Source organism: Garra rufa, chromosome 1 (assembly GCF_049309525.1).
Source record: "Garra rufa chromosome 1, GarRuf1.0, whole genome shotgun sequence".
NCBI lineage: Eukaryota > Metazoa > Chordata > Actinopteri > Cypriniformes > Cyprinidae > Garra > Garra rufa.
The window spans coordinates 35520275-35592363 of NC_133361.1; the positions used below are offsets into that span (position 1 = coordinate 35520275).

At 36.3% G+C, this 72089-nt stretch overlaps 4 protein-coding genes across 5 annotated transcripts in view; 2 read left to right on the forward strand and 2 right to left on the reverse strand.

Annotated features, from left to right (window-relative positions):
* cog1 (component of oligomeric golgi complex 1) overlaps nt 1–7956 on the forward strand; it is an 11773-nt gene extending 3817 nt beyond the window's left edge. The window contains exons 7-15 of one of the 2 annotated variants that reach the window (XM_073833712.1): nt 381–1166; nt 1520–1666; nt 4432–4593; nt 4714–4838; nt 5032–5140; nt 5312–5421; nt 6704–6785; nt 6951–6995; nt 7377–7491. In XM_073833712.1, the coding sequence (XP_073689813.1) occupies nt 381–1166; nt 1520–1666; nt 4432–4593; nt 4714–4838; nt 5032–5140; nt 5312–5421; nt 6704–6785; nt 6951–6965 (1536 nt within the window). In that variant the 3' untranslated portion in view covers nt 6966–6995; nt 7377–7491. Of the gene's footprint in view, nt 1–380; nt 1167–1519; nt 1667–4431; nt 4594–4713; nt 4839–5031; nt 5141–5311; nt 5422–6703; nt 6786–6950; nt 6996–7376 lie in introns of both variants that reach the window. The other variant, XM_073833630.1, reaches the window with a different exon arrangement.
* A 1662-nt stretch (nt 7957–9618) lies between these two features.
* Nucleotides 9619–22095, reverse strand: rgs9a (regulator of G protein signaling 9a). Its single transcript, XM_073833834.1, has 17 exons — nt 21908–22095; nt 20326–20422; nt 19756–19806; nt 19538–19644; nt 19402–19453; nt 19232–19290; nt 18195–18271; nt 17337–17418; nt 17187–17249; nt 14618–14647; nt 14461–14522; nt 14016–14129; nt 13803–13918; nt 12560–12647; nt 12326–12464; nt 12131–12213; nt 9619–10525 (listed from the first exon to the last, which is right to left on the reverse strand). Exons 1-17 carry the CDS (start codon nt 21971–21973, stop codon nt 10369–10371), a joined length of 1443 nt encoding a protein of 480 aa, XP_073689935.1. The 5' UTR covers nt 21974–22095; the 3' UTR covers nt 9619–10368.
* Nucleotides 22096–24746: 2651 nt separating this feature from the next.
* gna13b (guanine nucleotide binding protein (G protein), alpha 13b) lies at nt 24747–51739 on the forward strand. The gene is made up of 4 exons (XM_073839319.1): nt 24747–25041; nt 32875–33101; nt 40257–40307; nt 48204–51739. Exons 1-4 carry the CDS (start codon nt 24759–24761, stop codon nt 48774–48776), a joined length of 1134 nt encoding a protein of 377 aa, XP_073695420.1. The 5' UTR covers nt 24747–24758; the 3' UTR covers nt 48777–51739.
* Nucleotides 51740–55618: 3879 nt separating this feature from the next.
* Nucleotides 55619–68064, reverse strand: slc16a6b (solute carrier family 16 member 6b). The gene is made up of 6 exons (XM_073839321.1): nt 67756–68064; nt 66480–66734; nt 64650–64793; nt 62895–63023; nt 60691–61551; nt 55619–59043 (listed from the first exon to the last, which is right to left on the reverse strand). Exons 2-6 carry the CDS (start codon nt 66715–66717, stop codon nt 58787–58789), a joined length of 1629 nt encoding a protein of 542 aa, XP_073695422.1. The 5' UTR covers nt 66718–66734; nt 67756–68064; the 3' UTR covers nt 55619–58786.
* Between the last annotated feature and the right edge of the window lie 4025 nt (nt 68065–72089).

The window sequence follows — 72089 nt, forward strand, 5'->3', positions numbered from 1 at the left end:
GTCTGATGAGTATGTTAGAGCTATGTAAACCGGCTATTAAATAAATATTTCACCCCAAAATTAAACTTCTGTCATTAATTACTCTTAATTGTTCCAAACTCTTAAGACCTTTGTTCGTCTTCAGAACAGAAATTAAGATATTTTTGATGAAATCCGAGAGCTTTCTGACCCTGCGTAGACAGCAATGCAACTGACGCATTTAAGGGCCAGAAAGGTAGTATGGGCATTGTTCAAATACTTTTAGTGTGCAAAGAAAACCAAAGAAAAACAAGTTCTTCTCTGTCAGTCATTGATGCACGTTCACAAGAGTATCACATACATTTTGTAAATTTTTTTTAGGTAATTAAATGAAAATACTTGTTTACCCTTGATCTCTATAGGCGATCACGCAAGAGGGCACAGAAGGGATCTCCAGCAGCTCCAGACAGCTTTTGTCTTCAGCTCTGCGGGATCTGCAGGGTCAAGCCACAGCTGGTAGCTTTAGCCGTGGGGCACAGTATGAGAGTGACGTTGCAGCTTTCCTGTGGTCTGAATCTCAAGGTGACCTGCTCAGCGACACAGCCTGGGTGAGTGTAGCCCAACGCAGCCCACAGCAAAAGAGCGGCCTGTCCATGAAGACCCAGGCCCTCACCCCCTGTGTCCAGACCTTCTGCTCCTCTCTGGACTCCAAACTCAAAGCCAAATTAGATGATCTGCAACACTACTTGCCCTCTGACAAAATCAGCAAGGAGCTTTCAGAGACGGTCCCAGTCACGACTAGCTCCTCTATTGACCGCTTTATGGATGCCGGAGCGGTGGAGGACATTCTTAGAGAGCACTGTCTGGCATGTGTCAGGGACGTCCTTTCCAGCGTGCGTGCTGAGCTCGCAAATGCCCAGGCTAAGACCCCCAGGCCCAGCAAGTTAAATTCTGTGCTCTTTATGGCCAGACTATGCCAGTCAATGGGGGAATTGTGTCCTAGTCTGAAACAGTGCATTCTGGGGAAGCAGGGGGGCTTGGATACTGTGAACAGAGGCACTCCACGACAGGGCAAGAAGTTAGGCAAAGGCAACACAGCCAAGGCAGTGGATGTCAGCCCAGCTCAGGCAAAGTGGAGCTGTCTGAAAGAGGAACTTCTGTCCTGCAGCATGGAGGCCTATGGAATCTGGAGTTCAGCACTCACCAGGGTAAGATGATGAACACACTCTCTGTTAAAAGTTCGTTCACTGGCATGATGTTTTTATGCAGAGAACATATATTAGGTCACTTTTTAAAGGGTTAGTTCACCCAAAAATGAACATTCTGTCATTAATTACTTACCCTTCAGGCCGTCGTTCATCTTCACATTTTTTATTAAATCTGAGAGCTTTCTGACTCTGCACAGACAGCAACACAACTGACACATTAAGGTCCAGAAATCTTGTAAGCCATTAAAATGGTCCATTTACTCTCAAGAACACATGTCAGAAGAAGTAATTGTTGAGTAACGTTGTTATTTTTCAAAAAGTATCATCAGTAAATCAAGTAAAATGCATTTCAGGCACTTGTGGGCAGCTTTGCTACGACTCTTCACGCTGGAACTGCTGGATCCATCCTGAGTACTGCGACAAATTGGGATGAGCTTGAAATACAGGAAGAGACAGAGTCAGGAAACAGTATAATGTCCAAAATACGACTCCCTGTGCAGGTAACCGCTAAATTTATCCTTTTATTATTATTATTAAAGTTAATGTATATTATATATTAGATACACCTAATGTGGGCCACTCAGTTTCTTATACCTTATTGCGTATTGAGTTTCCAAACTTTCTCCGAGTTCTCAAATATGATGATATACTTTAAGGGAACACCTGCATTGAAAAAATAAAGTCAGTTATGTATTTTCAATATAATAATGACCCATGTACAAAAGATAACGACAAAAAAAAAAGCTAAATAAGCACAAAAGCCTTTTTAGAAGTTTCGGTCAGTAAGAATTTTAAAATGGTTTTGAAAGGTCTTATGTTCACCAAGGCTGTATTTATTTAATCAAAAATAGTAATATCGTGAAATATTAAAAGAACTGTCTTATATTTTAATTAGTGCTGATTAATCACGATTAATCACATTCAAAAAAACATTGAGTTAAAAAAAAAATCTGATTTATATATGATTTAAATTACACATAAAAATATTCACTACCAGTCAAACGTATTTGAATAGTAAGATTTTGAAGTCTGTCCTGCTCACCAAGCCTGCATTTATTTGACCCAAAAACAGTACTATTTACAATTGCTGTTTTCTATTTGAGTATATATATTTAAAATGTGATTTATTCCTGTGATCAAAGCTACATTTTCAGCATCATTACTCCAGTGTCACATGATCCTTCAGAAATCATTCTAATATGCAGATTTGCTGATAAAGAAACATGTATTATTATTATTTTAAACAGGAAGAAATGAAAGAAATTAATACTTTTATTTAGCAAGGAAGCTTTAAATTGATCAAAAGTGATGATAAAGATATTTATAATGTGACAAAATATTTCAATTTCAGATAAATGCTGTCTATTCATCAGAAAACCTGAAAAAATTCTACTCGGCTAAATTCTACTGCTTTTCAACATTATTTATAACAGTAATAATGTTTTTGAGCAGCAAATCAGAATATTATAGTGATTTCTGAAGGATCATGTGACACTGGAGTAATGATGCTAAAAATTCAGCTTTGAAGTCACAGGAATAAATTAAATTTTTAAATATATTCAAATAGAAAACAGTTATTTAAAAAAATCAAAATGTTACTGTTTTTGCTGTACTTTGGATCAAATTAATGCTGGCTTGGTGAGCAGAAGAGCCTTAAAAAAACAAACATGTTACTTACTGTTCAAAAACTTTTTACTGGTAGTGTATAGTGCATAGCATTTCTTAAAGTGCCCCTATTATGCCATTTTAAAGGTAGTTAATATTGTTGTAATAGTCTCTTAAAACAGGTTTACATGTATGCAAGTTCAAAAAACACTTTAGTTTTCTCCAAAATTAGATTTATTTTTACCCCGTTTCTAAATGATTCGTAAACGACTCGTGTGAAGCAGTTCGAAGAATCAGTCTCTCTAAACCCCTCCTTTCCGTGAGCCCTCACTGCTGTGATTGGTCAGATGGTGCAGTCCTTTTGGATTGGTCTACCGCTACAGCGCAAAACGAAACGCCCATTGGCATAACTGAATGACAGCTGCGGAGACCTGTTAATGCATAGAAAAGATAGCCTCGATTTTACCCTATCAATTCGAGCCGGAGTCTGACGATGAAACGGTTGAAGTGTCACATCGACAAGAAACTGTTTTGCAAGCACGACCGGAGCAGGACGTTTCTCAGTGGGTGTCATATGTTAACTGTGGACAGTGTTTGCAATTTGCTTTTGTAAGCGAACCGGGCACACCTCTACGTTGTGAACTTCAACACTGTACAATCCATAACACTGCGTTAAGCCATCGTTTATCATTATCATTACTTAAACTAATAAGGCAGACAGACAGTCAAGCTGCATCAATCACAAGACTTTTTAGACTACATTGCACTCACAGCTGAACAACAGAACTACAGAAACGCAAGTTAGCCGGTTACCAAGACATGTGCGGGGTTGTTACACACCATAACGTACACAAAGACGTATTTTGAACGATCGCTAGAAAATACAATTATTAATCATACTTACAGGTAGAAGTTCAGAGGAGCAAGCCGGTCCAAATAAACTGGGCACTGATCCATTTTTTAAAACCAAGTGTTTGGTGAATCCCGCGTTGTAACGTTACTCCCCAAGATTAGAAAAGCAGTCATCAGTAAAATGACGCGAACACAACACAAGATTGGCATTGGACTGCTGAGGTGTTGAAAAAATTAATGTTAACCACTGATAGTTTCATCTTTTGGAAGGGCATATAAAACAAATTCACTCTCACAGGCTGTCACAGCGCAGGGCGTCTTCTTGACATGATGTAATCCACGTGAAAATGGTAGGCCTGCTGTTTGTGGGCGGGCAAGTTGTTCGCGAAATTGAATGTGGGCGGACATTACGCAAATGTGTAGCTCGTGACGTGTGGCCGTTACAGAAAAAAGATTCGAATTGCTGACGACTCGTTTAGGCGAATGTGAGCCGACTCTTTTTTTTGATAGACAAAAACTTTATTTATAGTGCAATGTCGGCGTCACAACTTTGCAGATAGTTTATGTTCACATACAGCTACATGACACACTACATGAAATATCATATTTGAAAAGGCATAATAGGGGCACTTTAAATAAATGCATGTATGTGTGTGTTTTTATATAAATCTGTACTTTGCAGGCTCCCTAGCACTCCCTTGTGGCCACCGGTTTTGAAACCCTGTTCAAAGTGTTTTACTGAACTGAAATGATGTTGCTATATTAATTCTAAAATATTCATTTCATTTCTTTCTCTCTCTTTTTACAGCCATCATGGTATGTTCATTCGTTACTCTTTCATCTGTGCCTTGAGGTCAATAGGGTCGGAGGTCACGCGTTACCAAAAGTCACTCTCTTGGACCTCTTGCGGGGTTGTCTAGACCAGGTGGTGAGTGAGTATGAAAAACTCACTCAGGGCACACAGAGCAAGGTGAGACGACCGATCAAATCTCTCTCATCCTTCCATTCCTGCTTTTTAGTCACTTACATTGGAATAACTCCATAAAACCAAATTTCTTTTGTCTTCTGTCTTTCCTTCCTCTCTTTCTAGGATGCAGCCCTCCCCATGACCCAGAACAGAGCTTTGCAGCTGCTGTTTGACCTTCGCTATCTCAGTGCCACTCTTGGGTCCCGCCTTGAAGAGGGCAGAAGTTCCCGCTCTCAGCAAGACCCAAGGTAACCGGTTGAAAAGCTAGGGATTGGCACAAGTCTTCACTAGGAAGTAAAAGTAACATTTGGTCATGAAAACACAATCATAGCGTGACTTGACCTTCCAACTTTAAAACAAAGCACAACCACTTACACTAAGAATAGCTCTTGCCTGAGCAGCAGACCTCTTACACTTTTCCTTCATTCTTGTTTGTTAAAGGATCCAGCAGGTCTGCGACTCCCTGGAAAGTCACATTGATCCATTTGACCTGGATGTTTTCACTCCACATCTGAACAGTAACTTGAACCGGCTTTCACAAAGAACCTCTGTAAGCACGGTCATATTTTTTTTTTCTTCTTCTAACCCTGTTTTAAACATGATTGCTCATTCAATTAGCCTATTCTCATGTGAGTTTGATTGATTGATTGTTGCCTTTGCCAGTGTTTTGTCCTGTGTGCAAAGCTCTGCAACCTAATATTGAGTCTCATGTTGTTTCTAGGTGCTTTTAGGATTGTTGAGTGGCACAGAGAAGCAGTTTACCTCTAGGACCAACAATATCAACTCTCAGGAACCATACAACATCCTTCCTTTGGCAAGCAGCCAGATCCGGTGAGTATAAAACTCTTATCTTACCCTTCACACTGTTTAAGTCATTGTTATATTTTTATAGCTAGGTTATTGCTGTCATGCTGTGTGTTTCTTTATTGCACAAGATAATAAAAATGTTATTTAGACATCATAAATACTTTTAAAGCCACATTTTACTATTTTTAATTATATCATTTAACATAAAATTATACTAATATATATTTTAAAATTAATACTTTTTAAATGCTACATTTTCATTTATATATTCATTTTAATGATTATTATTATTAAATTATTTTCAGTAAATGTAATAATTTCATTCATTTATATTTTTTCATTATATTTATATAATATAATAATTATATATACACTACCAGTCAAAAGTTTTTGAACAGTAAGATTTTTAATGGGGGTTTTTTTAAAGTCCCTTCTGCTCACCAAGCATTTATTTGATCTAAAGTACAGCAAAAACAGTAAAATTTTAAAAATTTTAATAAAAGTTGAATATATATTAAAATGTAATTTAATCCTGGGTGTTTCAAAGCTGATTTTTTTTTTCACCTTTAGAAAGCATTCTAATATTCTGATTTGCTGCTCAAAAAACATTATTATTATTATTATTATTATTATGTTGAAAACAGCCAAGTAGAATTTTTTTCAGGTTTCTTTGATGAATAGAAAGTTCAGAAGAACAGCATTTATCTGAAATAGAAATCTTTTGTAACATTTATAAATGTCTTTACCATCACTTTTGATCAATTTAAAGCATCCTCGCTAAATAAAACTATTAATTTCTATCGTTTCTTTCCCCCCAAAAAAATAAAATAAAAAAATAGTAACTCCAAGTTTTTGAATGCTATAGTGTATAATGTTACAAAAGCTTTTTATTTGACACAAGTGCTGATCTTTCTATTCATCAAAGAATCCTGAACAAAAATGTACTCAACTGTTTAAATAATAATAATTGTTTCTTGAACAGCAAATCAGCATGTTAGAATGATTTCTAAAGGATCATGTGACACTGAAGACTGGAGTAATGATGCTGAAAATGTATCTTTGATCCCAAGAATAAATAGCATTTTACAATAAGTTATTTTAACAAGAAGTTATTTTAAATAGTAAAAATACACAATAGTACTGCTTTTGCTGTACTTTGGATCAAATAAATGCAGGCTTGGTGAGCAGAAGAGACATCTTTAAAAAACATTTAAAATCTTACTGTCCAAAAACTTTTGACTGGTGTTATTTTTCTATACATGCACATAAATGTAGAATTATATTTTTAATTTTTCTCTTATTTAAGGTTTGGTTTGCTGCCGTTGAGTATGACAAACTCTCGGAAGAGCAATTCAGCCACACATGGAGCAGATATCACTAGACCACTGGTAGGTTCCTTCAGCATTTGGTGTGTACAGTACTCAGATACCTCTGTTGGCATGTTTAAAAGAAAAGTAAACCGTTGAGCAATAATATTTATAGACAAAGAGTTCAGTTGCTGTTTTATGTTATCTTGGCTTTGCAAATGAGTCACTTTCTACCAATGCTCCCAGTTTTACGTGGCCTAGCAGAAGAGCTACTGGATCTCAAGGCGATAGGTGATGTCATATTGTGTGGTGGCGTTTCATTTTTTGCAGTGAGCTTGCAGTGCATAGTTTGGGATTTTCTCAGCATCAGCTGATAAGCCTTGGAAATGTTATGCAACATAGCAGCACTTAAATGCAACTAATACATTATAAATATATTATGCAGTATGAGAATCAAGGCTGTTGACTAGTTTTAGCATGATCAATCACAAGTTTATCTTGAGCTTAACACTTCTGTATTATAAGCAAACAAGCATCATGCAGTTACAGATTTCTCCACTGGCCTCAAACCTGCTATAAACTGTTGCTTGTGGTGACACTTCTTGGCTTTTACTGTGTGGAAAAACTGTTGCTAAATAATTAGTAATTAACATGATTTCTTTTCTATTTTAGGTGGCTCCCTCCTCTGCTTCTGCTCCGCAGGATAGTTTTCGCCCAGGAAATCTCTTCAGGCAGTTAGCCAATCAAGAAGAGGAAACAGCAGCCCCCTCTCTGTTTAAATTAGGCTGGCTTTCTAGCATGGCCAAATGAACTTTTATTATAAAGCTGGTATTTTTTTAACCGCGTACAACACTATGTAAAATAATATTTAAAATACATTTTGAAATGTTAAAACCGTGTCCTGTATTGCCTATTCTCACAAAATCACATAATATAAAGAGAAATTGCAATGCATTGCAAAGCATATTAATAAAAGGGAAAGTCTAAATGAAAATTACATCTTTGTATTTATCAAGCACATTAACTATTATTTTGTGGCTTTTAAATACTTTATTCTAAGTTGTTATTGAGTGAATCATAAACACAATATAGTTTTACTTTTTTCTTTGGAAGTTACATTTTGGTGTAAATGTATATTTTAGCATGATATCCTCAATAGTTATCTTCGTTTTTGATACCAGAAATAATTAAAGGGGCTTTTTTACTATTTAAGTATAGGTCTGAAATTTGAATAAAAAGGCTTTTGATTCTAGCTTTGTAATTTAAATTTATTTGAATTAAACCTGCACTAAAAACATTTTTTGGTTAAAAATGATTTTAAATCAATTTCTGAACAAGTACATAACCAAACAGTGTTCCAATCTCCTTACTTTAGTCCAATTCACAACAGTAAGCTTGTAATAACTTTTTCTAATTTGAATGGTTTGTTCGTCTTTGCATCATTACGTCACGTCTGTATACATAAAGGAGTCCCAGCTAGTAGCCTATCCACCTTATTTTAAATTTAAATTTAAAGTCTGACTTCCAGTGTCATTCGCTTTTGGCTATTTTTAGCTGTACAAAACAGCTCATTTTGCTGCTTGATATTGCAGACTGGTTTTTCTTACCATGTTATTTTAATGTATTATCTTAATTATGAGTAAACTATTTTGTAGTGCAAATGGTTTTACTGTTTACTGCAAGTTGTTATTCTTCTCCTTATTTCCCTACAGCGGCTAATGAACCGGAAGCCCTGCACATTCACAGAAAACGGCTTATGACCTCGTTTAAAAAAAAGTGGATATCGCATGTGTGGATGCTGTAGGTGGGGGATTATTTGTAGCCTCTTAAAGCAGCTGAAATAATTAAACTTGGATCAATAATTTTTTTTTTTTTTTTTGGTATGGCAATTAAAGATTGAAATCTACAGATAGCTCTAATACACACTAAATCAGCGTTTTCACAATGCGTAATTAGTCGGCCATATTGGCAGCACTGAATGTAAACCATGCTACTGAACCGAACGAAACTTCCATATTTTGTTGATTATTGCTGCTGAAATTGGTCAATTATAGTCATGTTTTGGGCTGTACTAATCGGTTGGACCGGAACAAAACATTTGGAGTACTGTAGACTGCCAAAAGTTATAACAAATCAAGAAGAAGAATGCAAACAACTGTCTGAGGAACAAAAGGCATTTGTGGTTGGCCAAACTAAACCATGACTTCCAGGGCAAGAATCTTGACAACATTTGTGTTTGTTCTTACCATTTACGGTCAGGTAGGTGAATTATTAGGCTAACATCTTTATTAATACTGCTCGTACTCAGTTCTTCTCTATAGGATTTAGCAGCTTCCACACGTTTTTTTTTTTTTCATGGTTTAGACTAGACAGCATAAATTAGCAAAACAACATATTCAAGTAGTACATTAACCGTGCAATCCATGCTGTTGTATGAGTATCATCCGGGTAACGAACTGACCAAGCGTGACATAAGTGCAAACAAACCCTATGTACACAGTCACGCATTTTGATGTTGTGAACATTAATTATTTGAGAACAAAGTATAACAGTAATTTGCACAGTTTGACATGATCTGAGTTAACTTTGCTATCGTTAGATTTAATCACCGTTAGTAGCGTGATTAATTGTAGAATTTCTTTTCAGTTGGTCAGATCAAAACTGGCAGACATATTACTTGTTCAGATTACATTTTCAGGTAAAACTTAGTATTTTGGACCTATAAATACCTAGTATCTGTATCCGAAGTACAGTGAATGCCCACACAAACCTCAAAACATTAGATTCATCCGCGCTACGTTGCACAGCCCACATAACGTTATATATAATTCCGCAAATAATGGTTTTCAGAGAGATGGCGACAAAGACGCAAAACTTATGTTGTGCAGTTTTAAAGGAGTTCACTGCCAGAATGAAAATTTGATCATTTATTCACCCCCATGGCATCCAAAATGTGTATGTCTTATTCATTCGAAAAGAAATAATGGTTTTTGAGGAAAACATTCCAGGATTTTTCTCCATATAGTGGACTTCAATGGGGATCAGTGGGTTGAAGGCCCAAATTGCCGTTTCAATGCAGCTTCAAAGGGCTCTACATGATCTTATCTAGCAAAACTAAGAAAAATACAAAATTTGTACACTTTTTAAACACAAATGAGTAAATTATCAGGATTTCTTATGCTGTCTTTATCGTTTCACAGGAGACATACAGGTATTCACCATGACTATTGCACACATACGAAACATCTTCACACTATAATGGGGAACTGCTATGCAGGTAAAGTAAATGAATATAATTCAATCTTTGTGCTGGATGAACAGAATTACTGCATAGTAACAAGTGTGATCTGAAAAAAGATTTTTAGCAAACTACAAAAACATTATCATTTGGATGTAGCGATACAAATTATTGGAACTAGCTGTTGGGCAGTCATATGTACATAATTGAACTGTTATTTTTATATATTTAGTATCAATTCTTAGTAAAGCAAATTTCATTAAGGAATTAAAATAGAGTCTCTAAGTTTAGCTCTATTATATGAGACTTTGTATTAGATCTGTACATGTAGAGCACCCAAGAGTCATTAAGCCTTGTATGGGTCTCTTTTTAGTAATCAGATTGTAAGGTAAAGCATTTCCAGCATGTATCTCTGTCTCCAACTTTCTATTTGCGATCTAGTTTGCTTGCCATCAGTTTTTTAATGTCTACGGGTCCAGCTGCAGCTGCTGCCTTTGCTTTCTCTTCCTGCTCCTTCTGCCAGGTGATGATGGGGCTGATGCTCGGCCTGCGGTTCCTCATGTTTTGCTGCAGCTGGGCATCACTGAGAGGGGGAGAACAAGCCTTTTTATAGCAAAATACCGTTGGTGACACATGTTTTATATTTCTGAAACTACTTGGGTCCGTTCTTCGTACCTTGCTTACTACATCCAAGATCAAATGACACATCCAAGATCAAATCATCGCGCTAACTATGAGCGCGCTATTCCGGTTCTCTGAACGCACCTGTTGTTGATGATTAGTATAGCTGCATGAAGTTATTTGAGATCACTGGGTGGCTTAAAAGGGGGTACGTATCGATAGTAGAAACATTGATCGGCAACTCTTTGATTGGTCGGCGAACTTGTCGAAGGAGCGAGCACAGTATTTTTCTGCAGCAGAGCAAGAACTCTTGATTGAGGGATTTCAGGAGTTTCAGAGTTTAATTAAAACGCAAGGGAACACTGCAAAGGCTGGAAAAGCAAGGAGAGAGGGCTGGCAAAAAGTAGTGACCAAATTAAATGCATTAATGCTGCCCATGTTACATGTTTTTTCCTTGATATGTAATTTTTATTTTTATTTTTATATACACTACCGTTCAAAAGTTTGGGGTCAGTAAGATTTGTAATCGTCTTTAAAGAAGTCTCTTATACTCATCAAGGCTGCATTTATTTGATTAAAAATACTGAAAAAAACAGTAATATTGCAAAATGTTTTTACAATATATAATAATGTTTTTTATTTTAACATACTTTAAAATAGAATTTATTCCTGTGATGAAAAGCTGAATTTTTATCAGCTGTTACTCCAGACTTAAGTGTCACATGATTCTTCAGTAATCATTCTAATATGCTGATTTATTATTAGAATGATCAATGTTGGATAATATCAACAGTTGTGCTGCCAAATATTTTTTGGAACCTGTGATTTTTTTTCCAGGATTCTTTCATGACTAACAAGTTTAAAAAGTACAGTGTTTATTCAAAATATATATTTTTTTTTATAACAATGTAAATTATTTATTATTAACTTTTAATAATTTTTTAATTATTAACTTAATACATCCTTGGTGAATAAAAGTATTCATTTCTTTAAAAAAATAAAAAATAAAAAATAAAAATGTACTGAACCCAAACTTTTGATCGGTAGTGTAAGATACTTTTCTTTTCCCGCGTGAGTCAGTCCGCATCAGTCGTGCTCTTTAACCAATCAGATGTGACCTCGCCATTTCAACCAATCATAACCCACCAGGAGCGCAGCCTTAATCCTGTTTACATGAAATAAACCTGGTCCTGAGCAGGTTTAAGCTTACGGACCTGTTACTATGACACCAAGTCCGAGATGCGCATCGAAGAACGAAACAATCCAAGATCAGGACAAATCCACAACAATCAAATCCAGCTAAATGAATTAGCGACGTACGAAGAATGGACCCCTTGTGTAGATACTGCAATAAAAGCACTCAGTAGCAATATCAACAAAATGTACAAGTACACTGAAAAAACTGATAGTAAATTTTACAAACAATTACAAAGAAATGGCAAATAACACACTGTGTTAAGAAATGCTTAAGTAGAAAAACTGAAATAGTATTTTCTTATAAAACATACCCCAATCATAGTTTTATTTACAACTTGGGGATACATAGATATACAAAAAACTGACTTACGAGAAACTGTGTGGTTCTGGTGAAATGGCCTTTTTCTGTATTTCCTTGTAAACTGGTGACTTAAGGTAGCGATAAAATGTATCCTAAATGAGAAATGTAAAGTTCAGGAATTAGATATGTCTTGTGTGCATTCTTATTAACCAAACAAAACTGATTGCAGGTGATTAGATACATCAACAGAGCCGAGGATATGACCTTTTTCATCAGCATGAAGATGTGGGTCTGGGCAGCGTCCAGTACGTATCGGTGAGGATGTTCCAGTCCCTTTACTGTAAGACCCATTGTCCTGCCATCAATGTTGATCCAGCGTGGTGCTCCAGGGGCCAAAAAGGTTCTACAAAAAAATAATACAATTTGAGAAGCTGAGAAATGGGGGCCTGACATGCAAAATACGAGTAGAATTTAGTGCAAAAACAATGTGCATCTCACTTGAAAATTTGTTCTGCTTTCTCTGACATTGAAGCTGCTGTTCCCCATTTCAGCTCTTCAGCGGCTTCCCAGAAAGCTAGATTCTCACCTGCAGTGAAAATGAAGAAAAAGTTCACATACTTTTAGGAATAGTTTGTTTAAAAATTGGAAATTCTTTGATTTTCTCACCCTCATTTTGTTCCACAACCATACGGCTTATAATCAAATATAATTAAAGTAAATTGTCATTGTCAATATCCAATCAGTGTTTTTATAGATAACTAAAACTATTAAAGTCATTTTCGTTAATCGACATAAAGCTAAAATTAAAAAAATATATGTGACCCTGGACCACAAAACCAGTCATAAGATTAAATTTGACAAAACTGAGATGTATACATCATGTGAATACTCAATAAATAAGCTTTCTATTGATGTATGGTTTGTTATGATAGGACAATATTTGGCTGAGATACATCTATTTGAAAATCAGGAATCTGAGGGTGCAAAAAAATCAAAATACTGAGAAAATCACCTTTAAAGTTGTGCAAATTAGGTTCTTAACAAGGCATATTACTAATCATAAATTACATTTTGATATATTTACAGTAGAAATTTTACAAAGAATCATCATGGAACATGATCTTTACTAAATTTCCTAATGATTTTTGGCATAAAAGAAAAATCTAAAATTTTGACCCATGCAATGTATTTTTGGCTATTGCTACAAATATACCCCAGCGACTTAAGACTGGTTTTGTGGTCCAGGGTCACATATATAATTATTGCTTAAACTTTAAAAACTTAAACCACTAAGTGAAATAAAATAAGCTGAAATCAATATGAATTGAATAGAAATATAAAAAAGTACATAAAATGACTGAACAAAATTTAAATCAAAACTAAAATGAAAACTAAAATATAAAATCAGTTCAGATTACTTTGTAATAAGACTCTTAATAAGAGTATATAAATAATAATAAAATAAGGCTCCAATATTTGCAAAAGCAACATAAAAGTATATAGAAAAATTAGTATCTATAAATGTATTACTCAAATCAGTCTAAAATGTAAAATAAATCAGCTGATCCAGTTTAAAAAAGTGGTCTAAAGCATTCTAAATTGGAATTACCCAATAAAAAGAGTAACACAAAAATGAAAAGTATTCAGGTTAAGTAAATGATGACAGATTTCTGTTTAGTTTTTTTGTGTGTGTGTGTGTGAGAAGCGTAATTGTCAAAGCATTAATCAAATATTTACAAACCACTAAATTCTTTCTTTAGGAAAATCTTGAAGTCTGCACGGCCTCGTGGGTCAACAAGCAACTCATAGAAGCTAAAGGACCAGCGCTCCACCCTCATCTTTGTGGGAACTTCAACACTGTGAAAAAAATATAACACACCAAAAGTGATTTAAAGTCATCTAGTGAATATTAACTCACTAATATAAATGTAAAAAAGCTCTCAGGGAATCTTACTCTGGCATGTTCAACTCCCAGTAAGAGTCGTCATCGGTTTGCCAGGGATTGCTGGGGAGGCAGGGAACGAGGAATGGGTCGTGGTTCTTAAATGTTGTCATATACTTGACCAGGCTGAATGCAAAGAAATGGAGATTTAGTAGAAAATCCCATGAAACACACATACACTGGAAAATGTTTTTTTTTTTTACACATTTTCCAAGATTATTAAAGTATGTTTTACAAGACAAAACTGGTTTGTTCTACTTAAAAAAAATTCACATCTAATTTAATGTGTTATTTGGTGTGTTTTACTCATGAAATTTACTACCAATTTCTAAGTGAAAATGATTGGTTTTCAATGTAAGTGCCCTCTAAAATGCCACTTACTTGCCCTCTTAAATGTAATGTAATGTAAAACCATTAACTCCAACTGTACAGTTTTAATAGGCAAATTTTGACTTACGCTCCAAGAGATACTGAAGACTTGACCTTTGACCTCATGACGGCCTGTTGTGTGAAGATGATCTATAATATACAACAACCAACTAATCAATATCAATAAATGAAAAAACAACAACGACCAATTCTCTAAATTAGTGTAACGAAGCAATGTCACTTACAATTCTTCTGTAGTAATCATAGGTTTTTTTCTGAAAAAAAAAAGAGAAACAACATCCTGTTACCATCCATGCTCCTGACAAGACACCACAAAACCCACTCGCTACATGCTATCCTGCCAAACACAGGTGATATCTGAGTGTGATATCTAGATAATATTCTGCCAAACAAACACAAACTAACACAAGGAACAACATAAAACTCTTACTATAACATAGGGACAGTCATTTTAATTGCCAATGACCTGAATGAATGCTCAGGGTACAGAAGCAGGGAAGTACTGTGGCACACTATATATACAAACTTGCTTTTGTCTGAGTGTTTGAATGATAATGAAAGCTGGATTTGATCAGTTGTGCTTTCTAGTGTGTGTGTGTGTGTGTGTGTGTGTGTGTGTGTGTGTGTGTGTGTGTTAGGAGTCATCTTGAAAACTGTAAAAGTAAAAATCTGTGTGGAAGGAAAAAAGAGACAGTCAAAGTCTAAAAAAGTCAAAGCAGTCCAAGATATAAATACATATCATCAGGTTACATTATATTATTATGACAGATCAACTACTTTTCAAACATCTGGGGTCAGTAAGATTTTTGAATATGCTTTAAATGCTCACCAATGCTGCATTTGTTTGATCAAAAGTAAAATAGCACTAAATAGCCTACAGTCATTTATACAGATAAATACAGAATTTTCAGCATCATTACTTGAGTCTTCAGTGTCACACGATCCTTCAGAAATCACTTTAACATGCTAATTTGGTGCTCAAAAATAAAAAAAATTTCATACATTTTTTTTGGAGACTTGATGAATAGAAAGCTCAAAAAACAGTATTTATTTAAAAATACAAATCTTTTGTAACATTACACATTTATTATAACTTTTTTTTCCATGTAAACATCTTACTGACCCCAAACTTCTGACTGGTAGTGTAACTTATTCTGACTTTATGCATTTAAATATTAGGGATAATTCACCCAAATATATAAAAAAATTGTCCATCATTTACTCAACCCTTATGGTGACCTTTAAGACTTTCTTTAGTCTTTATGACTATATAGCTTTCCCCACTAGCTTTCTTTACATGGACAAAAACAGGTCATTCATTCATTCTCAAAATTATATTTTGTGCTCCACAGAAGAAAGAAAGTCATTAAATTTGAATAAATGATAACACAATGTTAATAAATGATGTTTTTCATTTTTGGGTGAGCTATCATGCATCAAATAATAATACAATACCACACCAACATAATCTATTCACATTCAAACAGACCCTTTGTTGGGTGTTTTAACATTTCAAACTGTGTTTAAAGGGGTCATGAACTGCATTTTTCTTATTTTGTACTGTTCTCTAAAGTCTACTTACAATGTTATCATAAAAAACATCATAATTGAAAAGTAAAAGGCTATTTTCTGTCCTGTTTTGATTCTCTCATCAGAACTCTCTGTTTGAATAGGCGTGGCAGATTGTAAACTCTGAAGTAAACGCCCACTGCTATGATTGGCTAACAGTTTTTTGTTTGACAGCCTACATCCTTCATAGATGGACGCATAAATACTCAGTACAAATCAAACGATCTGTAATAATAGACAAAGCAATAGTGACCCCGTAATAAAAACAGTTACTCACACTTGTCTTTCCTAACATTGGGATCTGGAGGAAGGCAATGCAATATAAATAGCCATCTTTATCATCATAAAGTGACATATTCAACAACCTGTCATTCAGGCAGACTGGTTTCAATATAATCTGTTTTTAATCTAACAAGAAGGTTACGAGTTCTGAAATATACAGGATGTTTTTATAGTACAATGACCTCTTATATGTCAAAAGATCAATGGAATTTTGGTTTCTCAGTTCATGACCCCTTTGAAGAACTCGAAAAAATGCACATTTTCAAGTTATCATCATCAGCAGCAAAAGCAGTAATACAATAGCGCACCCAATGAGAAGCTCCCCTGGTGTATTTCTAAAAGGCTCTATGAGGGGAAAGTGTGAGTGGGTTGGAGGGAAACTCCTCGGAGGATCAGCGGGTCAAGAATCCTCTTATATCACAAAGCAGATTGTGGGAGAATCTACATGGCCATCCCAGGCCTGAGACAGACACACTGCTAATCAGCTCTATAGTTAGTCAAACCATACTGCATTCAGGAGTATTGCCTACGAAGCCCATAGTAACATGTGACAGCATTTAAAGAGAGTTTTTTCCATGTTGTTCCAAACCTGCATGGCTTTTTTTCTTCTGGGAAACACAAAAGTAGATTATATTAAATGTGTTTCAGTGAGTTGTCACTGGTCTTTGGTTCCCATCTTTGCTTAAATATCTTCTTTGGTGTTCCACAGAAGAAACAAAGTAACACAGATTTGAAACAACATGAGTAAAAGATGACAGACTCTTTATTTTTGGTTGAACTATCCCTTTAAACTCCATAATAGCCTTAGTGATTGTTAACACTGATGGTTTAAAATAGAATCAGCAAGTGACACCAATCTTGAGTGATACTCTAGAAGAGTCAGTGTGGTGACTTAAGCTTAACAACAGATATTAATGGGTCACATGCAAACTTACCAGTTACCTCCTCCTCATTAGGGTCAATATGGCGATCCAGGCCGTAGTCCATAGCGCTGTGAGTTTGTGGCTAGAGAGAGTTGAAGAAAAGAAAATGTATTCTCCTTATAGTGTCTTCAAAGCAAATGTACACTAGCAGCTTCTGCCAAGCACTTACTGGAGGCCTGTGGACAATCCAGTAGGCTCTTTCCTGACAGTCAAACACAACTCTGTCTGCCTTCTGACGCGCCTTCCCGGCACTTGAAAGACAGGACACAGTAACATAAAGTAAGTATCAGTAACAATAAGTATTGAAGAAGATGAATTACAAAAAGGAAGACAATGGACAAACCACATGACACAAATATCTGACAGAGACCGAATCATGTATGTTTGTAAAGAAAGCAGGAGAGTATATAGTAGTCAACATTTGAAGTTCATAAAAGTTCATCAAAGTTGTTCCAAGACAAGAATCGGCATTGTTTTGGTTTAAGGACAACTTTGATTAAAGGTTTTGATCCACTTCAAATGTTGACTACTATTAAGTGTTTACATGACACATCCTCAATCAGCCATATTGGCGGCAATGATGGTAAACAATGCCACTGAACTGAACAAAACTTGCATATTTTGCTTCTGAAAATGGTCAATTATTGTCATGTTTTGGGCTGAATTAATCGGTGGGACCGGGAAAAACATTTGGAGTACTATAAACTGCCAAAAGTTATAACAAATCAAGGAGAAGTGTACAAAATGCATTTGTGGTAGGCCAAACTGAACCAGGATTTCCAGAGCAAGAACCTTGACAACATTCATGTTTGTTCTTATCATTTCCGGTCAGGTAGGTGAATTATTAGGCTAACATCTTAATTAATACTGCTTGTACATATCTTTACCACCTATTAACTTTAGTTTGTCAAAATACTGTGCCCTTGCTGTTGTTTACATTTGATTACATTTATATCGCCAATATGGCCGCACATCTGGGTTACTGACTAAATCGTGACACAAGTACAAACCCTCTATTGAAACTCACTGGTACTGCTCTTTAGCTTGCATCACAATAAAATCCCATTTGTGGTTCATCCATGTGTGAAGTTTGTTGTACTCCTCCTGTTAAAATAAACATCAATGTTGAAGTATAATGACATTAACTTTGAAATGAAACTAAAATTCCCACTCTCTATTTTCTAAATGCATCTTATTGGTATTGTTTTGAACGATTCAGCCATTATGTTTTGTTTTGTTTTCTCTCTAGTTACGTATGCTAGACTTCTTCATCATTTCATCTAGTTCACAAAAAAATGACAATTTTGTCATGTTGGTACAAACCTGTGTTTCTTACTTATCTTGAACATAAAAGAAGATATTTTAAAGAATTCCTATAACCAAACAGTTGATGATCCCTATTGCCTTTCACAGTATTTCTTTCCCTACTATGTAAGTCAAATAGAGACCAACAACTGTTTGGTTCTTTAAAATATCTTCTTTTGTGTTCAACATAAAAAAGAAACTTATACAGGTTTGGAATGACAATTTTAATTTTTGGGTGGTCTTTTTTTTTTTTTTTTTATCCTGCCACTTTCTTACAATCAAGCTCACATTCAGACCTGCCTGCATCCAATTAACAACCAGTAGATGCATTTTTTTCCCTGTTCACAATCGGTTTCACTCCAATCACAATATGGAGGAAGTTTTGTTGTTATATTTGTTACGTCACATCTTTAAAATGTTTCTAAATACAACCCTGAACCACAAAATCAGTCATAAGTAGCACAGGTATATTTGTAGCAACAGCCAAAATACACTGTATGGGTCAAAATATTAGATTTTTCTTTTAGGCCAAAAATTATTAGGATATTAAGATCATGTTCCATGAAGATATTTTGTAAATTTCCTACCATGAATTCAAGATTTTTAAGTAGTTGTATCTCGACCAAATATTTTTCCTATCCTAACAAACTAGACATCAATGAAAAGCTTATTTATTAAAATTGACCCTTATGAATGGTTTTGTGGTCCAGAGTCACAAAATATAACTAAATCAGTAATCAAGTGAAAATTTTTACATACCTGCTCATAAACATCAAGCACTCCCTTTTTCCGAATGTTTCTCTTTGCCAGATAGATTGCTTTAGTGACAAAAAACACTTATATTATGGGATGGTGACAAAAACATCTTTTTAACTGGGTAAATGAAAGCAACTTTCTCAGATTTTGTTAACATATGGAAGATTACAAACCATAATCGGAGTCCTCGGCTCTCCACTTTTGCACAGGCCAGAAATAGGGGGTCTAGAGAGAAAGAAAAAGTCACCCTTTTACTATGCACCACTATTAAAACATTTTTAAAGACACAAAGCCTCCTGACACATTTACCTGAAAGCGGTACAAACTGCCATCTGGTCTGAGGACAAGCTTTTTGTGGTCCTGCAGAGGGTAGATGTACCCGAATGCCACTAACATTGTGCCAAATGCTTGAGCCTCTGTCAAAAGGCATCCAAGGACATTATTGTGCAGGGTAATGTATTCAAACATATTTAAAGTATATTTTTTAGATAACAATTTTATTTAAAACAATATATTTTCACAATTACCTTCGCTCTCCATGTTCATATTTTTGGTGATCCATGCAACAATAACCTCACCTGTCAAACAGGTCAGCAAATAATGGAAAACGTATTTTTTTAATGCAGTATAAAAAAATAACATAAAAATTAAAAATTAACCAAAAAAAAAATGTAATAAACAAATAAAAATGAATTTAAACAAATAATAATTATAGGCGTGTCAGTGTCCAAATTTTAAATTGTAGTATACTGTAGAAAATATTTATAACAGCTTTCAAGCATTTTGAACGTTTGCTTCACAAATCTCAAGCTCATTATTACAAAAACCAGTTAAATGTAAGACTAAGTTAAAGTGCCTGGCTCGCTAGATTTGACGACAACCCTTGCAGAGATTAAAGAGCAACTTTGGAACCTAAAGTAGCAAAGATCTCATCCAATTGAAGGCTTCTGTATATAGCCAGCGCCGTCAGATTATGATCTAGCAGCACAACACTTGTGTCTGTATATAGACCAAAAAGGAACCTACAGTATACAAAACATGGTGATCTGTGAACAGTGTTAAGATTCTGTAAGATCTTCACTAATTTACAAACTCACCAGTGATGGCATATGGAATGGTTGTAACGTTTAGCTTCTGATCTGTTCCCTTCACTCCAGTCGATGGGTCCTGCATCTGAACAACTGTGGCCTCCACCTGAGAAATTTAGGAAATTAGTTATAGTTGTGGCAATAGCCAACAATACATTGTATGTGTCATATTATTCTTTTATGCCAAAAATCATTAGGGTATTTAGTAAAGATCATAAATTTCCTGCCATAAATATATTAAAACCTACTTTTTTTATTAGTAATATGCATTGCTAAGAGCTTCATTTGGACAATTTTAAAGGCAATTTTCTCAATATTTACATTTTCTTGCACCCTCAGATTCCAGATTTTCAAATAGTTGTATCTCGGCCAAATATTGTCCTATCCTAATAAACCGTATACCAATTGTAGCTTGTTTATTCAGCTTTCAGATGTATAATCTCATTTAAATTTTATTAAAATTGACCCTTATGACTGGTTTTGTGGTCCAGGGTCATATATATAAAAGTAGGAGCTAAAGGATAAAACACAATGCTCAAGGGCAGTATCAGTCCCAACAACTATAGATGTTCAATGCAGGAACAAGGTTCCCCATTCAGGTATGTTATATTATATTATATTATATTCAGCCATGACTGTCACATTTCAGTTGTACAGGTAGCAAAAGATTACTTTACAAATAGGGATATTAAAATCTGTACAGCACCTTTTGAAAGAAAAAAAATATATAATTTTTCTAGTAACTTTGTCAGGGGTTTCAAAGACATGGCCACAGAATGGCCTGAGAAAAAAGAGTTTTGAAAATATTGTTTGCTTAGTATTCCCTAATAATACATTTCATGTGTATGTAGATTAATCCAGTATTGGTGTTTAAAGCATCATAAAAATTCTGGACTATAGGCTCTGCATGGCTACAACAAGGTTTAACAAATAAACGGAATATTTGTTACAGGTTCCTATTAGTCCAGACCTAAAATGAGTTTGACACTCATGTACTATGGCACCATGCATGCCCTTTGAACTTAGAGTAAGACATGACGTTCTTAAGGCAAGCTGTCAGATGTGGCATGAGGCCAGGCTAATTGGCTTTGAATCAGAAAGCTCTTTTAGAGCGCATCTTTTCAATGGCTCCCAAGATGTCTCCAAGAAGCTAAGAATAAACAGAAATTCCAGGAACAAGAACAAAATAATATAAAATAAAATAAAAATACAGTTAAAGATGTGGATATTCTATGCAAAGGCTGAGATCAGATAAAACTGATTTTGGTTTCTATTTAAATCAATCAAGACAATGTTAGAATCGCGTCAAGACCTATTCAAGCATTAAGGATTTTTTAAATAAAATGAAAAAAAAAACTACAAATATATATGAACTATATATCATTTAAAAAAAGAGAATGTGTTGGAAAGTCACTTAAATTTCTAACATATTCTTTTGTTAAATTAATTTATGAACTGATGAAACTACACTAGGCATAGGCATATTAGTCTCACAGAATGAACATCTAATTATAAAGTGTATACGATCCTTAATAGTGGGTTAATTGTTCAGTAATGCTAAATAATAACTGTGTTCAAAGAATGGACTCACCTTTTTAAGGCAGGACATCCGTGGCCGATAACGTTGTCCATGATCTCGGTCCGATCTTATGGTCATTTTGTAGTCCTCTAAAAAATAAATTTAAAAACACAAAACAAATCTGTTGTCACCAGCCTTGAGAATATAATTTCAGGTTTTCTAAAAGAGTGGTGAACAGTGCAGGTCCCTGCTGGACAACACGCGCACACACCGGAGAAAACAAGGAGCAGCAAACATAAGAAATGGACAGCGGACCAATCACAGCGCAGATCTATTTCTCCAATCTGCCATCGGCGGATACTGCATCCTGCTCACACACACCGACAGGCGGCGATAGAGAGACCAACACGTATAGACTGTTTCCCATGGGGAACTGTACATTCGTTTTTCCATCAGCAGAAATTGCAGTTTCAGTTACAGCATGATTAAAGGCCTAAAAGAAATTTCTAAAAGTTGATTCACTGAATGTAATCTTTCAGAAACAGTAAGCAGATACATTGTATAGGTGCATTCCAATTTGGGATGCCAACATGGAGGTTGCCATGAACATGTAACCTAACTTTAGAAGACTGATACATCAAGTTATCATCTCATGTGAGTGTATATCAATTTATGATATTGCTCAAAAGTGTTTCTGTATCATATCTGATACATGAATCAAGGTCTTTTAATAATTTACCAGATGCTTTTATCCAAAGGCGACTTACAAATGAGGACAATAGAAGCAATCAGAGCAACAATGATTTGTTTTATAATAAATAAAAAGGAATAAAAATAGATAGAATAGAAAAGACAGCTAATGTTAGGCTGATAATACATAGGGCAACCTTTTTGAGCAATGACGCTTGGGCTCTTACCCATTAAGAATGGGATGCAGATCGGCTGCTGGTCCCTAGTTTCCCGTTGACGGCAACATTGCTCAAAAAGTTGCTCCTTGTATCATCAGCATTAGAGGGTCAAGTTATCATTTTTTTCATAAAAATATAGTATAGAAAAGTATAGAAAAAAATAGTTTTTTTTTTTTATCAAAACTTTACTGAAAACCCTGTTTCACACAATCCATCTGCCATCTGCTTTTTTCTACATTTACTGGAGTTTTAAAATGTATCAAATACACTACCAGTCAAAAACAGTCACTACCAGTAAAATTTTGTAAAATGATTTTTAAAGTCTCTTCTGCTCATTAAGCCTGCATTTATTTGATCCAAAGTGCAGCAAAAGCAGTAATATTGTGAAATATTTTTACTATTTTTTATTTATTTGTATTTGAATATATTTTAAAATGTAATTTATTTCAAAGCTGAATTTTTAGCATCATTACTCCAGTCACATGGTCTTTCAGAAACCATTCTTATATTCTGATTTGCAGCGCAAAAAAAAATTATTATTATTATTATTATGTTGAAAAGAGCTGAGTAGATTTTATTAGGTTTCTTTGATGGATAGAAAGTTCATAAGAACAGCATTTATCAGAAATAGAAATCTTTTCTTTAGCATCACTTTTGATCAATTTAAAGAATCCTTGCTAAATAAAAAAGTATTAATTTCTATCATTTATTCCTCCAAATAAATAAAATTATACTGACTCCAAGCTTTTGAATGGTAAAGTATATAATATCTTTGGGTCTTTCTATTCATCAAAGAATCCTGAAAAAAATTACTCAACTGTTTTAAATATTATAATAATATTAGTAATAGTAATAATAAATGTTTCTTGAACAGCAAATCAGAATATTAGAATGATGTCTGAAGGGTCATGTGGCACTGAAGACCAAAGTAATAATGCTGAAAATGTAGCTTTGATCACAGGAATAAACTACATTTTAAAATATATTCAAAGAGAAAACCGTTATTTTAAATATACATATATTTAAAAATTTTACTGTTTTGGCTGTAATTTGTATCAAATAAATGCAGGCTTGGTGAGCAAAAGAGACTTCTCAAAAAGCATTAAAAATCTTTTGACTGGTAGTGTAAATAGTCTGCTACAGCCTACTGTTACATAAAATCTCATTACAAATCTCAGTTATTTTTACATTTCGGTCCAAGCTATCAGAAATGTATCTGGTTTTGGACATTACAACAGCTGCACCAAATTGCAGGCCTATTTTTTACTCACTTTGGGCATTTTTATTCCATAAGTGTGAGTTTCATATTCTCACTACATCATACTATGAGAGCAATCCACCTTATTTTTCAACATGGAAGGAAGCTGTTTTTTGTGAATGACTTCAGGTTCATTAGCCGCTGTAGGGCAATAACGAGAAGAATAACGTGCAGTAAACTCTAAAACAGTTTGCACTACAAATCAGTGTGTTCATAATTAAGATAATTCATTAAAATAATATGGTAAGACACCAGTTGCAATATCAAGCAACAAAAACAAGCTGTTTTGTACAGCTAAAAATAGCTGGAAGTGGATGAGACCGGAAGCCAGTCACATTAAATTTACAAATGGCTGCACGCCAACTCTTATGGGAAAAATAAGGTGGATAGAGCCTGATCAAATTTTATACAAAAACACAAATGCAATTTTTTTAAACATGCCTATTTTGTTTAAAGGTCCAATAAACTGTTTCATTAAAAAACATTTTTTTTTTCAGTCTATAATTGGTTAATTTCTTTGTGTAAAAGTTTTCATTTTAAATCCTAAAATATACGGAGTGCACCTTTAAGTAGCGAACATCTCGTCTGGATGAACATTTGCCTCGTACACTTGGAAGTTCGAACCCGCCCAAAACTTTCATCAGCGGGCACAGAGCACTGCGCGCGCGCCAGTGTTATGGTAACAGCGCCCCGCCCGCCACTAGCACTCAGGCGCGCGCAGTTTCACTCCCTACTGTATCGATGAAGTTGCACAAAGATGGCGGATTTCCTGCCGTCCCGGTCCTTTCTATCCATTTGTTTTCCAAACTGTCTTCTCAACAGCACCGAGGCGGAACAACTAAGGAAATCTAAAGAGATAGACCGAGGTCTCCTGAAAGACAAAACTTATGTGAAACGGCTAGTCAAGATACTTTTGCTCGGCGCCGGGGAGAGCGGCAAGTCCACTTTCCTCAAGCAGATGCGCATCATACACGGCCAGGACTTCGATCAGCGGGCCAAAGAAGAGTTCAAAGCCACCATTTACAGTAATGTTATGAAAGGTAGGATGCGCGTTTTTCATCCACAGTGCCATGCGGGGTCTCAACTTGACTCTTAGCGGGGTCCGAAGGGATGAGGGGCTGGTGAAACGAGGCTTAGCTAGCGTTAGCTGAAGTTGCGCTGTAACCTGCCCAGGAGAAACGCCCATGTTATTCTCTCAACTTTTCACCGTCGCGGTCTTGAACAAAGACCTCTGCGAAGGACCACATTTCTGTCTAAATCGTTTCCTAGCTAGTCCTCACATTAAAAGTGTGAGTTTACTCGCAGGAGTGATCTCAGAGGTCTGGAAAGACAGTACTCGGCTTTGAATTTACCGTTAATCAGAAATGAACGCTAGCGCTTAAGTTTTAACGCCTTCATCAAGAGCGACTCCGCTAATTCATTTAAACTCAAACTCCTACTTTAAAAGTAGCATACATGTTCGTTTATGAAATTTTATACTCATAAATACTGTAATTTTGGCTTTTTACCAAAATCTCAAGGCTGTTTAAAGAGCTGCTAAATCTCTTCCAGCGTGCTAATGTTTTGTCTCCCCGTGTTAATGCCATAACCGCAACTGGATTATGTAAAATAAATCAATCCTGTATGAAAAGCCTGGCTTAAATTGTAAATCAGCTCTCTCTTGTTTGTTGGTATGCTGAGCCCGTCTCATAAATAACAAAGAGACTGGTGTTTACCGAGGGCACACCATTCAACTTATATTCAAACCCTACAGACCCTTGCTTTTTGGCTTTATTATGGCGTTTTTACATTTTAAATGAAAGGGTGATTTTCAGATATGTATATTTGTAGTAAAGGACGTGTCTGAATTCACGTGTTTGGGTATCTGTGAAATGGGTGGAGTCCAGAGCTCTCAGACTAGCACATGATGGGTTCACTGTGGCACCAACCACTCATCAACGCCTGTTATGGAAACAAACCAGCTTTACTGTTTCTGCCACAGTTTGAAAAGAGCTGAACTTCTCAGAGTGTCCTTAATTTGTCATATGTGACCCTGGACCACAAAACCAGTCATAGGTATCAAGTTTGATACTGAAAACTGAATAAATAAGCTTTCCATTGATGTATGGTTTGTTAGGATGGGACAATATTTGGCCGAGATACAACTATTTGAAAATCTGCAATCTGAGGGTGCAAAAAAATCTAAATATTGAGAAAATCGCTTTTAAAGTTGTCCAGATGAAGTTCTTAGCAATGCATATTACTAATAAAAAATTAAGTTTGGCTATATTTACAGTTGGAAATGTATCAAATATTTTCATTGAACATGATCTTTACTTAATATCCTAATGATTTTTGGCTTAAAAGAAAAAATTATCTTTTTTTTTTTTTTTTGCTATTGCTACAAATATACCCGTGCGACTTAAGACTGGTTTTGTGGTCCAGGATCACATGTGAGTTAAGAGTTTAAGGCAAATGTCTGTTTTTCTCCTAGCAGCTCGTGTTGGGTTTCCGTCATCTCGCTTTATCGTCTTTCAAAAGGGGATGTGATAAATGATCAGTACCCACCTTATATAATACGGGGCTCCCTGTTTGGGCTGCCTCAGCTGGGGATTTCCAGTGCCTATTGCTATGAAAAGATTTTGAGATTTCCTGTCTGAGATTAATATGTCACAACGGTCGTCATTTGCAAAGGCACCACAATGACAAATGGTTCAGCTGTGATCTCACTGAGATTCGTCTGTAGCATCGCTAACATCATATCGTTCCCTAGCTCAACTTAAACAGGAAGCATTTAGTCAAATGGCTTCTTGGCTAATCCGAAGGCATTCCAGAAAACACGGAAATTTCTACTTATAATGTTTGGAGATGGAGAAAAAGCACTTTAACAATCAGTTGCATTTCAAATCTGTTTATATTGTTTAACTCAAGCTTCTTCTCGCATGTACCTGTGAAGATGTTGTGTTGTGAGATGGTATGGTTTTCTCATTGTTTCACATTCCAAAGGTCAAAAGTTAGTGAGATTTTTTTTGTTTTCATCATTTTTCAGTCTAGTATGCTCACCCAGGCTGTAATTATTTGTTAAAAAATACAGTAAAAACTAAACTTATTTTTAAATATATTTTTTACAGTGCAATTTATTCCTCTTATGGCAAAGTAAAATTTCAGGCAGCTGTTACTTCGTCTTCAATGTCACATGATTTTTGCTACAAATATACCTGTGCTACTTAAGACTGGTTGTGTTCCAGGGTCACATATAATAGAGCATGAATTAGACAGGAGGAACTTAGCAAGGTTTTTTATGAATGGTTGTAATTGTTACCGCTTGTAATGAAGTATCTATTGATAGCCATGTTCAATTAATGTACTGTGCATTTCTAAATAATTTAATTTGAGAACAAGTCCAGTTCTCAAATTATTATATTCACTTTGTGTGACCAGACTGAAACACCAGCTGTGTGTCAGTGTAGTTTATCTTACGAGAGTGTAGGACAGTATGGATGAAATCCTACCTTCTGGAGCACGTTGTTTATCTTTTCTAACTCAGGCATGATTTTGTTTATAATCCTACATAGTTTAGCCCACCATGCATTTGTTGCATCCTGCTGTTGTTTATAGAATTTGATGTGAAATTATATTCTCGCTGACGTCAGATCTCATCTACTGAATGTACCGTTAAATCTGCAGTTGTAGTAAAGATTTAAAGACGTGTTTTGTTAGACATAGTCTATTTTCAGGTGAAACTGCATGTTCGTGTATATCGTGAGGACACCCTCAGAGCCACAGTCACATGGATGCAGCACTTCACAACAGATGTGGGATGTGTCAAAAGAGGTTACGCTTCTGAGCACCTCTGCACTTTCGGTTTCCTGCACAGTGGAGGTGTCTCTGTAGCCCTGTTTGATGCCTTTTATTTTGTATGTGAATTGACATGTCCTGTGATGTGACATATTTTAATTTTTGTCCCAAACTATTTTTGCGCACTTTTTGGCTCCCAAGAGGCTAAATGTGAACTATTTATTTGAAAAATAACTGTCACACTGTAAAACAATTTAAAATAATCTAATGAAGGCAAAACATTATTAACAGTAGCTATAAAAACTAATTTCATTTATATAGCACTAATCAAAACAACAGTAGTTGACCATTGTGTTGTGCAAAAAGACAAAAGACAAATATCTATATATCTTAGGGCTGTAACGATACGCGATATGAAACCGTAATCGCGACACTTAACTTGCCTAACCAGCAGACTGAAAGATGTTGGGTATTCTGAAATTCGGTATAATTGCCACCCATAGCTGTCCTACACAACTGTGTTCCCAAACAGCAGGCATCCACCTCCGAAAGCAGTGACCACATTTATTGTTTTATATTTTGTACATTTTAAAGTTAAATTATTCTATTTAATGCACTTAGAGAGAGAACTAGACGTTTTCTTAAGAAAAATTCATAAAAGTCAGAAGTTAGAAAAAAAACTCAGTAAATTGACTTGTACCTGAACTTTAAAGGAAACTTAACCTTCTTTTTAGTTGTGGTGTACTGTCTCAGTCTAAATTAGATTCACACTGTTGTTTTAGGAAGCCAAACAAATTAGAAATAAAAGAAATAGCAGCAATTTTGTATTATAGTTATTCATATGAAAGTAATAGCCATATATTGTGAAAGAACTGCACTGTAAAATGAAAATTAATATTTCATAGATATGTGATTTTTGCATTACACTACAATAGGGAAATTACAATATTTCTTTCCAAATTTCTACACTTGAAAGACATTTTCAATTTGGACTGCAGTAACTTTACCCATTTAAACCACTAACTGTCAGCAATTCGTACTGCACTTTTATGCTTTCATATTAAAAGAAACGGCAGTAGAGCTTTTATTTTAACAGAAAACTCAGCTTCAGTGAAAATAGGCTTACAAAACAAATCTAGTGAAATGCTGTAATCATCTGCTGCAAAAATAAAGCACAACTGGTGGCCGTTGCGTTCTCAAACGCGTGCTAAACTCACAGCACATGGAATAAACGAGTTCACTTCATTCACTGTGAACTGAGGCGTTCTAAGTTGTGGAAAACACCAGATCGCAAGCTGATTGCCTGAACGAAGTGCGGGCTTCACTTTGAAACGCACAGCAAAAACACTTGAAGGGATTAAGCCATATTATGCTTTTGGTTTTAGTTAATTTGACAGATACTGTGCCAAACCATAATGGCCCAAAACACAACTTGAATGTCCTTTTATGTCAGAATAAAAAGATTAAACATATATTTTAAAAACTACGCTTTTTGCCCGTAAGACCTATCGTTTCATATCGTCATACGACCACGAGGATATCAAGAGTTTTGGTATCGCGATACCACAATATTGATAATATCATTGCATCCCTAATATATAGTCATTGTCTTATTGCTTGGGCTTAACATACCATGGGAAGCTGGGTTGCTGTGTAATTAAATTCTGGCATGAAATTGTTAAGGCTGACAAGCTCTTTCTCTGTAGGGACAGTACAGAAACTGCACTGTATGTAACGCATGAGTATTTTAGACCGAATGGCTATTTGCTTTCGCTGATGTGCATCTATGGACTGCTGTTATTGACTGCTTCAGGACGTGCATATAATAGAGACCGCTCTTTTTACATGCAGTCTTGTGCTGCACTAATGGGCTTCAGCTTGGGCATTGCCGACCTCTTAAAGGGCTTACGGTTAAACACTCTTGACCTGGCGTCACTTCACGCCGGAATGTGTGGCGAGAACAATAAAGGACTTATCCTGTGAAAGGACCCCGGAACAGGCTGATAACTGCAAGTGAGGTCCAGGAGAATGAGGAATCTTGTGTGAAGTCCTCCATAAATCAAATTCTTCATGAGTTATATTGAATAACAAATGGTTTAGATACAGCATGTAAATCTGTGAAGTAATAGGCTAGTTTTTTTTTTTTTATCCATTCATTATGTCATTCTCAGCTGGCCAATAAACGCTATCTGAAAGGTCAAAAGAGCTCTTGCTCTTTGTATGTCATTGTCAGAGAGAGCTGCAAGTGGAAACTGGTTCAACAGGTTATTTCTACTGTGACTGCTTGAGACGCCAGTTTTTGAAAGAGAAAGCCAGGTGTGAAAACCAGCTCGCAATGTGACCAACATCACCACTGTTTTCACTGATACTCAAGCCCCCACCCAGGAGTGGTGTAGGAAGTTGCAGCCCCATGCCTTATGCTTGATACTTGGAACTTGCCAGTACATCAGTAAAGTGTTAATCTGTATATATCTTTCTGTTGATACAAGCAGGATTTTCATGTTGTTGCTGTACTGCGTCACAAAAGTGGACAGATAGCCTTTGAGATGAGTGAAGATATACTAGTCCTTGTCTTTTCGTAGGACACATGATAGCTCCTTTGCTCTTCGGAGGCTCAGGGGACAATCTGTGCATTTGGTGTAATGCAACTGTGATTCACTATAATTTTTGCACTTATCAGTTAAGCATAAATTCAAGCTTTTTGAGACTCATTTAGACTCAACCGCAGGGAGGTATATGATGTTTATGGCATGTATTGTGGTTGCTGCAGAAATCAAATTTTTCCATATAATGCATGTTCAGTAATAATGTAGAGATAAGAGAGCAGAGTTATTGCAACACATGCTGTTGATGACAGCACAGTTAGTGAGAGACAGGCTGAGGTGAGAGAGACAGCAAGCAAACGGAGCAGCATAGACTGAACATGCATGTGAACACTGCAGCATTTCTCAGCTCGCTTACTGTATTACAACCAGAAAGCACTTTACCACATTAAAAGCCCAATTTAAATGTACCCGAGATATGATCGTGGTCTCTGCAACCATATTTGGAGGTGGTTAAGGTATGGTTTCGACAAAGGTGTAAATGACATTGCATTTCTTTATCAGCATACAACTGAAATGCTCAAGGCAAAGTTTGCACTAAAAATAATCATTATTAAATGTCACGTTGAGTCAGACTGCTTTTAATGACACTAGGAAACGTTTTTGTTCAAAGTACAATTTGAAAGATTGTATGTAATTGCTATTGTTATGGTCTTGCTTCTAAAATTACGATTCTTACCTTATTAAATGTAAAATTATATGTTAATAATATTAATTTAATGCATTTTTTATTGAAAAGTTTGGGATCAGTAAGATTTTCAATGTTCAAATAAGGTTCTTATGCTCATCAAGGCTGCATTTATTTGATCAAAAATACAGAAAAATGTAATATTGTGAAATATTATTACAAGCATTATTAAATACAATTATCTTTCTATTTTAATGTAGATTAAAAATCATATTGTTCCTGTGATCAAAGCTGATTTTTTAGTATCATTACTCCGGTCTTCAGTGTTACATGATCCTTCAGAAATTCTATTCATTATAATATGCCGATTTATTATCAGTGCTGGAGTCAGTTGACAGTTTTTTTTTTGTTTGTTTGTTTGTTTTTTTAGCAAAACTGTGATACTTTTTTTTTTTTTTTTTTTTTTTTTTTAGGATTTTTTGATGAATAAATAGTCAAAAGAACAGAATTTATTTAAAATAGTAATGTTTTCTAACAATGCACTATTGTTCAAAAGTTGGAGGTCAGTAAATATTTATTCTTTCTTTTTTTTTGAAAGAAATGAATACTTTTATTCAGCAAGGATGTGTTACAATTAAAAAAGTGATAGCAAAGACTTATATATTTAAAACATATTTATATTTTGAATTAATGCTGTTCTTTTGAACTTTTTATTCATCAAAGAATCTCGGAATCACAGGTTCCAAAAAAATACTTGGCAGCACAACTGTTGCCAACACAGATAATTCTAATGATAAATCAGCATATTAGAATGATTCCTGAAGGATCATGTGATGCTTAAGACCAGTGTAATGGCTGATGAAAATTAAGCTTTGGATAACAGGAATAAATTGTATTTTAAAGTATATTAAAATACAAACCATTATTTTATATTGTAATAACATTTTGCAATATTACAGTTTTTTCTGTATTTTTTAAAATAAATGCAGCTTTGATGAGTTTAAGAAACTTATTTAAAAAACATTACAAGTCTTACTGATCCCAAACTTTTGAACAGCAGTATATATTTTTTGCTGTGCAATTTGTGCCATTTATTTCATGTATCAAGAGTGATGAGTCTCACAAGCCCTATGTTGCCGGTTCTTTGTTTGTTTGTTTTATTCTAGCATTATAAACACTTAACGTGTGATCTGATCACTCATTTTAATGAGTGGTATCCCATGAATTATTTAACTGAACTACAGGAATGTTTCTAAAGTAGAGACATGCAAATAGCGAGATAGCCTTTGCTTAAAAAAGAAAAAAAAATCTGGCAACGAGACTGAAAACATGTCTTGTTTAAATAGTCTTTTAAAACTGTGTTTGAATTTAGAGGTGATCTGTGATTCTTTCTGTGGATTTCTGCAGCCCTAAGTCATTAGTGATGCTGAATCTGATAACGCTTGTTGTCAATTAGTCTTTACACAATACACATGTCTACACTGAAAGAACACAAAGAAGTGTCTTTTAGTTCACCTGCTGCTGTTGTTCCTTTAAATGCAATGGGACTTTCTGCATAGCTGTGTGAAGTTACTAAAAAGCTCTGCATTTCATTTATGTCCAGAGATATATATATATATCCAAGCAAAACCACAAGCCTTACTAGCATGCCACTGCACAGTTGTAATGCCTAGTTTCATACAGACCGCTTGTCACAATAGATAAATGAAGTTGTGGTAAAATGTCCTATTTGTGATATTAATTGTGTCCTAATTTCCTGTGTGTTAAAAGAACTGGGCTCTAGTGCTGTTTGCTTTGTTACACTCAAAAAAAGCATACATAATCTAAAAATATTTACATTTTTTCTTCTATTGCTGCCCTCACAGGTGTTCGTGTGCTTGTGGATGCCCGAGAAAAGCTGCATATCCCATGGGGAGACCCTTCAAACCAGGCACATGGAGACACCATGATGGCTTTCGACACGCGATCAGCTATAGTGTCGCAAGGGCTGATGGAGACCAAAGTGTTCCTGCAGTACCTGCCTTCAATCCGTGCCCTCTGGGCCGACAGCGGCATACAGAACGCATATGACCGGCGCAGGGAGTTTCAGCTGGTGAGTTTCCCAACTGTATTTCTCTTTAATGATGACTTGAAGTTGTAATTTATTTCACTTCTGTAATGTGATGCTTTTTTGAGCAGGCGGTGGGATTGTAACAGTTGCTGAGCAGAAAATGTGTTTTGCACATATTGAAAATGATTACCTTTTGCACAATAAAAACAGCAGTAGGGAGATTAAGAGAGTGAATATTGTCTTAATGGTTTTAAAACTACACATTATTTCTAGTCATTATGGTTTTTAGCATATGGTACTTCAGGTCACAGTCACCTGCTTTGCACCACAAAGAGTCTATGGGTTTTTGGCAGTTGACAAAAGTGTTGTGGTGGACAAAAAACCTTTTAGAGACTTTAGACCCCAACTGAAAGTTTTGCGCATTGGCTTGCCAAGATGGTGTGTGTGTATATCTAGGAGGATGTGTAAACCACATCACAGTTGTTCAGGCGTGAGCTGTGCATTTTTTATCTGTCTGTTTTTGAGGACTTTGCTTATCAAACCTGAGTAACGGATTGCTATTCCTGTTTTTTTTTTATTTATCAATCTTATCAGCTTGGTTTGGTAATTTTTGGTTTTCCCCAATAAATCTCAAACGATTCCTCATTAGAGCCTGACATAAGCAAGTGCCATCTTAGCAACTTCAGACTTCTCTAAACGCTCTCAGTTCCTAGTGCATTACTTCCTCATTTGAAATGTTGATTTCACCAAAGCACTTTACACCCAGTGACCGACTCTTACTATTATGATTTGTAGAGATTACAGAGAATGAGAGATTACAGATACAGACTGATTCACATTTTTCCCCAACATTCATGAATAAAATTGATTAGGTGGAATTAGGGTTCTTGCACTTGTACATCACATGATCACAATCATGCATGCAACATGAAAATCATGTCTCTCTTGATCTAGTGCTGTAGTACTATGTGCCACACTGGTGTTAAACAATTTAACATGCATTGCAAATGCAAATTTGTTATTTTCACTTTTTATTCATTGTATGGTTTCAACATGAATGGCACTGTGGCATTATTAAACCTGACATTTTAATTGTCAGTTGATAATTATTTGTAAAGCAGTTGTCAGCCAAAATTACATGACTGTGACAGCCCAAGGCAATTTTATGACTGTGATTGAGCTCTTAGAATATACAGTTGAAGTCAAAAGTTTATATACACCTTGCAGCATCTGCTAAATATTGTTTCATAAGGGATCATACAAAATGCATGTTATTTATTTAGTACTGAACTGAATACAATTTCACATAAAAGATGTTAACATATACTACAGAAAATACTAGTTGAATTTATAGAAATGACCCCGTTCAAAAGTTTACATAAACTTGATTTTTAATACTGTGTTGTTACCTAAATGATCCACAGCTGTGTTTTTCAGCATTTTTCTGTATTTGAACCCTTTCCAACAATGACTATGGTTTTGAGGTCTGTCTTTTCACACTGAGGACAACTGAGGGACTCATATGCAACTAATACAGAAGGTTCAAACGCTCACTGATGCTCCAGAAGGAAACACGATGCATTAAGAACAGGGGGTGAAAACTTTTTAACAGAATGAAGATCAGTACAGTTTTCTTATTGTGCCTAAATATCTTTTTTTTTTTTTCATTTAGTACTGCCCTTCAGAAGCTATAGAAGACCTTCTGTGTTTTAACCTTCTGTAGTAGTTGTGCATGAGTCCCTCAGGTGTCCTTATTGTGAAACTAAGGGTCTCAAATTCATACAGTCATTGGTTTTTCAGCAATGTTGTATATTTGAACCCTTTTCAACAAAGAGTTTTGGATTTTTCTGAATAACAGCGGGCAACTAATAACAATCACTAAACAAAAAAAAAAAAGCTGTAGGTCATTCAAGTAACAACACCGTTTTAAGAATCAAGTGTATGTAAACTTTTGAACAGGGTCATTTTTATAAATTAAACTATTTTCACTTGTGGGCTACATGTAAACATCTTTTATGTAAAATATATCATTCAGGTCAGTACTAAATAAAAAATAACATGCATTTTGTATGATCCCTCTTATTTTGGTAAAATAATTAACATTTTGCAGATTCTGTAATGTATTTAAACTTGACTTCCACTGTATGTAATATGATATTTCCCTATGCTAATGTAGTTTATTTCAGCCATAAGCATAGATCGTTTGCTTTTGCTGAGGAACAAAAGGTGGTCTCTGCTCACTTCTAGTGATCCTCTCAGCGTGGGCAAGTTGGGACTTAAGCAGAGCCGTGGATGTATGCTGTTCAGGACAAGAAACGACACGACACTGAGCCGCTTTACTGCGGCCCAGATCTATGGAGCTGATAACATGGTAGATCTGCTCTTCACCAATCTCAGGAATCTTCATTTGCGCTGGTCAGAGGCAAATTTGTCAGTTACCATTGAGGTTGTACGCTCAGCTCGCCTGTTAACTAGACGGGCTCTTCCCTCGCCTCTGCCACAGGCTCTGGTGATTTGCATGCCGTCTGTGTGAGTGAAGGCAACAAAACAAAACACTTTTGTGTCCTGTAATCCACAAGCCACGTGTGCCGAGTGCAAAACATTATCAGACTTCCTGCTTTCACAACTCTGCCCCTCCAGCCTCTGGGGGTTATGGTATGCACCCGACATGCAACAAAACAAAACTTGTTCTGGATTCCTGCAGCCAAGATCCCTTCGCCTCTGGCTCCTCCTCGCTCCACCCCTCCTCTTATTTCTGGGCATTGCATAATCCTAATCCACCGCTTTATTCCTCGCCGTTCTGCTCTCACTGCCCCCGAAAAACAGCACCGTCACCCGTCTTCTCTTGTTTGTCTTTTTAATGTCTGCTTTGCGCTAAAAAGCCAGTGCATAGTTTATAACTGTCTAATTAAGTTTGGTGAATCATTACAAGGTTTACTTACAGTCTGAGCGAGTGAGTGAGGTTCATTTTAACCGCACTTACTGAAGGCTTAATCTGATTTACTTGTGAGACTGTGCATTTTCTGAACACGACTCCCTGTTCAATTTAGACAGTCATGCTCCATTATAAAATGCAACTGTCTTCAGCGCTGTTCATCTCCGCTGCATTCCCCGTGGGGTCTGTGATCTCTGCAGACATCTCTGCAGTCACCGGAAGACATATTTTGAAAGGAGACATCCACCCAAGTATGCTCTCTCCTGCTTTCCCAAACATCTTTCTGTGCTCTGCTCACCCCATATAGGAAAGAGATAGGAAAGCATTAAAGAGTTCTGTTTAAGGCCTAGTGTCTCAGGCTTGCCCGTCTTCCCCATTCCCTTCATCTAATCCTGAGATTACCAGGATCTGGGAGAAGGATTGCAGGATCCGTCAAGGAATGTTGAGCTGTGATTATTACAATGACTCTTGTGCATTGCTGCAAATCTGAGGCACAGAGGAGGAGCTATTTGTCCCTCACTTTTACTCATTATTGGCATTTATGCATTACAGACTTTATCTTCAGTTATCTTGACAATTAAGTTTTCCAATGTGAGAGCCTTTTACATAACACGTTCAATTTGTGCACTACTCCTTTACATACTAATTTCTTATGAGTTCTTCCACTGAGAATGCAAAATTGACTTTTTTTTTTCTTAGCAGTGAGTGGACCTTTTTTTGAATCCCCAAAAAATCTAAACGGTATGCCATTTTGATCATACTGCTCAGGTCCAGCCCATGATCGCTGATGAATTGTCTCATATTAGCATATTGCCTCCCTCAGCCAGTTGTACGCGGTGCTATTTTTACACGCTCGAGCAGCTGTGGCGACATTTATGACAAGCCTGAAAATAGCATTTACCAGACTATGGAAAATCATTTACTAAATATAAAAAATGCTTTAAAAACTTTGAGAGACCTCACATGGCTATTTGAACCACCAAATGTTGACATCTGTGCTATCAGTATAGTAAAAACCTTTGGTAAACTTTTTTTCATGGTAAGGTTGACTTTTGCATGGAATTACCCTTTATAAATTTATTTAAGGTTTTATTTTTTATTTTTTTTTATTTTAACAAACTAAGGTTTGTGCCACTGCTTCTCCAAACTTAACAGTGGTGATTTTGGTGATTACCAAAATATTTTTTTAGCTTTCTGTATTGGTTAGTCCTCCAATATGCATAGCCTAAGCTCTTTAGTAACAGTAGTAGACTATTTCTAATGGTATAATGTAATTATTGTTATCTATGAAAGAAAGGCAGAAGAAAATAGTCAAGTGCTTTAGTGTTTTTTGTTTTTGAGATAAAAAGTACATAAACAGTGCAAGCAAGAATGCAAGCTGTTATGAAAGGCATAGAATGCCATTTTTGATACGTGAATAAATACTACTTGGTTGTTTCAGTTTGTTATTTGCCCAATAAATTATAATAATATTTTTAGATTTAAACCATTTTTGACAGATTCCTAAAATATTCGTGTTTTCTCTTTATTACGACAGGTGGTCTAATAAATTAAGCATTTTGTTTTAATAGCATTCAGTTGGCATGTTTGTTTGAATGACATTGGGCAGAATGTAAAATAGTGAATTTAATTAAAACAAAAATTGGGATTTTTTTTTTTTTAAGCCGATTAATCAAAAAAGTAATCAGCCGACTAATGGATGATCAAATAATTATCTAATGTTCAAATTGGTTGCTCTCAATTATACTGTAATGTTGAATGGCTTTAGTCAATGGTTAAATATTAGGAAACATCAGTGATATTGATATCAATGATACTCACCTTCAGTCATATAAAAAATATTTAATATATATTATACTACAGGGCCGTTGAATGCTTGAATCTGATTGGCTGACGAACGTTCTAGAGGTGTGCATTGTTTTCAGGGAAACGCACGGCGAACGTAGTTCCAGGCAGCTTTTGACCGCAGTACATGTCTATATCACTTCGCCACACATTTCAGTTATTTCAAAGGCCCTTACAGCCCAAAACAGCGAAATAACCAAAAGCTACAGTGACACTGGCAAAACTAATACATACGGTAAACAACAGGATAAAAACGACAGATTATGTCCATGTTTTTGCCACAATATTACGTTTTATGTACGGAAAGCACATACTCTATTTCTCTCGCTCTCTCTCACTCACAGACGCACACACATACAGTTAGCACTCACGTTAGCATTCACGCTAATGTTGTTAGCGCATCTCTGATGATAAACAACTTAAAAACGACATGACAGTTCTCACGCGAGGTAACAACGGCGTGGTCTTGAAGAAAATGAACTTAAAGTTTAACTGTCAGTAGAGACGATGCTGCCAGTCACCTTTGAGAGACACACAGACTTGAGAGAAGTAATTTACGATCTTAAACTCTCTCCCCCCTCTCTTGCCGTCTGTCTGCTTGTCTGTCGGTCGGTCTAAACTTCATTATTAACTGCATTAGTTTGCTATCAACTGCTCAAGCGTCGTTACTAGGTCTAAAATGACGTTTTGGAACTAGCAACGAAGCTGTTGGATGAGCTGCGTAAGAAATTAATCCTACTCACAATAGCGTTTTAAGGATAAAAACCGGACGAATGTCTTGAAATATATCATCTGATCGATGTCTTGAGGTGTGGTAACTGAGGTGTAAGCGGAATAATTGACTTCGGGCCGTAGAATTCTGTGAAAATAATGCACACCCGAGGTGGAACAGCCACTCCGCTTCGCGTCGTGACCGCATCACCACCGCGGGTGTGCATTATTTTCACAGAATTCTACGGCCCGTTGTCAGTTATTCCTTACTTAAAAAATATACTGTCTTGGTTGTTTCTACATTAACTTGAAGATTGAATGTGAAATTATTGAATATAAAAGTTTATTAAAAACCTTTAATTTTGGTGGGATTAATCACAATTAATTTCAGAAAAAAATTTGTGATTTGAATTTAATTTTTTTTTTTAAATTGATTGACAGCACCCCACTCCACAAGTCTTTTAATAGTATTCAGAGGATTATAAAACTATAAAATAAGTATAAAACAAGCATAAATTAGAGTGCCATTATAATATTACATATAATTATATAATAATATAGTTTTTTTTTTTTTACGTTTTCATTAAGAGATTTTGAGTTCAGACACAGACGTTAGCTTCAGATGTTGCTGAGTTAACAGGACTTCCTTTTCAGCATTGCTCAGAAACTGATATCCTGGCCTGCCCCGACCATGTTGTTCCTGTGTGCCCACACCCTTCATTGAAGATGAACAGCACAGTGTGGCTGTGGCTTCATGCCCAGCTGGGGGAGGGTTTCCAGGGGTTTTCTTATGACATAATCCCCTCTCTACCGAAAGCCACCTCAAAAGACCTGCACATACCTCTTGTAGACCTCAGTTAACCCCAAGATGCAAATGGGTGCTGTAATGCTTTGAAAGGGTATTTTATGTCGGAAATGAGGAAGACTGACTGTTCTGACTGTTCCCACAGAGCTTTGCTCTACAGTTTCAGTTATCATGCACTGAAAAAGACGAGCATCGTGAAGGAAGCAGAACAGAACTCCTTCCTCTTGTCCCGTCAACATGCCAAACTGTTGAAATTGCAAGAGGCTAATTGGTCCGTTATACATCTGAGCGTCACGGAACATTAACTCAAGGCCTGTTTCTGTTTCCTGAGCAGCTTGTTCCTGTTACTCAAGATTTTCATTTTCCAAACCAGAGCCCGCCTTGGCCCTGCTTGTCCATTTTATAGTGTCTTGTGTTTGCTGGTGGCGTGCCTCACTGAGGCCAACTGTCACGAATACATGGCCGAAGCAGGAGGTGGTGCTACTACAGCACTAGTACAGTCACCACTATGAATACACACTAAGATAACCAATAAAACTACAGAATTTCCCCTACAGGGGTAAACAAAAGATGGCAGTAACATTTGCTTTTCAAATACAGTATGCTTGTAATTACTGACATCCTGTGAGAGGGCTTTTCATGAGTCACGTCCGTGTGTTCTCGTGTTGAATGAGGCCCTTGTTGCTTTGAGTGCTTATGTTTGCACGTCTTACATGTTCGCAAATTGCCAAGTTCATTTAAGAACATTTATCTGTGATAACCTTTGAACATGCTTTGGTGGTGTGTATGAGCTCAAATACATTAAGTATGAAGATAGGAAGACTGATAGCATTCTGAAATGATGTCTGTATGTCTAGTTTGAGCTTTGACTGATTCTCTCTACTCTTTGTCATCCTCACAGGGTGAATCAGTGAAGTATTTCTTGGATAACTTGGAAAAACTCGGAACACCGGTAAGCATGTGGCCGTCTGTCATCAATCTATCTGAGGTTTCTCACCTCACATGTTCTTTCTAGATGTAATAGTTATATATTTATCAATAATTTTAGAGTGAATTCTACAGAATGTCTTTTACTGTGGTAAAATGTATTAATGGGAAAGCACTAACAATTAGCCAGATTGTGTAATAAACAAATATGCTTTCATCTTTGTAAATGGCAACGTTTCTATTCTGTGGAAATTTGCGTGCACACATTCCATGTAGGCCCGGGAACTGATGAGATCGAGACACAGCAAATCTCATTTGTCTTGGTATCCGCTAGTAGTTAGAGTAGAAAGTTAGGAATCTTGTCCTTTTACATATGATTTAAAGCGACTGTTCACCTAAAATGAACATTCTGTCATCATATTCCAAACCTGTGTGTATCTTCTGTGGATTTTTTAAAAACATTGACAACCAAATGCAGGTTGGAGCCCATTGTCTGAGCATGGTATAACTACAGCCTGGATATGTCCAAGGACGTGGCTTCTAATTGACAGACAGATGTCAATAATGCGTTGTTTTCTCAAACCATTTCAACGAAAACTCGCCCTGTAGCTGATTCTACAGATTTCACTGGCTATGTCAATCACAGTGCTGGTTTTTTACTAAATGCTACAACCAATACTAACCCCTAACCCTACCCTACACCAAGGGCTGGACAATTAATCTAAAAGTAATCTTTGGCTGCTGGGTGGGTTTTGTGCTGAATATCATGCTAAAGAAAATGTTAAAAATGGGAGATAAGCAGTAGCAGTGTTGGTTAAGTTACTCTGAAAAAGTAATTAATTACTAGTTACTAATTACATCTTCAACAGTGTAATTAGATTACTGTACAAATTACTCTCTCCAAAAAGTATTTAATTGCTTATTACTAACTTTCTAAATCCTATATAAAACTCAAGTTAATGATACAAGGATAAACATGAAACGGTTTTTTAATTCTTTCAAGTAAATAAAAGATAACTACATAAATTATTCTGGTCACACTTTGGGTTAGGGTCCAATTCTCACTATTTACTAACTATTAACTATGACTTTTGCCTCAATATACTCCAAATTACTGCTTATTAATACTTAGTAAAGTAGTTAAGGATTTAGAATAAGCTCTTGCAGAGTGACATGAATATGTGCTTTTTAAGTTATAATAAACAGCCAATATCCCAGTAATATTCAGGCTAATAATGAACTAATTAAACACTAAAGTGTTACCAATATTCTTAACTCACCAAAGTGAGAAGGGTGAAAAAATGAGAGTAATCCCTTACTTTATTTTTTCAAGGGAAATGTAATTAAATTATAGTAACAAATTACTTGGTAGCTACACTCTTAAAAATAAAGGTGCATCACGATGCCATAGAAGAACCTTTTTTTGTCTAAACAGTTTCATAAAGAACCTTTAACATATGAAGAACCTTTCTGTTTCACAAAAGGTTCTTTGTGGTGAAAGAAGGTTCTTCAGATTATAAAAAAGTAAGAAAGAGATGATCCTATAAAGAACCTTTGACTGAAAGGTTCTTTGTGAAACCAAAAATGGTTCTTCTATGGCATCGCTGTGAAGAACCTTTTAAAGCAACTTTATTTTTAAGAGTGTAGTTACACCCAACACTGAGCAGCAATCAGTAAAAGTTCATGCAATATGAGGCCACAGAAACTGGGGCTTCGTCCAGTTGTAACTCCCCAATTGAAACTCGCCGGACAACAAGACCTTTTCATTTGCACACAGCATCACTGCCCACTCCTACCTTGTGAATTTTGAGCCCTTTGCATAGAACAAGCAATACAGATATATGTGGAAATAGCTCACAGTTAAGATCACGGAAGAATTCCCACTAATATTTCGGTTAGAGGGGAGAACCGGAGCTTCATACTCATCCCCATGCCACTGCAACCCACCCCCCCACCCCACCCCACCCCAAAGATCCACCTTTGAATGGCTAAAATTCAAGGGCTCCAGTACAGGGCTGGTTGCATTGTAATGGTCCCAGGCTGAGAAAACCTGTATTAAACATTTTTAAAAGGCATATAGTTCATAGACATATGTTCAACTTTGTGCAAAAAGTGATGCTTAATTTATCGACTTTTGAGTTCATGGCCCATTTTGGAGATCTGCAGGCTGCAGTTATATCTCAAAATATTTTGTTACGAATTTTCATTTTCGGATGAAAGGGATGGAGTTTTCCCAGTGCATAGTACCTCTTTAAAAATAAAAATCTCAGTCTGTACTTGCGCACAAGATACTGATCCGTTTCATACTGAAAGATTAGTAAGTATAGTACTGAAAGAGCCAGCATCGCTAAAGAGTTCTTTTATATTCACACAGTCAAAGCAGCATGAGATAAATCACTTTATACAGCCGAGATATGATTCATTTCAGCCGAGGATGAAGGAAACACTGAATGGTGAATGCTGAAGATAATGTGAGACTGATGAATGCCCGTCTGTTTGTTGCCTCACAATGCTGTGGGGCGTGACAGGGTTGCCCTGTTCACCAGCCAGCACAGACAGAGAAGTGAAACTTGCTCTGCTGACATCAAAGGTCACGTGTGTCAACCCTTTCCCATAATACTTTCTATAGCACCTTTTTCACATAACATTGTACCAGTTTTAATATAAGATGGGAATAAGAATCAATCTGCGTGTCATGAGGCTGTGATTAAGGATGACCATATGACAGTTCCTCATCTGCCCATGAGGGTTTTCTTACTCATTCAGATGATCCGTGTGCTCACGCTGATGAGGAATGATGAGCATGTGTTTTATTTATTTATTTTTACAAGTAATAAACTTGTCGTGATCACATTTCAGTAGTAATACCAGAGAACTTGTCACAATTCTCTATAATTTTAGCAAACAATAATAAGAGTTTATAAATGAATAAAACTTCAAGACTTACTGAGTGACTCAATTAAAATAATCTGACAGCAGTTATTATGCTAATTTTGTAATAGGCCCACATCACTTTCCTCCACACTTAAACCATGATGACAATACCCAGGTAATGAAATGAGTCAGTATTGTCAAAACTGTGCAAATAATATGTACTTTTAGTTTTGTTTTTGAAGATTTATTAAGTTTCAGCACTTTTTTTGAGATCCCTAGTTCCTATTCCTATATTTATAGTTCGTAATTTCAGTCCACTTTTATATGTGGAGTGTGTTGACAGATTAGTTTTTAGCAGATCATGTAAGACATTCATCAGTGCAGCTGTCAAAGCATCAGTGTCTGGCTGATGCACGAGGCGCCAGTGCAGTTCCCTTTGCGTCATGTGACTTGCCGCCTGCCGCTCATGTTCTCTCTCAGTACTAAACGGATGTTTGCGGTTTCGTGCTCTTTCTTGATGCTGCTGACTGCAGTAAATGTGATGATTAGTATCTCAGCTTTGACTCCAGGCAGCTCTGCTTTAGGACAAAGAATCAGATAACCTGTTTTAAATTCACGTCCTATGAAAACGCCAACACTTCAAATCACTGCCGCATCAGGAAGAGAGACCGAGAGGACAGTTCTTTTGTTTCCCCTCATATCTCACTTTCTGCATTACGCTCCCCTTGACGTCACTCTGCCGTACGGTCTCAGTTCCCGTGTCTGTCGCTCTGACTTTATGTTCTGAGAAAGAGGAAGCAAAGTTGAATGCGCTCTGCTCTAGCGGCACGCCTCAGACTGGCCTTTTTCTTTTCTTCTTTTTTTTTTTTTTGTGAGCCAAACGGCTACTCTTCACCCCGCCACGTCACAGTAGTGTGGACCCACTTCTGCAATCACACCATCGACAAACAGGAAGAGGAAATGGTGCATACTTCCGAGTGTGTTCAGAGAGGGAAATGGCCACTTGACTCTGTTGGAAAGTATGTGTTTGTTTCAGTTTACGTTCATCCTACTTGGATGGATGCAGTGTGGGTGTCATGTTTGGGAAGAGACAGACCTCAGCAGCCCAGACTCATAAATATTTGGGAGGAGATGAGGAAGAAGGGTTACTTCAGGCATGTGACAAAGCACATGTCAGAGAGAGATGTGTATGTTTGGTTATAGAATTGAATATTGGGTTAAATCCTAAGCCCCTAATGGAAAAGATCTTTATATGTCTAGAAATCCTTATTTAACATCTCAAAAATATATTAAATACTTAACTTGAGCTCTGACAGCATTTACAGCAAGCTGATGATTACTACTGGAAATTATTTCCATGTTTTTTTAAAAGAAGTCTCTTCTGCTCACCAAGCCTGCATTTATTTGATCCAAAATTCAGCAAATGCAGTGATATTGTGAAATAGTTTTACTATTTCAAATAACTGCTTTCTATTTTAATGTTTTTTTAAAATGCAATTTATTCCTGTGATCAAAGCTAAATTTTCAGTATCAATACTCCCGTCTTCAGTGTCACATGATTCTTCAGAAATCATTTGAATATGCCTATTCGCTGTTTAAGAAACATTTTATTATTATTATTTAATATTTTAAACAGTTGGAGTAATTTTTTTTCAAGATTCTTTAATGAATAGACAGATCTAATATCAGCATTTATCTGAAATAAAAAGCTTTTGTAACAATATACACTATGCCATTCAAAATCTTGTCATTTATAATTTTTGTTGTTGTTGTTTGGGAAAGAAATAATAGAAATTAATACTTTTATTTAGCAGGAATGCTTTAAATTGATCAAAAGTGATAAGACTGTTACAAAAGATTTCTATTTCAGATAAATGCTGTTCTTCTAAAATTGTAAAAATAAGCCAAAGAAACGTCAACAGTTTCTAACAAAGGGAAGTCTTTGAAACTGTAAGGTAATAAAAGTTGATTTTAAATGTAAATCTTAAGCAACAGTTACTCAAGATTATTTGGTGTAAAATGCATGTAATTTGTAAAACACAAACAATGCACATTTTTCCATGGGCGCAGCTTTCAGACATGAGCACCAGCCACTCTGTGTCTGTAAAGACTAAATGTTGGCTGTGGGTCCTTGATGAATGGCTTGTCCATTAAAGGCAGGTGTCTTTGACGTCATCCTGTCTGGAATTTCAGAAATCTCTCTCAGGTCTTGTGTGTTAGAACTGAGCACTGTTCTCTAATCGACTTGATACGTCTTACATTTGCTTTAGTGTAGAGTTTCATCTAATGCATTTTGAGTGCTTTTGCCCTTACACTCTGTACTGGCCAGTGCTTAGATCCAGATTCACCTTTTCACTAATGCTTTACCCTCACCCCCCAAACCTCCATCTCTGGTATGCCAGCAATGTGGAGAATGAGTCATGAACTGGCTGTCATAGTTGTGTGTTTTTTCCCCTGTTGTCCCCAGAGTTTGAGTTTCAGGTTCTACTGATTTATTATCAGAGTATTAGCATTTTTTTCCAAGACTGAATGACTCAAAAATAAAAACCTGATGGCAGAGTTATAATAATTTTGTAATAGGCCCACATAACTTCTTTAAGCATTTGAACTGTGATGATCTAGGTACTGAATTGAATCAGTATTGCTAATACTGTGCAAGTAATGTGTAGTTTTTGTTGTTTTACTGATTTATTATCAGACAATTTTTTTTCTTGCTGAATGACTAATGGAAAACCATGAAATCTTACAATGGAGTCCGAAGTCTGAAATCATGTTTCTTCCTTTTTAATGAAAAAGTTTTGATTAGAAAATAAATGATAGTAGCTTAACAAGTCTAAAAATAAATTAACACAATTATTTTATTAATTAAGTTATAAGTGTTATGTTTCTAATTCATTTTGTCATAACTTTTTATTTACTCTTAATTTTTAGGTTAAAACAAAAAAATATATATATTACAGACGTTTGGACCCTGCTGTATCTGTATTTTATATAAAAATGTGAAATGCTAAAAAATATTTAAAGGATTAGTTCACTTCCAAAATGGAAAATTTCCTGATAATTTTCTCACTCCCATGTGATCTGCGATATTCATGTCTGTCTTTCTTAAAATGAAAAAAATAAATAAATAAAGGTTTTTGAGGAAAACATTCCAGGATTTTAATGTCTTTTAAAGTAGCCAAGTTGTCAAAGACTAAAATTGTCAATAACTAAAGAAATAGATTGACTACTAAAAATATGTTTTCTCAAGACTGGAAAACAGTGCATGACTTTTGCCCAGATTTTTGCCTCAATTTGCAGTCTGGACAAGTCAACGCTGGTTGCCGAAAGTAAGAGCCGGTCTGTGGATTTCAGGCAGTGAGAGTTTACCAATTTCTCAAAAAAACAACAAAAATTTCTAAATTCCAAGTCAAGTGTTCTAAAATCCAAATATCCAGATTTTAAAAGGTGTATAGACCTTTTTCCTGAGTAAAAGATGAGCGCCGCCATTACGAATTCTAACGTCAGATTGAATGCTTTTCTGTTCCGGTTTCCATAGGAACCCATTCAAATAGCGTCCATCTGTTTTTAATGTAGCTAACGTCCGCTGCTTTGTGTGATCTACACTCATTAAAGTGAGGCACTGACAAATGACGGTCATTGCGACATTGCCAAGTGATGGCGCTATGGAGCCATGTGCTTTTTAAAAACACTTTAATAGGTTTAACATTAGTTTATTAGCTTGGAATATACCCTAATTTGACTAGAAACAATGCAGACCGGAAATGCAAAGCATTCTTTCAGTTAAGAGTCGGACTTTTGCTTCCGTGTTCAGGAAAAACGTCTATAGTTTATTCTGAACTTTAAGTGTGATTTATCAGATTATGGTATGCAAACTACTGCCAAATGATTTTATTGAATATCATATAGAGTGCAATTCTGTATAAGCGCCGATGGGAAGGTTAATTCTGCGTGTGATTTACTGACAGTGCACACATTAAAGAACACAGACGCAGCCAGATTACTTCTGTAATGAACAGCGCAATCTACCAAGAGCAGCGCAAGTTACCGCCTGCTTTAAGACATGCTTTTTTTGGGTGTTAAATCATGGCACAAATATCAATAGTAATTCGTGTTGCGTGATTCATTTCAATACTCTCCTCCCATAAATTTTGCGTCTGAAAGGGAAACTCCACAAATGCATATTCAATAAGGTCAGGTGCAAAAATAACTGTCCATGTCTTCTCAGCGCTAATTCTTCACTGCATGTCTTTAGTAAATCCTGTCAGTACTATTTTAATGCCAAAAGCGCAAGCTGTTAGTAAAGCTGGCCCTTAGTGTTCATTGGCCTGTACTTGGAGCTCACCAGCTTCAGTAATGGCTTTACACCAATCTTTTTTTATCAGAAACTTCAACCCTAAAGTAGACGTTCCTATCAAACGCTGTCAAAAAAAACAAATTCCGAATATTTGTTGAATTTAAAATAAAAACCCACATTCGAATGCAAAAACGTTGTATTAAAATTTTAGTTGTGCTTTAAGGAGGCAGATGATGATGTAATTGTCGTTGCATTATGTTTTTATTAGCCTATCCAGTTGAATCAATTAGATGCGGTGCTGCTGCACTGTTCATTAAAAATTCAGAAAAAGAAAACATCAATGCTGAGAACATCTTGTTTATGTCAAAACCGAAACTAAGCCGTTCACTCAGAATGCATTATTTTGCGCATTTTCTAGAGGGATATCTATCACTGTTGCGTTTGCGTCTTGAACAAGAGAGAAAGCCGTGTAAAATAAATGCATGTTCAACTTTGAAAAAACATCTCGACTTTATGACAGGTTTTTCCCCATCCCACTGCATCTCATGTTTTTAAATGAAAAAAGTACTCTGTGTGATTGGATTTCGGTCCTTTGTATTAAGCCAACTCAAATTTAGCATTTTAAATTTGAATGTCACTCGGATTTTGATCATATTTAAGTAAAACTTTCTAATTAGTTTTTTCAAATGTTGTTTTGAATCTTCCGTTTTCTCTTTGAAGTGGTTGACCTTTCTGTGTCTGTCTCTCCAGGACTATCTACCAACACAGCAAGACATCCTGCTGGCACGTAAGCCAACCAAGGGCATTCACGAGTACGACTTTGAGATCAAGAACGTGCCCTTCAAGATGGTGGACGTGGGCGGCCAGCGGTCGGAGCGCCGCAGGTGGTTCGAGTGCTTCGACAGCGTCACCTCGATCCTCTTCCTCGTCTCGTCCAGCGAGTTCGACCAGGTGCTCATGGAGGACCGGCAAACCAACCGCCTGATGGAGTCGCTCAACATCTTCGAGACCATCGTCAACAACCGCGTCTTCAGCAACGTGTCCATCATCCTCTTCCTCAACAAGACAGACTTGCTCGAGGAGAAAGTCAAAACGGTGGCCATCAAGGACTACTTCTCTGAGTATGCAGGGGAGCCACACAGCCTGGAGGACGTGCAGAAGTTCTTGGTGGATTGCTTCCGGAACAAACGCCGGGACCAGCAGCAGAAGCCCCTCTATCACCACTTCACCACCGCTATTAACACGGAGAACATTCGCCTGGTCTTTCGCGACGTCAAGGACACCATCTTGCACGACAACCTCAAACAACTCATGCTGCAGTGACGCTGCTCCAGCCATTCCCTTTCAGATCTCTCCAAGATAACCTGACTCCGATGTTTGTACTCCACACAGTAACCTTTCTGAATAGCTCTGACGTGCTTTTTCGCGAAGAAGGCGGCCTGTCAGGAGCACTGGACGGCCGGTGGCTCCGACCACTCGCACTTGTCCTGCCAAGAGAAGCTGTACGTGTCACTGAGCATCACCCTCTCGCCGAAGGTGCCAAACGCAACGCGCTCCTCTCTCGATAAAGAGGAGGAAAGCAGGATGAGATCCTAGCACTGTTCTTTGATCTGTTACCTTTGAGCCTTTTATTACTGACCAAATAGCAAGATGAGATGCAAACGCTGTTTTAACCTTTTAACAGGAACTATGTTCTGAGCCTTTCTGTCGATACCTGCCTGGCCTTAATTTTCTCCCCTCGTTTCGATTGGTGTTTTTAACGTGTAGATGTCTAATCAATTGTAAAATTTTAGAGCTCAGTTGTTTTGTTTTTTTACATAGATCTATGAATATATTTACCGATAAACTTCTTAAGTTATGTTTCAAAAGTTTACACTCTGATTTTCCTCTGCTGATGGATAACGCTCACCATTCGTACCACTTGAGAAACTGAACTTATACTGTGGTTAGCCAAGCTAGGCGAGCTGATAGATACAGTATGCATACAGCATAAACTCTCAGGGCTGAATGTAGACCACTTAAGCGTAACTCTTCGCCTTCAGGAACATCCACTAATTGTAGCTCTCCATCAGTGGCTGGAAATCGCATTTCCTCGCTGGCCTGCCCTAGCTAGAGTCTGGAAGAACTTATTTGTCCATCAGGGAACGGAAAACGGTTTCTTGTTAATTTATTTGCTTTCTTTTTTGGTCCGCAACCAAACTAGACCCCGCTGATAACAAAAGCGTCTGTATTCACAAGTGCCACGTGTTAAAGGTACCAATAATTCGAACAAATTTCCTCAAAAGGGATAGATCTTAGTATGTGAACCTCGTTCCCTCAACGGTTGTGTATAGCTACTTTGTATAGTGCCATGTCCGCCCTCAATACTACTGTTGTAGTAAGTATTTTATGTAAATAGTCTGTACCTCACCCTCCTCACTCTTTTTCTAACAGATATGTAACCTACACTGAAATGTATAGCTGTCGTTGTTTTTTTTTTGCCACTGTGCACCCGTAAATCCAGAAATACTGACTCCCTGGTGCATCCTCAGCTGAATGGTGCCTGTATGTCGTCTATGCATTCAGATGGCGGTAGAGGACTCTTTGTCTGGTGTCTGATTCTGCCTTACGCCCCTGGCTGAGGTCCCGGGAGGCTCGTGAAAAGCAAGTATTACGTCTTCACTCTCCACTGACAGTGTCCTGTGTTTTCTAGTGCCACTCGCTGCGCCCACTCGCTGTGCCAGGAAACCGGGCATTGCGGAGCTTTTGTTTTGCCGTCGTAGTATCCAATATTTAGTATTTCATTCACTTAACACACTCAAACTGTTCCAAGCACAAGATGCTGAAATGCTGAGTATCAACCATCAACCGCTAGTATTTGCTGCCTGGTTCTAGCATGCCGAGTCTTAAAACATTGTATTATCTGCCTTCGAGCTTAGAGACCTTAAAGGGAACCCTGGGTATCAAGACTTGCATAGCTTAATATAACGTAAATGATGTCTCTTTCTGAAATATGTAGTAGAAAATCCATGATTTACGTTATTTTAAAAAAATCTACATCATTGTATACATATTGTGGACTATGGGGGGTGCCATTATTTCAATGACGTGAAATGGTTGCGCTCTGTGAGCTACTGGCGCTACCTGTTGATATTTTTTTTTTCCCGCAACAACTTTTCAGTAGCTGTGATGTACTAAAAGCCTTAAAGGCGTCAGTGCTTAAGTGGAGAGAACAAAGACGCTGGTCTTTAGGAAGTTTTATTCGTCCACAGGCATCTTGCCATTCTTTTCTCCTCTTCTTATCACTAGGAAAGCAGTGAAAACTTACATTGTTTCCCTTGTTGCCTTCCGACTGAATATTAAAACCAAAAGCCGCACAATGTGGCATCCTATCAGTATTTAATTTTCCGAATTGTGTTGTGGTAAAAATAGCAACAGGTAGCAGCCAGGAGCTCTCCGAGTGCAACCATTTAATGTCATAGAAATAATAGCGCCCCCTACAGTCCAAAATATGTATAAAACATAAGTCTTTTATGGGTTTTCTGCTACAAATTTTAGTAAGAGACATTGTTATATTAAGCCATACAAGTCTAAATACCCAGGGTTCCCTTTAATAAAGCAAGTGTTATGTCCTTGCCAAAACCCAAAGGAATGACCGAGGACCTTTTCAAGTCCACAAGTTACAAACCCGAATGCTTGTGTCTGTCAGTATGACCGGTGGAGAACAAAAGCCACCACTGCTGCTGTCGCATTGGTTTGTCGTCTCCTAACGGTTGACGTGTTTAAAGGAAGGGCAATGCAGATAGATACACTACTTTAGCTGCATTCCTTCTCTGTACACTGCTGAGGGCGTGTGGAGAGAAGCGTGATTTTTGTCAGTTCTGTTGTCTTTTGCATTCATTTTTGTTGAGGATGGTGTATAAACAAACATGTCTTTCTCACTGTAGCTTTTTCTGAAACGTGATTCTGATCAGAGATGGCTGATTTGCTGGCCATTGTTTTTCGGGTTTGCCCTGATAATCAAGTTTGATTATTAATTATGCAATTATGCCTGCCACAAAGAAGAATCCCTAGTGCCTCCACAGATTGATGCCTCAGACGTGTCTGGTCCTTTTTTTTTTTGTACTTAGGTTGTTTGAATTTTGATTAATGTGGATGCTTTTGAGTCCTCATTTCAATAATTCATGCTAAAGATTTCATGACTCCTGTGCTCAGTACCGAATATAGACCTGCTTTCATTGTACAGTCTAACCTATGCTTCCTCATTCTTCATCATTGACCCAATAAAATCATTTTGCAAAAACTGACATTTTGATGTTTGTTTGTTTTTTGTTTTTTTTGGCTCTGAGTAACTAAGCAATTGTGCAGCTTGTTTTAATTTCTACAAATGTGACCCTGGACCACAGAAGCAGTCTTAAAGGAACACTCCACTTTTTTTGGAAATAGGCTCATTCTCCAACTCCCCCCGAGTTAATAAGTTGATTTTTACCGTTTTGAAATCCATTCAGCCGTTCTCCTGTTCTGGCGATATCACTTTTAGCATAGCTTAGCATAGATCATTGAATCCTATTAGACCAATAGCATCACATTCAAAAATGACCAACGAGTTTCCATATTTGTCCTATTTAAAACTTGACTCTTCTGTAGTTATATTGTGTACTAAGACCTTTCAGTTGATGTATAAATCTCAATGTCAGAAAATGCTCACAAATGTTTCTGTGAAATGAGTCAAAGTGCAAGTGCAATTCCACTTTGTGAACACTAGGTTGCAGTGTTACACCAAATTTACCAGGGTTTCAGTGAGTTTTACATTGAAAGATGAAAAGGTCTTTTTGAAACTATACATTATTCATTTTTTATTCATTTACCTAAATGTTTGTTAAAAATAGGCTGTGATGTTTGCCATGTAGGTCATATATGTATTGTAAAGTGTGAATTGCTCAATTAAAAAAAAGATAAAGGATGCATGACAAAATATTAAAAGATAAAATGATATCATTAAAAAAATGTTCATACTATTCTTAAAAGAATGTTTTATATTTTATATAAAAAATGGGGCTTGATTAATATTAAATCTAAAATGTTCTTCAAAGGGATAGTTCACCTAAAATTCTATCATTAAAGCTGCGGTCTGTAACTTTTATTTTATTTTTTCAAAATGTATATAATAAGAGAGTGAATCAATTTTCCAACCCGTGTTTTTGGCTTATCCTGAATCACTACGGTACACCTATAAATACGTTTTTATATTTGGACTATTTCAGACCGATTCCAGTAGGAACCTCTGCGGAGTAGCCATAAACAAAGAGAAGTAGCTCTGGCTACGATGTTCTTCCGCAAGACAGGGTCCCCAAACTAAGGCCCGGGGCCGGATGCGGCCCACCCCCACATTTGGACCGGCCCTCTGAACAATGCCAGAGACAAATTTTGAAAATGTAATTTTAAATACATGTTTTACTTATATCATGTCGTTGTTTGATAATAGAGGTTGGCTTTCAAACTAAAATTTCCCATAGTTATTAACATAGCCTAATTATTTGTTAAATTCACTAACAGAATGGTACATTCAACATAATCAGTCATCGTGATTGAACAGGTGCAAAAGCAAGACTTCACTCATCTCCCAGTTACCCAAAATTTTTCAGCTGAGAAACCAGTGGCCCCATTCCCAGTTGAAAAGCCTGTGGAAGCGCTGAAAATGATGAAGGCAGAGTTTCATCTAGGAACTTGAGCTACGAGCTTCTCCACCCTTCCACCAGACTCCAGGACCTTGGTTTCCAAATGAAATACAAAACTTGCTCTCATCTGAAAAGATGACCACTGGGCAAGAGTCCATTTCTTCTTCTCCTTAGCCCAGGTATGATGCCTCTGATGTTGTCTGTGGTTCAGGAGTGGCTTAACAAGAGGAATACAACAACTGTAGCCAAATTCCTTGACATGTCTGTGTGTGGTGCCTCTTGATGCCTTGACCCCAGCCTATTCCATTCCTTGTGAAGTTCACCCGAATTCTTGAATCGATTTTGCTTGACAAGCCTGTCAAGGCTGCGGTTCTCTCAGTTGGTTGTGCGTCTTTTTCTTCTACACTTTTTCCTTCCACTCAACTTTGTGTTAACATGCTTGGATACAGCACTCTGTGAACAGCCAGCTTCTTTGGCAATGAATGTTTGTGGCTTACCCTCCTTGTGAAGGGTGTCAATGATTGTCTTCTGGACAACTGTCAGATCAACAGTCTTCACCATGATTGTGTAGCCTAGTGAACCAAACTGAGAGACCATTTTGAAGGCTCAGGAAACCTTTGCAGGTGTTTTGAGTTGATTAGCTGGTTGGAATGTCACCATATTCTAATTTGTTGAGATAGTGAATTGGTGGGTTTTTGTTAAATGTGAGCCAAATCACCACAATTAAAAGAACCAAAGTCTTAAACTACTTCAGTCTGTGTGCATTAAATATATTGAATACACACGTTTCACAATTTGAGTTGAATTACTGAAATAAATGAACTTTTCCATGACATTCTAATTTATGGAGATGCACCTGTATATCTTTTAAAAAGAAATGATAATTTGTCTGTGTGGTGCATAACAAAATAATAAACTATTCTAGCATTAAAAGGTATAATAAATACAGGTAAAATCATAATATAATCAAAATCATAAAATAATAATACTACTAGTAGTCAGTCCGGCCCATGGAATTTTCTTTTATAAACCGACCCGGGCCCCCCATTAAAGAAAAGAAAATTATGTGGCCCTCTCAGAAAAAAAGTTTGGGGACCCCTGCACTAGAGCGACAAAAGTTACGGACTGCGGCTTTAATTACTCACCCTCATGTCGTATCAAACCCATAAGGCCTTCGTTCATCTTCGGAACACAAATGTGACCCTGGACCACAAAACCAGTCATAAGGTTAAATTTGACAAAACTGAGATTTATACATCATATGAAAGCTCAATAAATAAGCATTCTATTGATGTATGGTTTGTTAGGATAGGACAATATTTGGCCGAGATGCATCTATTTGAAATCTGGAATCTGAGGGTGCAAAAAAATCTAAATATTGAGAAAATCACCTTTAAAGTTGTCTAAATTAAGTTCTTAACAATGCATATTACTAATCAAAAATTACATTTTGATATATTTATAGTAGGAATTTTACAAAAAATCTTCATGGAACATGATCTTTACTTAATATCCTAATGATTTTTGGCATAAAAGAAAAATCAATAATTTTGACCCATGCAATGTATTTTTGGCTATTGCTACAAATATACCCCAGCGACTTAAGACTGGTTTTGTGGTCCAGGGTCACATGTACCTCAAAACATCAGATTCATCCGCGCTGGAGCACGACCGACGCATTAAGGATAATACCGCAATCAACTGCAATTGCAGGTTTTCAAACAGAAATGGCGACAAAGAGGCAAAATTTGCGGACTGCAGCTTTAAAATAGTCCACGTGACATCAGTGGTTCGACCATGACATAGCTTTATTCAACAATTTCTTCTCTACCTTGTGTCAGTCTTCAAAGTGCTTTCACAAGAGTTCCACGACGATGAAGAGAAGAAATTGTTTAATAAAGTTGCTATTTTTTTCTTTGCACACAAAAAGTCACATGGACTATTTTAATGATGTCCTTACTACCTCTCTGGGCCCGGGAGCATGTCAGTTGTATTGTCGTCTATGTAGGGTCTCGGATTTTATCAAAAATATCTTAATTTCTGCTCTGAAGATGAATGAAGCTCTTACGGGTTTAGAACAACATGAGGTTGAGTAATTAATCACAGAATTGTCATATTTGGGTCAACTATACCTTTAAGGAACCGTATGAAAAATTACACAATTACAATTTAAGTCATGATGATTCAGCAAAAAATAATACATGCCGAAACAAAAGTCAGGTGCACACTAATGGATTTTTCAATGTTAGTCTATGGGGAAAGGTATTCTCAAGGAGCTTTACACTCATAAGATCTCAGACTGCTGTTCTTTACCCAGACAGGACAGGGTGAAGTTACTGTTGCTGCATGTACTGTGCTTATCGTCTGCAGCAGAGCAACATGACTCAGCTTTTTGTAAGCGGTCATGTGACTGCTTCATATAAGCCACTACAATAGCATGTGCTTATGTGGCGTTCCCCAGTGAAAATCAACCTGTGTAGTATTAAATAATGACTAAACAGGACCCGCTTATAAAAATCATTGCTTTTATTCTACATTGTACATATACTGTCATTGCGATATTCAGAAGTGCAGGATCACACCGTCAAGTCTGCATTACATTTAAAAACAAAATACAAATCAGAAAAAAGGACGCACAAAATGTGTCTGCATCAAAAGTACAAAACCTAAACAAATGTTATTTAAATACACGTTTGACAAATTAAAAGAGTTTGCATGAAATAAGAGGTACATAAGATTTCAAGTCATTAGGTAAGTGCTTCGAAGGGATTTACCTACAGACTCCTCTCATGTGCAGTACATGGTGCTAAAATAAATTTCACTCTTTTTTCATTTTAAAAACTCACTCCAGTGCCCACATACTGTCATTTCTCTCTATCAAATGATCAAGTCTTCTGCCATTCATGTAGGGAATAACACATAAAAAAATACTAGTCAAGTTGCTCATACAGTGTATTGTTCTCAGGGCCGTTCTCACAGAACACATTCCACTGCTGCTTTTTACAGACCTCTTTAAGCATTGCTGCGCATTACTTAAAAAATATTAACGCAACTGTATGTAGTTTTGTATATTATTGTGACTTTCGAGCCCCCTAGAGTTAAGTAAGTGGAATTGACTATTGTAAATATATCACTGCAGTAATACCAATGGATAGCTGTACAAGTGCCATAAAGCAATCCGCCCTTTTCGTAGAATTTCGTACCCGTTCACCAAACTTGCAGAAACCCAAGACGTTTGGGAATGAAACAGAGCACATTCGTCCCTGTTTACACTAGTGCGTTTTCATTTTAAAATTGAAAACGCTCATTGATTACACTGGCATCTTTACTGCGTTTTGTTTACACGGTCGTCAAGGATATGCAAAGCGAATGTGTTTTCATTTTTAAAATGAAATCGATCCTCGTCTACGATCCGCGTTTCATAAATGATCTCCGTCTACACTACACAACCAAAAATGAATGTCATATGACCATTCAAGCTGTATACCTCATGTTTTAATTTAGAGAAGTAACCGTAATAAAATTGACTGTTATTCTTTGCATCTATTTTTTACTTTGCAATTTAACGGTTACTTTTCCTAAATTAGCCTCTGAAACGAGACGTAACAAATGAGCATGATGTTATTGTATTCATATGCCATCGTTTTCAAAAGTCTCCATTTTGGTCCTTTTAAACTAAAACATAACCTCAAAGTTTTCAAACTAAAACGGGGTCTGCAGCGTTTACGAAAGTCTCCGTTTTTGAGGGTTGAAAACACCAGAGTAGATGTAAACGACAGGCGTAACCGTAGCAAAAGTTATGCGTTTTAAAATGAAAACATACTAGTGTAAACGTAGCCTAAATGTCGCTTTATTAGGTGTACCGTCAGAATGAATATGAAACTGATATTTCAAGGTTAAAAAAAGTACATACAGTTGCTTTTAAAGAAGTCCAATTGTTTACGCGTCTGGAGACTCAGTCCATATGCCGTGACAATTTAACAATCAATTTCAACTTTTTATGCGTCTCAAGACTCGCGGTTTATGCATGTTTTTCTATTCGTTTATGCCAAATATGGCATTTTTTGTGTTGTACATTTGCATTTTTTGACATAAAAGTGGCATAGATGGACATCATTAGCCCTTTCACACAGTACAATTACCGAAACGATTTTTCACAGGCATTGACTTTCCATAATTTTACCAGTAAAGAACTATTCACACATCAGTTACAAAATACCGGTAAATTCTGTGATATCATAAACTTGAAATGACCTCCAAATGGCTGTGCCTCCCAGTGTTGCGTTTGTAAACATGGAGGGATGAATACAGTTATTGTTTTTGTTGATTTTGTTTGTCAAATGTTCACATTCATGCAGTTCTTCTGGCCCAGAGACATCATTTTAAACAACTTTAAACTGAACTACTGAATGCGGAGTAAATGCAGAATCTGCGTCATAATGTTATGATTGGCCCAGAGTAGACATTCAACATTAGTGCGTTCTGCACTTGTATGCTTTCATACGGGTAATCTTGTTCTGTGTTCACAGAGCACATTTCCGGTAAATTACTGGTAATGTTACAACATCTCATACAGGTAAATTGCCAGAATGAAATTACCAGTATTTTTGTAAAAGGTCCTGTTTACACATGATCTCTTAACAGTAATTTACCCGTAATAACTGTATGTGTGAAAGGAGCTATTGACTTTAAAACGTGCTTTGAAACATTGCGTCTCGTACTTTTAAATGAAAGAATGCGTTCTATGTGAACGTCCGCTTTTAGTTCCAGCTTCAAGTCTCAAGCTCTACGTAAATCCGTAGAAGGCACAAACGGCACACTTCAAATTACAGCGATAACATGACATTCTGTAGCCATAATTTTTCATAAGAAACTCTTGAATGTGTTCCTAGGCAGCCTACATCTCTAAGCAGGAACTGACGTTTGTTCAGCACAACTCTTCCCTCATTCGGACTGACAATGGGTTGCTCTTGATGGAGGACCAAGTGCTCCAAGTCCTGTATTATCATCAGAGCTACATTACGTTCTAAGCGCAGATGTCCCCATCAGTTTCCATTTGCAATAGCAACACTAGTTAAATATTAAACCAGTGAACAGTGACCCATTATCTATAGGCAAGCAAATAACATATGACCCTGAAACACTAGATAGCTCTGTACTTGCCTCACCTTTAAATCTGCATGAGGCTTATGCAATTTAATGTAATATAAATATGCATAATGGCCTCACTGTAAGCAGCAAAACAGCTTGAGGTTTCATTTTTTAGATGTTAAAGAATTAAAATTGGTGTGATGGTTTGTAGACAATATAGTAATGAAATAAAGAGCGAAGCTGCACTTCACACTAAGACTTTGGTAAATGAGAGGTATAGAATCGAATGCTTAATAGGTTTAATTCTTGACCTCTCTAAAAGCGTGTCTATCTGTGGAGACTAGAATGCAGCACACAATACAACAGGAACCTCAAAATTCATCATTTTTCAATAAATAATGAGAAGGAATGTAAACGTGTTCTTGGAATTATGATTGGGTGTGGGGTGCAAAAGTGCAATGAAGAGTGACTGGACTCTTCTTTAACTGACGTAAAGTTAGATCTGTGACTGTTTTTGTGGGAGAGCCTTTGGGATAATCGTTCAAGTGGAGGATAAGTGCATTTACTCTTGAGGTGAGGCGGTATTCATACTGGCCAAGGTTTGCTCTTTGCGGGACTGCTGTCAATCTCCATGTCCATTTCTACAAAGTCAGCAGGGCCATCATCACTTCCCTGTGAGCTGGAGTCTCTGTCTGTTGTTTGCTGGTCCTTTCGTCTTCTCCGAAGGCAAAGGCCGGATTTGGCTGGACGCACCAATCCAAGAAACAGAGCCCCGACTCCCATCCCAGCCGCGCAGGAGTAAAAAGCTGATCCGTAATTGTCAGTCCTGTCTACCAGAAAACCTGAAACAAAAGACACAAGATGTCCTTCATAAATGTGTGTGGGAGGCACATTTATCCACGTTTTATTTAACAAGGAAGTGAGCCACAAGGGTGAGACTTCCGGTTCATTATCTGCTATAGGGAAATGACGAGAAAAATAACAACATGCTATAAATGGTAAAACTGTTTGCACTACAAACCAGTGTGTTCATAATTAAGATAATACATTAAGATGATATGGTAAGACACACCAATTTGCAATATCAAGCAGCAAAACAAGGGCAGTGCCCACTCTTATGGGAACTAGATTATTTTTATTTTCTGGAGCAAGTATGAATGCTTTGCAAGTGTATTTTAAATTGGCATCCATGTTTATAGGGGGTCACTGACTTTACAAAATGTATTTTTAGTGCTATCAAAGCTAACATCTTAATTTATTAGTGATGTGTTTAACACTATTATTATTATTAATTTTTTTTTACATTCACAATCACCAAATGTTGCTAGATTTTTAAAACTGGTCTAAAATGTTTGTTTGCTTTTCACATTAGCAATACACTGAAAAATACATGTTAAATATTTAATATATTAATTAGTTAATATTAGATTATATATTAGAATATGTTAATTTAATATTTATTTAATTTATTGTATACTTAATTTAAAATTTGAGTAAATACTTTTCATATTTTTCTCACATATTATAAATTAATTTTTATGCATAAAAATATGAAGCTGTATTTACATTTTAGTACCATCATATTGAATATCCATTCTAGCTGGTTACCAGGTACATTCACAAAATTTTGATAATATATATTTCTTATTTTGATAATTGTTTTAATTTCTCACACACAATATTATTATTTTTATTATTATTATTATGTTGAAAACAGCTGAGTAGAATTTTTTCAGGTTTCTTTGATGAATAGAAAGTTTAGAAGAACAGCATTTATCTGAAATAGAAGTCTTTTGTAAAATTATAAATGTCTTTATCATCAATGATCAATTTAAAGCATCCTTGCTAAACAAAATGGTATAGTGTATGATGTTACAAAAGCTTTTTATTTCAGATAAATGCTGATCTATTCTATTCATCAAAGTCCTAAAAATGTATCTGTTTTAAATATTGATAAAAATGTTTCTTGAACAGCAAATTAGCATATTAGAATGATTTCTGAATGATCATGTGAACACTGAACACTGGAGTAATGATGCTAAAAATTAAGCTTTGATCGCAGGAAAAAAATTACATTTAAAAAAATATCCAAATAGAAAGCAGTTATTTTAAATAGTAAATTTATTTCACAATATTACTGCTTTAGCTGAATTTTGGATCAAATAAATGCAGGGTTAGTGAGCAAAAGAGACTTCTTTAAAAAACAAAACATTCTTACTGTTCAAAAACTTTTGACTGGTACTGTATATATTAATAAAATGTAATTTAATAATATTTATTTGGGGATTTTTAAATTTATATCTCACACAATATAAATGTTTTTTATACATGAAAAATATATAGCTGCCTTTGTATTTTAATAAAGGGGTCCCTCACATCATATTTAAATGTATTTTAAAAACTCCTATTCTAGCCATTTGCCAGAAAACTATGCTAATGTGTTTAGAGATGTTTGTTTCTCCAAGGTTAGTCACAGAGGCAGTTTTTACCTCCTAGAGGTGGACCAGCCAGTCCCGCGAAGCTCTGAATGCACACATAGACACCAACAGCCGATGACATTCTCTGAATGCCAATCACGTCATCTTCAGCCAGCATTGGGATGTGACTGGAGGCCACGGTGCCCAGTAGGAAGCCATAGAAACAGGAGCAAGACATGAGCCCCCAGAACTCACTGACGAAGGTGAAGATGACCAACACTGGACACAGCAGCACTGTGCAAATCAGCAGAATGTAGATCTTGCTGATGGGTCTGCGATTAAGGACCCAACCCATGGACAGACGACCTGCAATCTCAGCCACAGCCATGGCTGAAAGCATATAGGTGGCACTGTCACGTGACACTCCTCGACTCACGCTCAGCTCAATAATGTAGAGCTGCGGAGCGAAGAAGCCCAGAGTGGCGAACAGGCCAAACAGTGCGTAGCACTTGAAGCTGGCATCTCTAAGCACGGAGAAGTCCAACAACTTGGGTCTAGAGACGTTCGAGTCTTCTTGATCCCGTTTGAGTGGGGTCTCAGGTAGCGCTGGTTGCTCTTCTTCCTCCTTTTCCTTAAGTGCTTTTTTCTCCTTTTCTGTAGATTCCTGTCCCTCAGACAGGTTGATCTGGGAGGAGGTGACAGACTGGACCCCTGAGTCCACAGAGCCGATAGAGGTACATGTGATTTCATTCTCCAGGTCATATTTGGATTCAGGTTCTTTAAGCGGGGCTGTGGAACCCTCTGGGGCGGCGGGTTTGGGTTTAATGACTATTGGCTTTAGCAGAGCCCCACAGACAATAACTGAGGCCTGCATAACCCCAATCACAATCAAGCATTTACGCCAGCCAATCTGCTCCTTCAGCGCATTCATAGCTGCAACGTGAATTCAAATGAAGCGAATCAGAGAAAGACCAGTTTTTCAACATGTCTGAAAAACATTAGGCTTCCTGTGAAAAATAATAGTCTTTTATGGCTATGCAAATATATTTGACTTCCAAAACGACTTTTATCATGTTATGTACATGCTTAGCTAATATGTAACTTTCAAAACAAGACTGCCTGTGCATTTAAAGGGACAGTCACCTAAAAATAATAATCATTTGTACAGCCACATTCCAAACCTGTATGATGGTCTTTAAAGGATTAGTTCACTTCCAGAATAAAAATGTCCTCATAATTTACTCACCCCCATGTCATCCAAGATGTTCATGTCTTTTTTTCCTCAGTCAAATTAAGGTTTTTGATGAAGGCTTGTGGACTGCAATGGGGATCAACAGGTTGAAGGTCCAAACTGCAGTTTTAATGCAGCTACAAAGGAGTTTCCAAACACGATCCCAGCTGAAGAATAAGGGTCTTATCTAGCGAAACGATCGGTCATTTTCAATAATATATATTCTTTTTAACCACAAATGCTCATCTTGCACTACCTCTGCATCGAATAACTTCACGCATTGGATTGGCCAAGCGGGGTTAGTTCTTTGTCTGTGTATTCCGGTTCAAAAAGGTAGGTAGGGTAGAGTGAAAAACCCCACCTCAATTTCTTCTTCAACTTCAAAACTGGCAGACCTTGTTGTTTTACCTTATTTGTAAAGGGCATGTGACTTTCTTTGCATGTTTGTTTTGTAAACACTGGGTCAGTGCTTCCACTTACACTTTCCACATGCGTTATCTTTCCAACGTGACTACGTAATGCATGAAGTTTAGCTAGTGCATTTGTGGCTAAAAAGTACAAAAAGTGAATATATAAAAAGTTTTAGAAAATGACAGATCATTTCACTAGATAAGACCCCTTTTCCTTGGCTGGGATCATGTAGAGCCCCTTTTGAAGTTGCATTGAAACTGCAATTTGGACATTCAACCCATTGATCCCCACTGAAGTCCACTATTTGGAGAAAAATCCTGGGATGTTTTCCTCAAAAACCTTCACTTCTTTTCAACTGAAGAAAGAAAGACATGAACATCTTGGATAACATGGGGCTAAGTAAATTATCAGGAAAGTTTTATTCTGGAAGTGAACTAATACTTTAGTCTGTGGAACTCAAAAGAAGCTATTTTAAAAAATGACTCAGTGTTTTTGTTCATACAATGAAAGTCAATGGGGTCCAATATAGTTTTGGATAAAAAACATTGACAAAACAGATGGATCATACAACATGAGGATGAGATAATGATGCTGCTTTCATTTTGTGTCAACTATCAATATAATTATGGCATACCTGGTGCAAGTGCTACCAGAGAGAAGCATTCTCCTGTGGAGGCTATGGATGTGACGAGGGATCTGCGTTTACTGAAGTACTGCGACAGGATGGTGACTGTAGGCAGGAAGGTGAGGCAGTAGCCCAGGCCTGTAAATAAACAGCAAAGAGGGAGATCACAGCCACTGGTCCCTTCAACACAAGGAGCTCAGGTCAGCCTGAGGGGCCGGGCTCAAAGCACGCCACAAACCAGACCGTTTTCTTCCGTAGGACAAACTGGACAAAGGGCTGAAAGAAAACTGTATTTAAAAGAGACAAAAAAGAGACAAGGAGAAACAAAGATTGGCGAGGTTAGGATCAACTAATGATGGCGGGGAGGAAGTGTTTTGATATTTGGGGAAAGCTAGCAGTGCGTCTTTTGAGAAATCTGAAAAACAAAATGATTATTTGCTCACAATAAGTGTCAATTTGAATTTGAGCGAGTGAGAGCTTTTTATAGCAAAGGGATTCTCCAAATGTGGACTGGACAGTTTGAGCATGAATAAATTATTCAATAAAAATTAAATCTTCAAACATATTTATATATTAGGGTATTCAAAATGAACATTATGAGGTATATTTTAATGAATTCCTGTATATATGCTTTATTAAATAAAGGGAATTTGACATAAGCCAAGTTCAAATTCAGATAATGTGTTTGAATCCCATTGTCAACACATAAAAACACTCCACCCAAAAACACTCATTCTGTTACATAAGGGTGTGTGTTACTAAAGCTGTCAAGAATCAGGTTTACTGATGCCAACAAGTCATACTCCAGTCACAGCACTGCTTGAATTCCCTCTCTGTCTTAAAAAAGTAATCATACAGTATTGAAACGACAGAAACCATGACTATTATTTATATGACAGAAAATACACAACTGTTGAAAGAAGTCTCACCAAGGCTGCATTTATAGGATCAAAAATGTGGCAAAAGAGCAATACTGTGAAATATTACAATGTAGTACTTTTATATTATATTATTTTTACCTTATATTATATTATATAGCTAATTGCTGTCAATGTTCAAAACAGTTGTGCTGCTTAATATTTTGGTGTTTTTTTCAGGATTTTTTGATTAATAGAAAGTTCAAAAGAAACCAGATTCTAACAGTTTTAACAACAATAAATTGTTACTTTGCAAATGTATGTATGTATGGAAAATTGTACTCTTCTGTAAAATAAAAATTTAACATTAATCAGATTTCACAGTATCATGCAACGCAACCTTGAGGAAAAAATATTTTCAGTTACACACTGCATTTGCAACAAAAAAAGCAATTCAATATGAAAGGGATAGTTTGCCCCAAAAAAGAAAATTCTGTCATTAATTACTCACACTCATGTCGTTCCAAACCAGTAAGACCATAGTTTGTTTTCGGAACACAGATTGAGACATTACCAAGAACATCAACAAAATAGTCTATGTGACATCTGTTTTGTCTATTTTCTTGGTACCTTTCCGGACCTTAAACGTCGTTGTTGCAATGCTGTCTATGCAGAGTCAGAAAGGTCTTAGATTTCATCAATAACGTCCTAATTTGTGTTCTGAAGAAAAACAAATGCCTTACAGGTTTGGAATGATATGAGGGTGAGTAATTAATGTCAGAATTTTAATTTTGGGGTGAACTAACCCTTTAATTAAAGTATTGACGTTTTATACATATTTTGCTATTGGACAGTACGGGACAAAACATGTATCATATATATAAACTCACACTCAAGCTGGATTTACCTGCAACAATTCCCATGGTGAAGTACATCTCAATGATGGAGTTAGTAAAAGCTGTTGTTATTGTACCCAGGCTGATCAGGAGTCCACCGAGCATGACAACAGGCCGATAGCCAAAGCGGTTGCTCATCACCGTGGAAAGAGGAGCTGTGGGAAAGATGGTGCCAATTTATAAACACAACATTGAACAGTTGTGATTTATTTAGTCTTACAGCACAAATTCAATTACAAACACAATAAATCTACGCACTTCCTTTTCAAAACTGTCCCAAACTGTCCCTCAGTGGTGGCTTAATTTTTGCAGCAAAGGCACAAAGACAGTATCACTAGCAAGTTTTGCTTGGCGTAATCACTTTCTGTCTGAGCCATTTGAGTGACTGCCTCTGTTTGAACAAGAATGACCCTTTGAAGCCCTCTCAACTGGAAAAATGTGAATCCGTCTATTGAGTCATGCAACGGTGGGGCTGCTTTGTCACTGGGCAAACTGAGTGAATCTTCAGTCAGCCGTCACAACGGCCGGCAGTCCTTGCACAGCACAATTCAGCACATCCACTAAATAGGGCATTGCTCGCTCTCAGCACAAATGCCAATATGAAAAGATGAGCTTGAAAGACAGAATCAGTTTGACATGTTCACACTGAAGAAACTCAATATCTTTTTTTTTGTGCGTAATTAAAAGGGATACTTGAGCCAAAAATGAAAATTCTGTCATCTCTCATCATTATTTCATTTACAGTTGAGGTCAAAAGTTCAAATTCTGCAAAATGTTTATTATTTTAAATAGAGGGATCATACACCATTCATTTTTTTTAGCTGAATAAGATATTTCACATAAAAGATGTTTACATTTAGTCCACAAGAGAAAATAATAGTTTCATGTATTTAGTTTTAGTTTTATTTAATAGTGAATTTATAAAAATGACCCCGTTCAAAAGTTTACATACACTTAAATCTTAATAATGTGCTGTAACCTGAAAAATTCTTCAGGTCCCAGAAATATTTTGTTTTTTCAGCATTTTTGTGTATTTGAACCCATTCCAACAATGACCGACAACAATTAAAAACAAAAAAATAAAATGTCTTCTGTGTGAAATATCTTATTTAGGTCAGTACTAAATAAAAAATAACATGCATTTTGTATAATCTCTCTAATTTTGGTCAAATAATGAACATTTTGCAGATTCTGCGAGGTGTACGTAAACTTTTAACTTCAACTGTATAATAATTCTTTCTTCTGTGAAACATAAAAAAGAAGATATTTTAAAGAAAGTTGGTAACCAAACTGTTTTGGTGCCCATTGATTTAACTGAATGAACAACAAACAAAAAAATTCTCCAACTATCCTCTTTTGGAATGACGAATGATCCTACTATCCCCTTAAGCCTTGAGAGAATTACATGGAAATGACAGATACGATGACACAGCTGGTTTCTTAATTTTATACTTTGTACACGCCCTGCCTTTGAGATATGCCCGGTCTTTTTATAATTACCTATTTTTCCCTCAACTTCCTTAAAATAAAATTGAGACGTGTGTTTGGTGTAGCTTTGAACTTGTGGTCACAGTAGAATAAAACCTGCATTCATAATGATGGAACAAACTTATAAATAGCATACAATGGCTTGTGTAGATGTCTCCATGAGAGTAAAAAAAAGATAGTAATAAAAAATTATTTAGGTTGGCAAAACTGGAGTAACCAATCGCCATTCTTAAATCTTTCTGAATTATCATACACTGAGGTGTATTTTCTCTTGTGTAAACACCATTTGTATTGTGTAAACACTGTGAGGTACACCTAGTACTATCATATATCTTCAAACGTCTGGACTGTACCTGTGAAGGCCATGACAAACACACAGATGGAGACGACCCAAGACACTCTGCTGTTGGTTTCATTAAAGTCTGTCATGAGGTCCTGCAGGAAGATCCCAAAAATCTTGATGATGCCATAGGTGAAAACCTCCACGAAGAAGAAGGCGGCAGCCACCAGCCAGCCCCAGCCTCCATCTGGCACCTCAGCGTACACATTGGGGCTCATGCAGCCCTTCAGGGCTGACATTTTTCCTGTCATGATGTACAGTGACGTTTCTGTAAATGTAAACAAAGTTACAGTACAGAGAGTTTTAGGTGTGATTTAATTTTCATACGGCTTTGATGGTGTTCCCTTGTTGAGTCAACATCGGGCTGTGTTTGCGAGCCGCTCATGTTTTTAATCGTCTCTCTCCGCTGGATTATTTTACCTTTCAAGGTGCTACAAATCATTTTGCATAAAACATTTGTGTAAACACTGTTAGGGTGTTAAAAAATGGGAGTGCCAGAGCCCAGCAACACTTTAAAACATCCTTTATTTTTGTAGCAATAGCTAAAAATACATTGTATGGGTCAAAATTATCGATTTTTCTTTTATGATTTTTCAAAAATCATTTGGATATTAAGTAAAGATCATGTTCCATGAAGATATTTTGTAAATTTCCTACCTAAACTTAGTTTTTGATTAGTAATATGCATTGCTAAGAACTTCATTTGGACAACTTTAAAGGTATTTTTTTCAATATTGTGATTTTTTCACTCCCTTAGATCCTATCCTAACAAACCATACATCAAAATCTTATTGAATGAGCTTTCAGATTATGTATAAATCTCAATTTCGAAAAATTATGACTGGTTTTGTGATCCAGGGTCACATTTTACTTTCTCAAGACATTGATGTCTATACTAATAAACTTTTCAAGACGTGGACTGCTTAAACTATCAAGACACAAATAAAGGCACTTTTATAAGTCAACAAATGACCTAGCTGATTATCATATCATAAGCGATATAATATGAGGCAATAAGTTTATCAGGGCATCTGTCCTTAGACGCAGTGCAGCAGAACTGTGACGTCCAAAATGTGAACCTCGCCGCACGACAACGTGCTGAATTACTCAATTACGCGCCTCACATTATTGTATGAGAAAGCAGATTACAAGAAAAACTCATGAGTAAGAATATGTTTTACCATATTTATAAAAAGGTCCCATAAAATACATCTTAATGTCTGAATCTTCACTAGACAAACGTAGCAGTGACGCGCGTTTAAGTATAACGTTAAATCGTTTTAACTTACCTAAATCGTTGTAGAAACTTGGAAAATTCGGGATATTGAAAGAAAACAAAAACCAACACAGCTAGCTGGCTTCTTTGTCGAAGTGTTAACTGGAGAACATCGTTCCTACCCTGAGCATCCGCTGTTACTTCTGAGGAAAGTCACAACTAACGTAAATGAAAATGCCCCTGTTCAGGTAAATAGTTTACTAGTTTATCTTTGACTATATTAACAATTTATAAATACTGTTATTATTACTAGATTAAGTATAATCTGCCAGCTTTCTGGCTCTGTTTCCTCTGACTGAAGCTTGGCAGATTTTATATACCGGTGACCGGCTGAAGCCGGTATTCAGGCGCGGGCGCGACAGTTGTCTGCTGTACTACTGAGAATCGAGAACGCGCACTCCATTTCCCGGTGGCTGGATGCGCTCAAATATCACCTGTCTGTTTACACAGAATAAAACATACCCTAACTCGAGATTATATCTCTGAAGAATAAACATATCACAGCACTATATTAAATCTTTTGTCATTTAGCCGTGATATCACCAGCCTTCTGCGTTTTGTGAAAATACACGTATTTTATAAACAGTTTAGTTATTAATAACTATGAACAACAATGTGAAAAATCAAGACGTTTTGTGAGAATCAGAAGGGGACCGTGACTGTAAAGGCACGAGGCACAAGCACGCGCGCGCCAGCTAGAGCTGTGGGGAGGCCATTCTCGTGCACGTGAAGCATGATGGGAGCCTACCGGGTAAAACAGGTTTATTCCAGTTCTGTCTCTAGCACGAGCTAGCTCATAAAGATTAAATTATCAGCCTGCCTTTAATGGCACCTTGTAAACATAGAGTGAAAAGTCAACATTTAGTAACGCCTTCCAAATAAATTAATTGAAACAAAACTCGGTTTTGTTATTTTTTATATTGCCGGCAGTGACGTCATTCGCGCATCCTGTCTGTTTTCACAGACACTAAAGTGGCAGAACAGCAGGAAACTTGAAGCGAGAATCATGCAAACCTTGTTTTCCTAATTCATGAATCAGGGTTCCTACAGGGATTTTTTTCTTTGTTTTTGATTATGCAAACTGTAGGTTATAAGCATTTTGAGTTTCTTTTCACAATATTCTTAGTACCCCATTGTATAGCCTCTGATGTACAAGTACCAGTCTTTTTATGTCACCAGCCAGACATTATGCCTTGATATTAGTCGTAATACAAAAAGGAAAGTCAAATTTTGAGCAAGTATCTGTTCATTCATGTGTATTAATGCTTATATTTTATACATAGTGATGCACAAAGGAAATAGGTTATAAATCTAAAAATTGAAATGCATAGCATGCAAAAAATTCTCACTCACATGTAAATAGTTTCTCGATATTTTTTTATTTCAGTGACTTGTAAGTTGTCACTTTGAGACAAAAAAAAACCTGAGAAAAAAAATATTTACAGATGACTGTACTATATACCAAATATAAAGCTGAAAATGTTGATCTATGGACCATTTAGGTTAAATATGGTTTGAAAATCTACTGAAAGGTTTGGAAAAGTATGGAATTTTAAAATGGAAAATTAGTAGGAACCCTGATGAATACATATCTGTAACCTACAAAACTATTTCCGCATTTAAAACAAGCTTACTGCTGTTGCAAAAATATATAAAGATACTTTTAACTTTCTTGTGTGTTTGTGTTTTTTTATGCTGCTTCAGTTTGTGAGACGAAAAGTAGGCTAAGGGGACACACAAATGTGATCCTGGACCACAAAACCAGTCACAAGGGTGAGTTTTTTCAAAATTGATAAATAAGTAAATAAAGCGTTCCATTGATGTATGGTTTGTTGGGATAGGACCCTATTTGGCTGAGATACAACTATTTGAAAATCTGCAATCTGAGGGTGCCAAAAATCTAAATATTGAGAAAACTGCTTTCCAAATTGTACAAATGAAGTTCTAATAAATTAATATTAATAAAGTTGTGATATATTTATGGTAGGAAATTAACAAAATATCTTCATGAAACATGATCTTTACTTAATATCCTAATAATTTTTGCATAAAAGAAAAAAAAATAAATAAATTTGACCCATACAATGTATTGTTGGCTATTGCTAATATACCAGTGCTACTTGTTTTGACTGGTTTTGTAGACCAGCTATAAATAATTCACTTGATAAATCTCACAAATGTAATTAGTAGATTTGATTAATGACCTAGAAATAGTGCAAAATCTGAAAGTTTCTCTTAAAATCCTTACAAATTCTGCTTATTTTCAATTAAACTGTAAAGAAGTTCAATTATCTTTTGAATCCCAGAGGTCTTCTAAGTCATTTCTCAGATTATGCATTTATCTTTCTAGGTGGCCTAACAGAGGACCTGTCAGTTATGATGAGAGATAAGTAACCAGCTAACTGTTACCTAAGAATGTCTTGCATCATTGTCTTTCGTAAGTACTATGTGGAAAATGCTTGTGTTGTGATCAGCACACGAATCAAAGCAGCATTGTGTATATCTGGTTTCTTAACTACTGAGGGTGCAAAAAAAAATCTAAATATTGAGAAAATCACCTTTAAAGTTGTCCAAGTGAAGTTTTTAGCAATGTGTATTACTAATCAAAAATTAAGTTTAATATATATATATATATATATATATATATATATATATATATATATAGGAAATCAAACATCTTCATGGAACATGATCTTTACTTAATATCCTAATGATTTTTGGCATAAAAGAAAAAATAATAATTTTGACCCATACGATGTATTTTTGGCTATTGCTACAAATATACCAGTGCTATCTCTCATCACATTTGGAAGGATCCACAAGGACCAGCAGAGCAATATCAGCCCATTATCATTAATGTTTTGTGACAACCAAATGCAATCAAGTATAATTTACTACAAGTTAAGTTAGTTGATTTTTCCAACGTTCAGCCACATCATCAGATATATTGGCTTGTTTTCATGGAAACATTTCATATGTCAAAATATCTAAATATTTATGTGATAGGCTACTCAGATATTTTATTCGGACCCTTTGGCACTAAGTCAAGTTTTCTTAACTCCTGTGGTTGAGAAACACTGAAGTAGAACAAAAGTTAAGCCATTGAGGCTCCAAATATTTGCTTACGTTGCATTGTTTCTATTTCCATGTAGTTTTCTGAGTCTTTTTCATAGAATCCTTGGCAGGATTAATTATTACCATCATAATATGCTGTTACACACTAGATTTCACAATAACAAGTGTTCAAATGATATATTATATGCTGACTTACAATGTCTGGTTAAATTATAGCACTCTGTACCCTCAGACCCTAACAAACAAGGTTACAGTGCAACACTGCTGTGTGTGCTCCTCACAATGAAATGCTGACTATCATGCCATTTTAACTTTACAATAATATGAAAGCAAGGGTGAAAGTAGAGCACTGAGTTAAAGCACATCTAAATACATGATCATAGAGTGATAATGGATTACTTACAATGTCCTTGTGAAGAAACCTGTAAGTTACTGTTTATGTGTTATAATTACCATTTCAGTAACTTCCAGAAGATGTATCACAGGCATTTGTGTCTATGCCAAACCCTGTACATATATAAGCACCAGACATCAGCCGCTTTGTAGCGGAATATTGTTCAGTACCTTGGACAGCTCATTTATCACGCAGATCAGGCCCATTTTTGTGATATTCAAATGTTCCTATGCAAATACTTGATGATAGAAATGCTTTAAAACTCTAGAGTGTGTTCATATTAGCACGTTTAGGTAAATAGGTAAACGTTTATCGTCACTATACCATTCTGAGAATGCATTTTTTTAATCATGGAGGTATCAAAAGGTTCCAGATTTTAAAGGCACCTTTTCAGGTAGTGGTCTTACTTGCCTAATTTTTGATCAAATATTTTGCATTTGATAACAAATAGTTAGTGGTTTGGTCAGTTACCTGGATGTGAAGCCATACTGGAGATACTTGGATATAAACAACAGCATGGATTGCACAGTTAATGTATGTTGTTCTGCTAATTTATGCTGTCTAAACCACAAAAAAAAAAAAAAAATTTGTGGAAGCTGCTAAATCATATAGAGAGGGACTTAGTAAGCAGGAACGGGCACAATATTTTGACAAACTAAAGTTAATAGGTGGTAAAGATACATACAAGCAGTATTATTAAGATATTAGCCTAATATTTCACCTGACTGGAAATGATAAGAACAAATACAAATTTTGTCAAGATTCTTGCCCTGGAAATCCTGGTTCAGTTTGGTTAACCACAAACGCCTTTTTTTTCTCAGACAATTTTTTGCACTCTTTTCCTTGATTTGTTATACATTTTGGCAGTCCATAGTACT

Coding starts and splice junctions, on each gene's coding strand:
- rgs9a (XM_073833834.1), bottom strand. CDS start 21,973: ATGACCATAAGATCGGACCGAGATCATGGACAACGTTATCGGCCACGG. Junction 19,291..19,401: donor AGCCGAGGACTCCGATTATG/GTTTGTAATCTT, acceptor TTGTCACTAAAG/CAATCTATCTGGCAAAGAGA. Junction 12,465..12,559: donor AAAGCAGAACAAATTTTCAA/GTGAGATGCACA, acceptor ATTTTTTTGTAG/AACCTTTTTGGCCCCTGGAG.
- slc16a6b (XM_073839321.1), bottom strand. CDS start 66,717: ATGACAGGAAAAATGTCAGCCCTGAAGGGCTGCATGAGCCCCAATGTG. Junction 61,552..62,894: donor TCTGGTAGCACTTGCACCAG/GTATGCCATAAT, acceptor TTCACGTTGCAG/CTATGAATGCGCTGAAGGAG. Junction 59,044..60,690: donor GGCTGGTCCACCTCTAGGAG/GTAAAAACTGCC, acceptor CTTTTGTTTCAG/GTTTTCTGGTAGACAGGACT.
- gna13b (XM_073839319.1), top strand. CDS start 24,759: ATGGCGGATTTCCTGCCGTCCCGGTCCTTTCTATCCATTTGTTTTCCA. Junction 33,102..40,256: donor GGCGCAGGGAGTTTCAGCTG/GTGAGTTTCCCA, acceptor TCATCCTCACAG/GGTGAATCAGTGAAGTATTT. Junction 40,308..48,203: donor TGGAAAAACTCGGAACACCG/GTAAGCATGTGG, acceptor CTGTCTCTCCAG/GACTATCTACCAACACAGCA.